This window comes from Lygodium microphyllum, chromosome 13 (genome assembly GCF_053477565.2).
Source record: "Lygodium microphyllum isolate KBCC chromosome 13, Lygodium_microphyllum_v1.1.10, whole genome shotgun sequence".
NCBI lineage: Eukaryota > Viridiplantae > Streptophyta > Polypodiopsida > Schizaeales > Lygodiaceae > Lygodium > Lygodium microphyllum.
Genome location: NC_141147.1, coordinates 56,586,279 through 56,658,367, shown reverse-complemented (window position 1 = coordinate 56,658,367; position 72,089 = coordinate 56,586,279). Strand labels below are relative to the sequence as shown.

General features: G+C 39.9%; 1 protein-coding gene across 3 annotated transcripts; it reads right to left on the bottom strand.

Annotated features, from left to right (window-relative positions):
* Nucleotides 1–16,661: 16,661 nt before the first annotated feature.
* Nucleotides 16,662–47,578, bottom strand: ETO1 (tetratricopeptide repeat (TPR)-containing protein). 3 transcript variants are annotated; one of them, XM_087691122.1, is made up of 7 exons: nt 46,578–47,578; nt 44,693–46,438; nt 20,600–20,891; nt 20,208–20,517; nt 19,326–19,769; nt 18,813–19,218; nt 16,662–18,295 (listed from the first exon to the last, which is right to left on the bottom strand). In XM_087691122.1, exons 1-5 carry the CDS (start codon nt 46,712–46,714, stop codon nt 19,558–19,560), a joined length of 2,697 nt encoding a protein of 898 aa, XP_087547248.1. In that variant the 5' UTR covers nt 46,715–47,578; the 3' UTR covers nt 16,662–18,295; nt 18,813–19,218; nt 19,326–19,557. The 3 variants fall into 3 exon arrangements, with proteins under 3 accessions (XP_087547248.1, XP_087547250.1, XP_087547247.1); XM_087691124.1 differs by lacking the exon at nt 16,662–18,295 and having other exon boundaries at nt 18,347–19,218; nt 46,578–46,662; nt 46,775–47,578; XM_087691121.1 differs by lacking the exon at nt 16,662–18,295 and having other exon boundaries at nt 18,347–19,218.
* Nucleotides 47,579–72,089: the final 24,511 nt, after the last annotated feature.

The window sequence follows — 72,089 nt, the reverse complement described above, 5'->3', positions numbered from 1 at the left end:
AATGACAAGAAGATTTCTACATCTCAATTATATTAGTTGAAGAAGCTTGTGGACCTTTGCATGAAGAAGGGCACCCCTATGTCTACTCAATGTTCCGCTCTATTTTCGGGTAGCTTATCTCACAGGGCATTCAATTTGAGAATAAAATAAAGTCTTTGCTCTTGCTTCTCACACTGCCAAAGTCATGGGATTCCATACTATTATGAGTACTAATCCTCTTAAAGATGGTTTTAAATGCAATGATGTACAAAGTGCTTTACTTTCAAAATAAGTGAACATGAAGAACATTGATATAGCCCACACTTCTCATGCACATATAGTGAAAGGCAAAAATGGGAGAAATGGGAATAATAACCATGGTAAAGACTCATAGAATACTCAAGTCTAATGGGCAGTCTTACAATAAGTCTCATAGTCATAAGTCCTCTTTGGCATGCCATTATTGTGGACAACAAGGTCATATTATTCGTAAGAGAATTATTCATGTGAATGTGCAACAACTCACATAAAAAGCATGTACGTAAAAAGCATAAACTTTGATGTGTGGGGTTCTACAAAGACTACAACTTTGAGTGGTTGTCAGTATTATGTTTCCTTCATTGATGATCATACTCGCAAAAAGTATGGGTTTACTTTATGCATGAGAAAAGTGAGGTGTTCACTCACTTTAAAAGCTTTAAGGCTTTGGTGTAGGAAATAGAATTGCATATAAAATGCCTAAGATCAGGTGGAGGGAGAGAATATCTCTCCAATGAGTTTTTTTATTTTTTACAAAAAAAATACAGTGGCGGTATACGTGTAGATATACTCCATAGCAAAATAGAGTTGGTAAGTGGAAAAACAAGCATATTGCAAAAATGGCTCATGCATTAATGTTAAAAAAAAAACTTGCCTCATTACTATTGGGCTAAAGCAATTGCTACTATTATATACATTATGAACAAGACACCCACTACTACTGTACATGGTATGACACTTGAAGAGAAGCTTATGAGTAGAAAGTCAAATCTATCCCATCTAAAAGTATTTGGATATTTTGCTTATGTGCATATTTCTAATGATTTGCATAGTAAATTAGATCCCAAATCAAAAAATATGTATTCATTGCATATTCTCTTGAGCACAAGGGATATAGGTGTTATAACTCTATTACACGTGAGATGAGAGTTAGCGCAGATGTTATTTTTTATTAAATGAGTATCTGGTACAGTAATGTGCAGAATGCGGTTCGAGGTGATGAGCAAGAGATCTACCAATGGATTTATGTTTTCCTTTGGGAGTGTTACTATTACTTAAAGCAGCAAGAAACGGCTAACTAGTATATATGCAAAGTACAGAGGTGCTGCAATTGCAACATGTGAGGTAGCTTGGTTACTCAAGCTAGTTGGTGACTTGGGGATGTAGGTGGATAAGAAGGTTATCATCTACTGTGATAACCTTAGTCACATTCAATTGGCCAAGAATCTAATGTATCATCTGAGGACCAAACACATGAAGGTCCATTACCATTTCATTCTTCGTGAGCGGCTTCTAGTAGGTGATACTAACTTGATTTATGCCAGCACAAAGGATCAAACTGCTAACATTTTTACCAAAGCCTTGGGAGTTGAGAAGCTTCAATGCTTCAAGTCTACACTTGGAGTTCACAAGCTCATGTTGAGCTCAAGGGAGAGTGTTGAGATGTCAAGCTCTATATGAGTAGGCATCCATTACATGCCTTGGTGATGTGGTACAATATTATTCACTATTGTCTTAGGTGATTGACATGAGGATATGCTAGTGATTCTACAACTAGACTACACCCATGTTGTCCATGAGGATACGCTAGTGATTCTGCAACTAGACTACACCCATGAGGATACGCTAGTGATTCTATAACTAGACTATACCCATGTTGTCCATCCTTGGTTATGGCACATTTATGGGGCCACCTCTTCTTTCCTATTGGGTTCACACTTAGTGATCCCATGTACATATGTTGTGGTACTTTTCATATTAGTCTTTTATCATGTTGTAACCTTAGTTCTTTTGTGTGGAAGAAGAAGGTAGAAAAGAAGAAGATTTTATCCCTATTGCTTTGTGTGCTCAAGTATCCATTGCTTTTGTATGTGTATATGTGTATGTGTGTGCTCTTAGGTGATTCACCTCTCTCCCCTCTTGTCTATTTTCATAGTGGACCAAAAGTGGGGTAGTAACCCTAATGCCACTTCAAATGGATTATTGCTCTTTGCCATTGAGAAGAAGGATCTTAGGGCCACTGCACAAGTTTCCACCACTTATTCACCTACAACAAAACTAGCTCACATGCAGGAATATCCAAGGACTTCATGAAGACATCTTATCAAATCATATAGTTAATGAGGATTTGAATAAGTTTTGGTTGGATCAGGTTTGGGAGTCTCTTCCCAAGGTACATGAGACTCTTTCCAAAGCTCCTAATGGGAAGCTCGCCACTATTGAGGCCAAGTTACGCACGATCAAGTATGGTGGTGCATTCAGTTAGTTCATCACCATAGCCTTGGGATTCTCAAAACCTTTATAGATGGCATCCATAGTAGTAGAGGTGTGTCAAATGAAGGACAAAAGACCAAGGGAGGAACACGAGCCAAGTATTGAGAAGCCACTTAAGAAACTAAGCCACGAACAAGGGATTGAGAAAGGAAATTTCCAAAAAGAGCACCACACATCCATCCATGAGTCTTTGAAGGAAGCTCTCTAGAAGAGAAAAAAGGGCTTGGCCATAGCAATGCAAAAATTGTTCGAAATGAACATGAGGAGAAAGGAAGTTTCCAACTCACAAAGAGTTAAGGAAGAAATCATTAGGAGAGCAGGAGACTTTGGCAAAGGAAAGGGAAGGGCTATAATAGAGCAAACAATGATTTTGATCTAGGGGCTCTTCAAATGTTCAAGACATCTTACAAACCATGTAGGCCAAGACATGAAGATGTTACAATCACTTCTAGCATAGAAAAGTAAGAACCTATTGAGACTTCAACTAATTCAAAAGAATGCACAAGGACATTAATAGATTTGGGTGGCATTGGTCCATTAGAGCTCTCATGTGAGGATCTAAAATAGGACAAAGAGCGGGCAATCCAAGACAAAGAACAAGCATTTCAAGAAAAGTTGGATATGCAAAAGAAGTATGAGGAAGAGAGAATGGCTCATCATGCTTTTTTGAGGCAATTAGCCCAACAATCATATGACTTATAGACCCAAATTATGGAGAACAAGGGGGAGATGGAGGGGCTGAGAGAACAGTTGCAAGATGTTGAGATTATGACGAAAAGAAAAGAAATTAATTGAATTCAAGTGAAAGATCTTATGGTCTAGCTAGAGGAGGAAAAGGCAAGGACATTGGCTCTCACTAGAAAGTTAGTAGAAGCACATAAAACTCAAGCACAGATGAAAGTAGCCTTCACTAGGCTACAAGATACAATTGGAAAAATGAGTTTAACTACCATTGTCAATCAAGTTGAAGAGAGAGCCAACATAGCTTATGAGATGCTACATCAACTACTCATAAACTTGGCACATTCTCTTCACAAGGAGCACTAATTTAAGCTTCATGCAGCAACTTATAAACATGCATTGTCATTAAACAAGGGCTCTATAAGAAGGCCATTTGCACTATATCATCCAGAAGCATAGATGATATGGAGTACATCAAAGCTCAGTTGGAACTTGCTATATGTAATGTGACTAGTGTTGACCAAGGGGGCAAGAGCTCACATTATTGACCTCAGACCCAACAAGAAGCAGATGATTGATCGCTTGCATGACATGGGCTATAATGATCAAGAATTGAGAGATGTAGAAATAGTGTATCCAAAATCCATTGAGCCATGTGATATACATCATGAGTCACTTACTAAAGATTGTAGTAGAGCCTCTTGAGGACATGGTTCCCTCTTTTGATTATATAGACCCTCAGGATTTTGTTGAATAGGAGAAGGGAGCTATGGTGGAAACTTAGGAACCACCACTAATACCAAACATGTCACCTAAGGTCCAAGAGTGTTTTGATAGGATGGTTCATGTCCTTCAGACTACCCCTCAAGATGTGCCAGAGTATCCAATTGACATGGAGAGAGTTGAAGCACAAAGAGAGGATCTAGACGAACCCATCTCCCAATTTCACCTACACATGTACAAATCACTACATCAGTAAGCTAGATGCACCCCTTGGGAGAGCACAAGTTGGCTTGTAGGATTTTGGCAAAAGCCCATTTGAAGAACAAAAGAACCATCAACATTGGTGGCCTTTGCATCCTCACCATTCCATGATTTTTTCTTCGACAGAGCCATCATTGATCCTTCATGCTACCATCATCTTTCCATCATTGAGCCACATCTTTTGGACATCATCTACAACATCGGCAATAGTATCATTGACTTCAGTATTAGTTTTTTGTCATCATGCACTTCATTATTCATCAACAAAAATTCTTCATTGGCAACATTCATCACTTCTCCATCAAAACTACTTCTTCGTGGACTATTTCCAGCATTCCACATCTATCTTTGACATGAGTGGCATGGGACTAGCACTCATCTTGAAGGGGGCTAATGTTAACAATATTTTGTGTAGGCTAAAGTAAATCAAGGTCAAGCAAGGTCATAGTATAAGTGTCAAATTTATTTTATGGTGGATTATTATTTTGTATAGCTTTATTATATTATTTTGGGTACTTGTGTATAATTTGTTGTACTTTATGGACATCACATTATTATGGTTTTATTATTTTATAAGAGCTACACTCACTTTTATACACATTATATTTATCTCCCACATTGTATTTGTCACACCCGTAACTATTCCGCGTGTTGCACATATGTATTTGCAATTAGATTAGTATAGGGTTGGTATATTTAGACTAAGGTATAAGCTTGCTATGAGATTGACCGGCCTAGATCCCACAAAGTGGGTAGGATGCCCAAAAGAGGGCACAAATCCTAATTCATAGTGTTGCAAACCCTAAAATACAAAGTGAGGTGCAAACCCTAACCCTTACAGTGCATCATTTTAGAGAGGTGACCTAACCCTAACCCTAACTTTTGTCTATATAAGGGTGAGAAGTCTTTGTTATATTGACCCTTTTGGTGATCCATACTGCAAAAGCTCTATCAGTGCAACTATTGAAGCTTTCTATTATCTTCCTCTATGCTATCATCTTCCCTCCATTGTTGAGAGTGAATGAGAGTGAGTGAGTGAGAGGTGTGTGTTGACCGAGGAACTTAAGAAAGGTGGAGCTCTTCATTGGCTTCTTTCTCTTTTTCTTCTTCTCTACTAGCTTCTCGATTCATTGGTATGCTTGGTGGTGGATGTGAAGGAGTGACAACATCGAATCATATCGATTGAGGTTGTGGAACCATCTTTGAGCCTTCAAGCTTTTGGACTACAATGCAGGAAGGTGAGTTGGTGAGTTCACTATACCTCGAAGCTAGTCTTATGTTCTCGCTTTCTTGGTTTGCAAAGAGAGATGCATGGTTAGTTAGAGCGGAGTGTCAAAAGACAAGGTGAGAGATTGTCGCCAAAGCAAGTTGCAGCTTCTAAAATAATAGAAATCCATCCAAAGTCCTGGTTGTTGATGCATTTGACCCACACCCACATCCAAACTTAAGACACTCCACTAGAGAGAGCCTCACATCCTCTTGATCATTTTGAGTCATGTATACATTATATCATGGTGGCAGATTAGTGATCCTCTCACTTATGAGAAGGCTATGCATAGAGGTAATAGTCACTCTTGGGGGAGGGCCATGTAGTCTAAGTATAATTCATTGCAGAAAAATTGTACATGGGATTTGGTTCCTTTGCCCAATGGGAAACATGCATTGCCATGCAAATGGGTGTACAAGTTAAAGAGTGCCCTTGGTTGCCCCAAGTCATCATATAAGGCTAGATTGGTTGCTAAGGATTTTAAGTAAGAGAAGGGAGTTGATTTTGATGAGATATTCTCTCCTATGGTTAAGATGACTATCCTATGCTTGGTATTGGTCTTGGTTAACCACAGATAAATCAGGACTTGTACCAAATGGATATGAAAATGGATTTTCTTCATGTGAACTTACATGAAGGTATTTGTATGTAGCAACCTAAGGGCTTTGAGGAAAAGGGTAGGGAACACCTAGTGTGCAATTTGAGAAAGAGTCTTTGTTGACTCAAGCAAGCACCTAGGTAATGGTATCATAAGTTTGATGCATTTATGTATCCACAAGGTTACTCTCATAGTGATCTGGATCCATGTCTTTACACGAAGAAGTCCTTGATGGTAGCCCTATCATTTTGGTACTATAAATTGATGATATACAAATTGTTGGAAGTACTCATGATAAGCTGGATGCTTTGAAGACTTGGCTCAAGAAGAGCTTTGAGATGAAGGACATGGAACATGCCTCATATATACTTGGTATGTGTATTATGCACAATCACTCTAAGAAACTCCTTTACTTGTCACAGAGAAGGAGTATATTCATAAGGTCCCCCTTGAGGAGTTCCATATGCAGGGTGGTAAGTCTATCGGCTACCCATTACCTTCTCATGTGAAGGTTAGGTAGATTGTTCCCAGTCAAATGATGAGAGGGTCGAAATGGCCAACATCCCATATACATCTGTAGTGGGCAGTTTTGATATATGACATGGTAGCCACTCAAACTGACAAAAAATTTACAGTGGGAGTCATGGCATGTTATATGGCTACACCTAGCAAGAAACATTGGGATGCCATGAAGAGTATCACAAGGTATCTTAAAGGCATTGCAAATATGTGCATTTGCTTTGGTAGCTAAGATAAAAGAGTCATGGGTTACACTGATGCAAATTATGTAAGACATGCAAACAATAGGAAGTCTACCTCTAGTTATGTCTTCACTTTTGCTGAAGGTATTATCTCTTAGATGTCCATGGCTCAAAAATGCATGGCCTTGTCTACTATCGAGGTTAACTACATTGCAGCCACTTAGGCTTGCAAAGAGACTCTCTAGTTAGGCCATCCGTTTGCAAATCTTAGTATGATTATAACTTCTATTTAGTGGGCCTACAATCTGGTCTTCTGTGCAAAAGCAAAGCACATTAAGGTGTGCCATCACTTCATTAGAGAGGTGGTTAAGGAGATGTTCATTGAGCTTGTCAAGATCCCTACGAATATGAATTCTATAGATCTGCTCATAAAAGTCTCCCCGTGAAAGGTTATGTCTTCCTTAGAAAGTTGATGGGCATACGATGAGATTATGCACATTTCTCATCATGTTGTATTTCTATGTACACTTTGTGCTTTATCACTCTTTTCTTGTTTTCTCCACACTTAGGCACATTTGCCTTTATGTGGGAGGTTCTTGTGGATTAAAAGTACTTGTGCCTACCTACCCACATTTACTCTATACACTATACCTACACACATGTACACTGTATCACTGATTGTTGGAGTTCCCACATACCAAGGTCTCTCTTCTTTGCTTGAACCTCCATAGCTCTTGCTTCTGCTTGTGCTTCCATTTCTACTCTTTGAGTTCCCATACACCAATCTCTCACTTTGTTGCTTGAATCTCCATAACTCTTGCTTCCACCATTTGTTCCACTTCTACAACACCTTTCACTCTACTATTACTTATATGTCTATATGGTTAAATTTTCATTTTTAATTTCTAGCATAATCTTACACGATTCTATTATAAAATGATATCTTTTGTTGACTGTACATTTTCCTTCATATACTTTTTATAGATTATAAGAGCTCATGTAAAGCCCAGTCTAGGCCTTACAATCTTCTTATTCTAGAAGTTTAGGATTGCTAATAAAGAAAGTATCTTTAAAGTATCCTTGATAAGTCAACCCTCGAACAAAGAAGATGAGTGAAGATAGAATATGATGTAGAAAGAAGGCAAAACTACCATGAGAATACCTTATGATACAAGTCATCATGTCTCTTGATAGCATTTCTTGTTTGGAAGGTAGAAATCTAAATGTACTACAAAAGATATAGACTTATTCTAACATGTTGTTAAAGTCTTGACACAGACTCAAATTCTTTCAAATTTGAAATAGACCATAGAAGGGACACCCTCTAATTATAATTTGGGATACTACTATTAGGGCCCTAGGTGTACAGAGTGCACATAGTGATGTAAAGGCTCCTTTGAGTGATCCAATGATATGCAAGTCCAGTAGCATAAGATACCCTATTAGAAGATTTGTTTTTTAGGGTTATGTAACTCACCATTATGCTTGTATGGTAAAGGTAGTTGAGGGTGTTGAGCCCACTTGTTTTGAGGAGGACTCATTGGGATGCGACAATGGATGAGGAGATGGCTACATTAGGGGCCAACATGACTCGGGATCTAGTATCATTGTCCAAGGGTAAGAAAGTTATTGGTTGTAAGTGAGTATATCAAATAAAGCCTAATACAAATGGTTTTATTAGGAGGTATAAGGCCAAGTTGGATACAAAAGGTTATGCACAAATATATGGCATATATTACGAAGATACATTTGGTCCAGTTGCTAGGATGGCAACTATAGATATGTGATTACTTTAGCATGAACAACCAAAGGGTGGAGTTTGCAACAAATGAATGTTAAGAATGCATTCTTTCACAATGATTTGTAAAAAGAGGTATATATATAATAGCTAGTAGGTTATGAAAATTTAGAGCATCCCGCATATGTGTGTACAGTAAAAAATGTGCTCTATGGGCTAAAACAAGCACCTAGAGCATGGTGTGAAATTTCAATGAGTATCTTATCAACATTGGTTTTTATGTTTTAAGTGTAGTTCACTCACTTTATGTGAGGAAGAGTGATGTAGGTTTGGTTGTCATAGTCATCTATGTGGATGACTTGATTATTGCATGTGATAGTGACATTGGGATTGCTAATGTCAAGGGCCTTTTAAAACAAAAGTTTGAGATGAAGGATCTAGATGAGTTGAAATATTTCCTTCATATTGAGATGATCAGATATTCTAAGACCCTTCATATGGGAAATGAACTTCCCCAAGTCTTCTCCTTGCTTATATTCCAAGTTGAAGAACTCTATTTTGAGGAAGATTTTGGAATTCTTCCCTCTTGCACCATACAGTTTCTTGGGCTCATCCCACTTCTCTTTTGCAATTATAAGCTAGTCAATATGGTGAATTAACCAGGTGCAACATTATTATGGCTTGGGCTCTTTCATTATCTTCAACATCCATAGGGTTGTATGGATCAATGGATTTGGTCCTGTTGATTAAGGGCAAGTAGCCTCTCTCCATCATTTTATATTTTACTAAAACTTGACATGGGTGGAAATCTCTCCCATCAAACTTGTGAATTTGAGGCTTCACATCAACATAGGCCATGATAGGAAGGACTTAACAATTGCCCAAGGCAATGGCAATGTCTATTCCTTTACAAGTTTGGCAATACAAGCGGAAGCAATCAAGTTGAAGATAACTAATGTGAACTCAGACAAATAGATTCGATGAAGAGAAGAATATGGTCTATGTGTTTATATCTGACACATAGCCTTACAATTTTTAGTGGAGATGGTGATAGTTAATATTGAGAGATAGGCATGTGAACCCTATGTATGCAAGGGTACATAAGGGTAGCTAGGCATGAATGAACTAGAGAGCAAGGGAAAACCCTAACCCTAGCCATCCAGAGGCTATTTAAATAGCCTAAAGGTCACTCTCAATCTAGAGGAGAGTGTACTAGTTGTACTTGTGAACAACTCATTAAGCAAGATCTTCTTCTTGTACTTGAGCTCTCTCTCTCCTCTTGTGCACACTCTCTTGCTCTCACTTTGATATTTCAATATGGTATCATAGCCATCTCTGATCCAACAGGCTTCCCTAACCTCCATTTCTCACTAAATGCACAAGAAAAGCCTCATTTTCCCATATTGGTCTTTCAACCTCCATAGCCAGCAAACACCTAACCTCCATTGGAGGAGCTGGTGTGAGCAAAGGAGGCCATATCATCTCCTGATTTCATCTAGGAACTTCCTCTCCAACTCAAGATGCATCAACATGTTGAGTCAAACCTAGACATTGGAGGCATATCCAGGCTGACATTGCAAAAAAATGCAAAACAGGTGAGTCTGGGCAGCGTGACGTTCAGTGGCCTGTCCCGCCGATCTACACGCGGCACAATGCTAGCGACTATCATGGGGCTTTGGTAGACCTTAAGTGGGCCTTCTAACCCTAAAAGGGTTTGGACTAATTCTATCCCTACTTCTCACACAGAGCAAAGTCCTAACTGGGTATCCTACTAGCAGCCATAGCTAAAGCTTGAAAGCTTGGACTTTTGAAATTTTCCACATACTGAAATCATCAACGGTGATTTTAATCACTGATTTAAGCCTTGTGAAGCCTCTTGCAGATTTGAAAGCTGAATCTCAGGCTCAAAGACACTTGGTGAATATCATTAAGCTCGTGAGAAAGCCGACTTGCATACATATACTATGAGATGAGTGCTTGGAAGCACTAATGTTACATCTCATAGTCATGATCCTATTTTTAATTAGCATGTGGAAGATGTTTTACCCTAAATCTCAATCTTGAGGAGATTATTCTCTATCTTAAGCATATTCATTAAGTGCCTAATTGTCATTGTAAGGCTATGTATAGGCTATAAACACATAGACCATTGTCCTCGTCCCTCATCTCATCTTGGAACACATCACATTTGAGCCAGCTACATATTAATCATCTCTTTAGCTTTTGCACTTATTGGCTATTGTGTAAAGGACTAGACACTGCCAGTGCCTAGAGCAATTGGTAAGACCTTCCTATCATGGCCATGGCTTATGCCGATCTTAGACCTCAAATCTGTACGTTTGATGGAAAAGGCTTTCATCCATGGCAATACTAGTGAAGTTTAAAATGATGGAACGGGGCTATTGGCCCTTTATCAAAGGGACCAAGGTTATTGATCCATCAAACCCACTTGATGTAGAAGATGATGAAAGAGCCCAAGCCATAATCATGCTTCATCACGTAGGTAAGTTCATTTCTCGCATAAAGAGGCTCATGGCACAGCTATCCTCAGTTCAAGCTCCAATTCATGATGAAGATGCCATTGCAATTCTCTTGAAAGCAAAGAAGTCCAAGATCAAAGCATCCACAACATCTATGCCATCGGCCATACCGACATCTAGCAACTACGATAAGTACTTGTAGGAGCTCCTAGGCCAACTTGAAAATATGAAGAAAGAGAGGAAGACCACCATGGAAAATTTTGAGGTGAAAAAAGACACATTTCTTGTCTACCAACTAGAGAATACAAACTAGAAAAATCAGAGGTAGGTGAACAACCTAAAGAAGGAGTTAAAAGAAAGGAAGAAAATGGAAGAAAAGGAGGAAGAAGAAAATGCAAAAGAGCTACAAGTGGAAAAGATAGAGGGAGAAATGGGGCTAGAAATGGACTTCTCAAGCCTCATATGGATAGCAAGCAATTGTCTGATAAAGATTTTGCTCATTAGCTATGAAGCTACTCGGGTACCACATATTGGATATGTTGATACTTTGGTTGTCATGTATGCCTATGGATATGTTTATGACATGCTCCTAAGCTGAGATTGGAACTTGGATGCTTTAACATTGGTTATCATTCCTATCCTTGGATGCTATAGTCAGAGTCTTACAGGCTACTTGGATTCAATGCTTCTAGATGTATGATCTATGGATCTTGGATACTCAGATATCATTCACATGATGTTTTGAGCTTTGCTTGCTCATTTGGTGTTTGACTTTTGCTTTAGTGTGAGCTACTCAGTTTTATGTACTGAGCCACATTGACACTTGGATGTACTACACGGAGCACTTGGTTTATGCAATTGAGCTTAAATTACAGTGAGATAGTAGTGGGACTCATTGTGACGTGTACATGCTCTCTTGATATTTATTGAATGCAATTACCCTATCATGGGCTGATTTGATATCTTGGCTTGGACCTAGTACTTATGTCTATCAGGGTGTTGTTAGTGGTATTTATGTGCTTCTAGGTTATGTGATGAGTTTTTCTCAATGGGTTATGCATCTAGCAGTTCTCTTCATTTACCTTTGAGACATACCTTGTGCATGATATCTATGCCTATTTCATGTATGGTTACTAACACATTGCGATTGTGATAGCCTTCAATGCCAGTTGTTCTTGGCTTCTTCCTTCTTGGTTGTTCAAAGTTGGTTGTTGGCATATTGCTACAGTTTATTACAATAGCATGTCATTTTAGTTGTATGCGTTCTATTTGAGGTCAATCACTTGGGCTTGACAATCTTTTGCTTACAAGTTGTGGACAGTTAATAACTTTGACAGCATCTTCTATCTCCCACTTGATTTAGCAGTGTTTTTGGGGCTGATTTATAGGATATTACATGTGCCCGTCTTGCCCTTCTGTATACTTTCTTGGTCTCATTATGGCTATAGGTTCTCACAACAATGTTATCTTCAATACCAATTATAGCTATCGGAAGACCCAAATATGGTAGGCTCTAGTGTAGAAATTATAGGTTGGACTGCTCAAAAATAAAAGTGTCAAATCTCAAAACATTGTGAGGATTGGGATGAAGTAGATGAGCTATGTGAAGTCCATAATCGTTTTATCACTCTCTAAGCAAGTTTACTACAATGTTGTAATTGAAAATCAGACTGCATATAAGCTTTGGACATAGATTAAGAATCTTTATAACAAGCAGAGTCCTACATCCCAAATGTATTAGCTAAAACAGTTAATGGACCTTCACATGACGGAAGGGAATTCTATGTCTGCGTACTTGAATGAGTTTCACTCCATTATCAGCCATTTAGCTTTATAGGAGATTGAGTTCAAGGATACTTTACATCCTTTATTTTTGCATGGTACTCTACCTAAGTCATAGGATACTTTTCATACGGCTCTATGTGCTAAGGATGGGATAAAATTGTAGGATGTTAAGAGTCCCCACTTGACAGAAGAGGTGAATAGAAATAATGTGGATGCTTCCTATACATCCCATGCATTCACCATGAGAGACTGATAGGATGGAAATGGCCGCGGTAGAGACTCTAACATGTCTCAGTCTAGGACACGTAAACATTCTCACAGTAAGTCCCATGGCCATAAATCCGGTCTCACTTATCATTATTGTGGAAAAGTAGGTCATATTCAGCCAGAGTGCCATAAAATGCATGAAGACAAACACAAGGCAAAGAGAAAGGGTAAAGTGTTGGACAAGAACGATGATTGTAGCATTGTACCTAGCAAGTCTAGTGTCAAGATTGAGGAAATCAATGTAGTGCAACCTCATATATCTTATGATCTTATCTTGGTAGCTTCTTCTTTGGATACTTCATAGCTTACTAATACTTTGTCATGATATACTCAGTGTTTGTTGATAGATTCAGGGGGCTTCCTTTCATGTACTCATAGAGAGTGGTTTCACTCCTATTGTAGTATGATAGGATCTTCCCGTTTGGGTAATGACTTGGCATTGAAGATAGTTAGTATTGGTGATGTCCAACTGGGTTTTGATTCAGGCAGCATGTTTCTTCTTTATGATGTACGTCATGTACCAGCTCACGAAGAGCCTTATATCTATTGGCACCTTGGATGATGCAAGTTATGCTATCTCTTTTGGTGATTCCTCATGGAGGATTATCCATGGGAATCTTATTATTGCACATGGTGCTAAGTCTAGCACCTTCTATTCTTTGATGTCTCTTTTGGTGATTCCTCATTGGAGATTATCTATGGGAATCTTGTTATTACATGTGGTGCTAAGTCTAGCAACTTCTATTCTTTGCTTGTATCTAGGTCAGTTGAGCATGTTTTGGTTGTGATTGTAGTTCCACATGTATCTCTTTGGCATCATCACCTTGGGCACATGTCTTTGAAATAAATGAAAATGCTTACCAGTTTACAGTATCTCCTATCCTCAGACTATAAGTGTTTTGAGTCTTATGATCATTATTTATATGGCAAGTAGACGTGTTGTCGCAGCACGTAGAGTTGAAGGTCAGCACAGGGGTTTGGCAAGAGAAGAATGTATGGGGGTTCAAGAACTTAGACTTCGGAGATAGTAGAGATAAGAGAAGGGTTGAAAGTTCCAAGCCAAGTTCTTGAAGATAAGAGACAGCAGGATGTAGGTAGATCCAAGGAGAGGAGTAGACGGAAGAGAAGGGGTTCAAAGAGATTGAAGATGTAGAAGAATACTCCCAAAAAGAATTAGAAAATATAGAAGAATACTAACAGAGATTATGCATATCAGTTTCTTTCAGCATTATGAGAAAATATAACTCTAATAGACAAAAATGTATACAAAATAATGCTTTTCTCTATGTTGCTCAGATCGCCAATCTGATGCCTCCAATGGCTCCGAAGGGGGGGTTAAATACAAGGACACCTAGCCATAATCCTACCAGATCACTCCATCTCCCACTTTCGAAGTGATGTTCACTGCCTGAAAACAGTGATCGCGCGTCGCGCGATTTCGCTAATCTCTTTTTTTACATAAAATCCTCTTAATTTGGCTGAAAGTTACATGCTTTATTTTACATGTCCTCCTAATCTAGAAGTTATCTATAGTTTTATGGATTTTTACAAGAGATAATATCTAGAATATCAAAAATTGACTAAAAACTTGTCCAAGAAAATCTAATATTTTAAACCATGGACACTAATACTAATGCCTAAAATGGCATTGGCTCTCTAAATCTAAAAGAAAGCCACACTCTAGATTTTTTTACACTGTGTACGCGTACTGGCACGACATCCACCCCCTCCTAACTTGCACATCCTCTGGCATGTGTCGAAGTCTTACGGATTTGCAGTGTCAGAAGAAGTATCTTTTGCCATGTCAATGCCTTCATCTTTTGCCTTTTCTTCTTCCTCTATGTCTTCATGCTCTTGAATTAGATTCAAGTCTTCTAGCTCATATGTTGAACTTTCTCTTCGTTTGAAGAGCTTGATTCTTTTTCCAGCTATGGGTATCTTCATGCTTCTTCCTGTTCAACAAATTCTTAAATTGTTTGATAAAAATCCAATGTACATACTTCTATGGACTGATTTTCAACCTAATTTTCTACATGAGCCAAAAAAAATGCCCGAAATATCTTCATTTTCAGCCATCATGTCATAAGTTTTCAGCTTCCTTTTTACATGACATAAATATTTTCTTTCAGCCTTAGTCATGGCCGGAAGAGACTTATAACAGCCCATACTATTAGCTGTGCATACATACAAATTTGCTACAGACACAATTTCTGTAGCACAAGGAGATTCAATCTTTTTACATGACGCACTATCATAGCCTCCCTTTATACTAGTGCAGCCCAAAAACCCTTGAATTCTCGAGCATTAGGAGGCATAGAATAATCACGTAGTGGATCTTTGTTTCGAAGATGGTTAGCACACACAGTAAGAAATTGGGCATCTCGTTCATTATCCTTGCTTCAGATTCGAGCATAGGAAGAATCATCATCAAGAGCTTTTGTTTCCAAGCGGGCTTCAGAAATGTAAGGTTGCCCAACAATGATAGGGTAACTACAAGAGTCTTGAACAAAAAAGTGAAATTTGTTTTTTATGTCTCCAATAGTTACCTGCACATTAGGACATGCAGCATATAACTCTCTAGAAGAGTTGTTTGCAGCTCTCATTCACCAACCTGGATCAACATCTATGGGCTATCCGCCACTTTCATAGAGACTCCTTGCCATGACGTTTATCTCCGAGCCATGGTCTAAGAGTGCAATACATGGTGTTTCTTTCTCTCCAATTTTGACGACTGTCTCCGTTGTTGCTCTTGCCCAATGTGTACGGGAGTAGTGACTACTTGAAATGAACCGAGCCTCTTCTTCCTCATGCATATGCTGTAGACGGCCTTCTTTTTGAGAGGTGGGCTACCCAACTGGTTTGGAGCAGTCGACCATTACATTTTCAGCTTTTACTTCTTTAATTATTGCATTCATATTTTCTTTATCTTCAACTTCAATTACTACAATTAATTCTTTAATTGCTTCAAGTTGAATTCCTTGTGAAGTCAACTTCTCTTCATCCTGCATAAAAACTCGAAGAACTTGCAAAAAAGCATGCATTATTTCTTCAGCTTCATCACCAACATATTGTCTTTTCCTTTTGATTACATTAATAATTACATCATGAAATTCACGTTTGAAAATTCCAAGAATTTCGACTAAGGTGAATTCAATTTTGCTTCCTAGAATTCGTTCTTCTAGGACTCGTTTGAGATCCGTTGCTACAGATTCTATATCAGATTGCAATTTGTAGCCTGGCTGCTTGCCTTTCTTCTTTCCTTCGGTCTTTTTTGTTTGTGGCACATCTTCCATCTCTTGATGTGGGGTTATATTTTCAGCAAGCTTTGGTTGTTCAAGCATTCTTCTAGTTACCCGTTTCGGAGGGCCAGAAAAGGAAGGCCTTAGTTCATCTTCTCTTCTTCTCTTTTCTTCAATCAAGACTTCTTTATGATTGACGTCAACCAAATGTGCAAAGGTAGAAAAAGAATCTACCGGTTCTTTTCAACCAGTTATTTCTCGAATATACTGACTGGTGTTAGCCAAATCTTCTTTGACTACTTTACCACATTCCATTTGATCTAGTGCTTGCATCCATACTTTAGATTGCACATTAGCTTTACATGCTTTCAAACTTGAATTAATTGGCTCAATTTGCAGTCCATAGGTAGCTGCATCAATTGCTACATAGACATCCTTTACAGCTAAATCTTCTAATCTTTTCTTCATTCCACCATTGCCAAAATTTGGCTCCAGTGGAAGACCAGTTTCATCCGCATGAATTTTTCCGTCTGTGCTTCAACCTCACGGAAGGCAGAACACTCCCTCTTGTCATGTTGTTGGCTGTCACACCAAATACAGCTCCTCTTAAAGCCTTCTCTTGTGGGTCTTTGAGTTGATGCTCGTCCTCGCTCTTCGACTTTGGCATCCAGCTTCTCTACTTTGGAACTAATTTCTATAAGATTTAGATGAAGGTCACGCATGCTTTTAATGAGTTCATCCATTACATCATTTTTAAAAGGAATAGAAGAAGAAAGAGTTGGTTGATTAATCAAAGAAATAGGGGATTTTGAAGGTGGAACAAGCTCCATCAATGGAGTTGTTGAAGTTGAAGTAGAGCCTACAAATCTTAGTTGCATCTACTCTCTTCGAGCAATCATGTTAACTGCATCAGTAACATCTGTCCATGCAGTCTTGACTCTTGATTCGGAGGTAGCATATTCTAGGCGATCAGCAAGCTTTTCTTGCAAAATGGGATCTGCAACCTTAAGGAATAATTCAATCTTCTGACCTTCCATACTTTGTTGGTCTTCAGCATCAAGTTGTCCAATTTTACTTTCAAACTCATAGTATAGAGCTATTGTAGCTAAACCTTTGTTAGGTTTTTCAACCCATTCAATGAAACTTTTCTTCGTCATTAGGCTAAAGTCTTCTAAGAAGAATTTGTTGCGTAGATCTTTTTTGAATGTAGCCCAGTCCGCATCTTGTTGAAAAAGACCATGGATTCTTTCTTGAAGACCATGATTGGCTAGTCTAGCAAAATAACGGCTCCATGCATATTGCGATACACCAAAGAAGAGCATTTTCTCAACATATAAACAAATGAAAACAGAGACATTTTGACCATTAAATTGTTTTAATTCACATCCAACTTCCTCTAAGGCCTTGATAGCTGTGGAATCAATCTTCTATTCGTCTTGCCTTTATCGTTGTTGTTGTAACATTTGGATTTGTTGTTGTTAAGTTTATTGCAGTATGCGCACCAATTGTTGTATCTCCTGAAAAATCCCCCATCTTGGAGTTCTCTTACACCGACCTTCACGTCAGGTTCACCAATGTCGCAGCACGTAGGGTTGAAGGTCACCACAGGGGTTTGGCAAGAGAAGAATGTATGGGGGTTCAAGAGCTTAGACTTAAGAGATAGTAGAGATAAGAGAAGGGTTGAAGGTTTCAAGCCAAGTTCTTGAAGATAAGAGAGAGCAGGGTGTAAGTAGATTCAAGGAGAGGAGTAGACGAAAGAGAAGGGGTTCGAAGAGATTGAAGATGTAGAAGAATACTCCTAAAAAGAATTAGAAAATATAGAAGAATACTAACAGAGATGAAGCCTGTCAATTTCTTTCAGCATTATGAAAAAATATAACTCTAATAGACAAAAACGTGTACAAAATAATACCTTCCTCTATGCTGCTCAGATCGCCAATTTGATGCCTCCAATGGCTCTGAAAGGGGGGGTTAAATACTAGGACACCTGGCCTGAATCCTGCCAGATCACTCCATCTCCCACTTTCGGAATACTGTTCACTGCCTGAAAACAACGATCTCTTTTTTATCTCCCACTTTCGGAGTACTGTTCGCTAATCTCTTTTTTTATATATAATCCTCTCAATTTGACTGAAAGTTACATGCTTTCTTTTACATTTCTCCTAATCTATTAGTTATCTATAGTTTTATGGATTTTTACAAGAGATAATATCTAGAATATCAAAAATTGACCAAAAACTTGTCCAAAAAAATATAATATTTTGAGCCATGGACACTAATATTAATGCTTAAAGTGGCATTGGCTCTCTAAATCTAAAAGGAAGCCACACTCTAGATTTTTTTACAGAGTGTGCGCATAGCGACACGACAACGTAGTACACATAAGAAGTCTAGCATGAAGCGCATGGGTGATCATTTAGCTCTTGTTCATTTAGATGTATGTAGTTTCATGCCTTATCAATCGTTGCAGGTAGTGCAAAATACTTTGTCACATTCATTGATGATTACTCACATAAGGTATGGGCTTACCCTGTTAAGTAGAAATTGAATGTCTTGTATACCTTTCAGCTTTGGCTTGCTCTTGTTGACAACCAATCTAAGATCTCATATTGGGGGTGAGTATGTCTCAAAAGCTTTTGAACAATTTTACAATGAGTGAGGTATTAAGCATGAGTCAACCGCTCCTTATACCCCTCCCTAAAATGGTATGGCTGAACGCATAAATAAGAGGATTCAGGAGAGAGTCCGTAGTATGCCTAGTCACATAGGCTTACCCCAGCACTATTGGGCTGAAGTAGCTACTAATGTTATACTGTCATCCACGTAAGAGATTCCTCCTAGGAACTGAAAAGGCGTATTGAGATCAAGTAGCTCTCAAAGTTTAGGAAGCCCAGTGAAATACCCTGAATTCTGAACAGCAATCTGGAGATTTGGGTTGAGCTTAAGTAGCCCACAAATTCCTGAAATCTGATCCATTATAAAACTTCAGTATGTGTTTTACTCAAACTTTGGAACACGTCTGCATTTTTCAAAAATCCCAGCAAGGATAGACAAGACTACTCAACACATCGTACCTCTATGGATTGCAGAGAGATCTCAGAGATCTTTCCTTGTTGTATACACCTTCAACAGGAAACTCTTGGCGTGCTAACTTCCCCCACCTTTGGCCCCTCCTTGCCACTACTGTGGAGATAAGCATAGTGCTTAGCATTTACCACTGTAAAGCAGGCCTCTTCTGATGCAAGAGCAACCATTCCACATCAAGCTCCAGCTTCAACTGCCCACATAGGATGGCAGAAAGTAAACTCAGCGTGAAACTCTGTTGTAAAGGTCCAAAGTCTCAACATGATTTGAGTCTATTGAAAGTGCTGCTCGACAGTCTCGTACAGAGCTGGTAGCATCTCCTACAGACTCATAAAATGCAGCCCGCAAGTATAGAAGCTGCAAGTCAGCCTTAAATGAAATGGCCTTTGAGAGCTCAGCTATGGCAGCTTCTTCTTTGTGATCATCCATCAATACTGCAGTAACACATCCATAATTAGTCACGATTCCCTCTTATGCAGTGCTTAAAGTTGTAACCGTGTAGCATCACAACTAAATCATTAACACCTACACTTCAAATGAATGCTATGACAGGATCAAGCACATAGACTGATGTTCCCCCCCTATCCAGCAAAGACCAACTTAAAAGACCATCAGTCGCTTTTGTCAAATTGACTTCATCAGTTGCATGTTAGTGAAAATTTCCACTAAAAAAAAGATTCCTCTATAGGCTAGGACAGGAGGGTGCAACAGAAAACTGGATCAAAAGTTGGCTGTAGTACAGACTTTAATATTTACATGCAATCAAATTAGATGCCAGCTAATCTTTATCTGGTACCTTTAAATAGATAATGGATCCCTGCCACTATCTAACAAGGATGAAATGACAAATGACTGGTTTGAAGAGCACAAACCTGCAGCTCTATATCTATAGGGATAAGTTCTCAAAGGATCCAACAGAGTCGCCATGCTTAAATCTGTTTTAGCCATGTCACGGTCACAATATTCAGACCGTTTCTCATAAGCAGAAGCATTACTCCGAGCCTTCTCAAGCAATTTAGACATTTCATCATATGCAGCTTTTTTGTCATTTTTCAAATAATAAACTCGAGCTAGTCCTTGATGTGCCCTCGTATGGCGAATTTTTAAAGCACTCAAATAACAATCAGCTGCAAGGTCGAGTTTCCCCAAGTCTACATAGACACTTCCAAGATTGTTAAGTGCCTGCAATGTGAGAAAGGAAATAAGGAAACCATATATGTTGGTGAATGTCTTTACACATACTAATGTTAAGTACTCCACTAACCTGACCCTTTCGCAAGCCATCAGATGGGCACTTTAATGCTTCTTCTAAGAGTTTGATCACTCTGATCAATGAATCAGGATCTAGGCTGGTATCAGCTAGGGCGTATGCTTTTAGAAAGAATGCTTCAAAGGAACGCTGAATGCTGATGGACAGTTCTGCTTTCTTCAAAGCCTCTCCTCGACGTCCAGTATCATAATAAATCCATCCTTCATAAACAAGCCTCTCCTGGTCGCTATTTGCATATTTACGAGCCAGTCTCAAAGTGCGCATAGCCGCTCTTGGGCAGTTTAGCCTGTTAACAACCAAAAAATGGACATCCTTAGCCATTGAAAATCATACAATTTCCAAGAGGGATGAAAACAGAAAACACTTTTGAGGACATGCCTGAGAAGAAATGCAGACACAGACATTGGATTCACATGCCTAAGAGGATATGCAGAGATAGACACTCATAATCAATCTCATCTATGCATCTTGGCTTGAGTAAATTGAAAGTGCATCAAGATGGTACAACAGCTCGGTAATTTGCAACAGTCTAAGAACTACATGCTCATCAACTTGATTGACCAACAATTGGGAAAAGTTGTTCATAAAGGTCCCATGAGATAACCAGTCTGAAGCATGTTCATCTATTGTATAGGAAGAACTATATGCTCATCAACTTGATCGACCAACAATTGGGAAATTTTGTTCATAAAGGCCCCATGAGATCCCCAGTCTGAAGCATATTCATCTATTGTATAGGAAGATTCTGAACCAATTACAATTAATTTCACACATCAAGCTAGAAATTGAAATTCTGCAAGCTCAGTCCATACACTTTAAAATGTATGACCACAAAAGAATGGTAAGCATAATGGATATGACTCACTACAGAAAAGTAGAATTTTCATTGCAAGCCTTTTTCTGGAAGTGAGGCTAGACAAGGTACGAAATACCTAAGCACAAAGCACCATTTGATTGCAGCAATCCCTAAAAAATCTGCTACATGAGCTCCTCAAGCTTCAAGCGGTAAAGAAACCAAGTGAAGTGAGAGGTGAAAACAACCTTGTCTAGGAGAAGGTCCATCGACTCAGGATTATGATTTCTCATTATTGAAAAGGGAGGAAACCTCTAGATTTTGGGGAATTCAGACATTTGATGAAACAGTATGTTTCTTTCTGACTCAGAATTTGAGCTCTTTCTAAAACTATGTTTTGGTTATGGCTATATCCAGCTTTTGAGAAAGAAATTCTACACTTGCCTGTGACAACATGCATGCAGTTGGATGCTCCTCTTATAATAGAACACAGTTTATACATCCCATCCTCATAGTACTGCAAGATGGATCTTTTTGCATCAGTTTCTTGGCTAGGAATTTACAAGCTCAGGTTGATCTTTACTTTGGCATTTATGGGTTCAACTTAGTAAAAGGATGGTCCATGTCCTCAATTTTGTGTAAAACAGATTCCTGGATTTCAATAGTTGCTTAGATATAAAGTGTGTGTACTCCAATGTTTGCCAGAATAACAACTTCTTGGCAAGGACAAGATTAGATGGTTATTTTACGCTTGATGAAAAAATGCTAGACATAATCCAATTTGAATGCAAGTTGGTGGAGGCTAGACTATGTCGTGGGTTAAGAACCACTAACTTTTTTCCTCTTTTTGCCCTTTCTTGAACTTCCTGCTCCTCTACCATGATCCTCATTTTTTAACTCCTGTCCTCAGTCTTACATGTCAAGCTTCAGCTTATGAGTGTGCATACAAAAGCTAAACACCCTGAGAAAGAAGAAATAAACCTTAATAGAATGCTGAAAAGCAGGCTGTAGCCAATGAATGGGAAACTGGCCAATCTGACTAATCAGGTCGGCTGACCCTTGCCAAAAATCTGGCCAATCACCAGAAAATGCTCCTCCGGCGCTGAGCGAAATGGTTGGACACTCCAAAAATCGTGCAATGCTGGGACTGGATGGACAGAAAGGGCAGAAATGACCAATACAAACAGTAACAAAGTTCCAAATGTCCTTGTCTGATTCAGACTAAGGCCTACACATCAAATGAATAAAATCATGACCGCTACACCCACTTTGAAAACTTTTGGCATTCTTTCATAGAGCTTGTGGACTTTCCTCCTTGCAAAATCCGCCTCTCTCACCATTATATTCAATTTAACCCACCATTAGAGCTGAGGAAGCTTTGTATGTATGTACAAGCATCCCAAAATTATAAGGGTTTTGAGGTGCTACAAAAAATACAGGAAAAGAAAATAGGGATGGAAAATGAAGGAATAGTGAGAATCACGCAAAAGAAAACCATTTAGGACAGTAAATGAAAAAGTGTCATTGTACAATGATGGAACAGAGAGAGTTAAGCAATGAATGTGCAAGTCTGCTGCTCCGAGTTTGTCAAGAGAAGCTGAAGAAGTTGAATAAAACATAGTTTTCCCACACATTTTCATATAACAATCACAGATGAGTATGGAAGTATGATTGGAGTATGATTCAGACCTTGGCACTGAATTATAGGTTGACCTAAATTGTATTACAAAAATTACGGAATACATGATTAAAGGTACTCATTTATGATGTACTGAGTATTTTAACCAAAAACCTGGGTGAAAACTAGAATTCAACTGTTTAAACATTACAACATTTGTCTTTATGGTTGGTACTTACCAATACCAAATCTTTGATCAATCATTCATTTCCCAAAACAGAAAATTCACACTTAAATAATTCAAGACTCGAGGCTTAAGAGTCTACATGAGCAACTATAAGTGATTCTTTAAATCCAAGTCACCATAAAGGCTACAAGATACACAATAGACACTAGAAACACACTAAGCAAACCACAAAAGTTATGAGCAATTGCCCATCATGGGCATGATGCACCCTCCTCGTTCGATTCATCATCCTCCTCCTGTTATCAGATTGGACATCTCATGTGTGGGTCTAGGCATATTTATGTTGGGCTGTATTATTTTATTGCCAGACTGGCTGCCTATTGTTGGCACCATCTTTTGTGCTGGCCAACTAGCATTTATGATGAACCCAGTTGGGGCTGGCCAACCTGTTCATGAAATTGGCCTATTTATAGGTAGACACTCCCAAGTCCCTCCTCCATAGTCATTCAGTTATCACCATACTAGCAGGTCCTGTTAGAGAGAGGAAGCCAATGCCCATAGCCAGTGACTCACGGTCCGAGTTTGGACTATCTTATCCCTTGGTACATATGCCTTGGTACATGGATTCGATTTCCCAAGCATTCCCTTGAGTTCTTTGTTTTTTGCATGTTTCTCTTCTGTGTATGTGTTTGTGCAGTCCCTTGCAGCAGTTTCTCATGCTTCCATCGTTGCCCCCACTTTTGATGCCACCTCGTTCTCATTATCATCACCATGATCATCATCATCTTCCTCTTCATTGATCATCTATGGCACCATTACTACTTGCATTGTTTGGTGGGACAGCAATTTCCAACTATTCTTGCATTTCATACGATGCAAGCAATCTATCATCATCCTTTTCTCTATTTATCATATCTAGAGACACCTCAACCTCCCATCCTCATTCTTTGATTTAAGAGAGAAGACAAAAGGTTCCTGTGAAAGTAAACAAGTTTCTTTGTATGATTGGAGTAACTCGCTTCTTCTGTTTGTTTGATTGAGAGAAAAGATGCTCCGGTTTCATTCACACAAAGATGCACATTTGCCTTGTGATAGCAACCTGATGATCAATTGCTACATTTAGGGATGCATGCTCCAAATGTTTCCTCCCCAAGGCTGTCATTGCGTAAACCAACTTCAAGCATCTAGGTTGAAAGAGCAACGATTGAATCATAACTATTGTCAAAACCACATGGGATGCATCCATCAACTCTAAACCAAGTATTTTGACCATGTAACCATAGTGTGGCATAAACTAAGTATAAACCATGGCTATACTTTCATTGGCATCGTATAACACTCCTATCCAATAAAAAACAGCTGACAACCACTAATAATGATGCAACGTTCAAACATATAGTCTTAGAGCTGCAATAAAAAGCATACCCATCTACATGCCATCTACAATGACTAGTATACTAAATACTAAATAGTGAACTCATGGCAGACCTACTATCAGCAAACACTACCTTGAATGCACGTTGAACACATCCAAGATCCACTATATGCATGAGTTGTCCACCTCAAGAGGAATGGAACTGCTACCTTCCCCTTGAGCATCAAGCACAATGCTCTGGACTTCTTGCTCTGTTGAACCTTAACGAGTCCGACTCAAGGTCAACTCTTCCTAAATCACATCGAGGTAAAGTTGTAACAATTGAGGATGGTCTACCAAGTCGCCCTCTTATATCCATTTCACATCCATTGGTGAATAATTCTAAAACTTCACTAAGTATCACCTAGAAACTTTACACCTCTTGCTTTCCTTTCTTTACATACCAAAATCTGCACAAGTACCAAAATCTCATCCAACTCATCAATCTCTAGCTAAATTTTAGTAGGCAAGTCTTCTGGCACATCTCCATGAAAAGATTGTAACAAACATTACTAATCTTTTCCAATACCTAAAGGGTCCATAACAGCATATATTCAACTTTCAATGCGAACACTCTTTGTCTTTCATCTTTTTCAACCTAGCCTTTTCAAAATGTGGCAATACCCAATCACCCATTACAATGACTAGCTGCCTTCTTTTGTTTCTCTTGTAACCTTTGAAGTCCTATTTAACTTTTTGACAAGTTATATCCATATTTTCCACATCTATCAACCTCAAATATCTTGTTTTTTATATGGAATATCAATTTGTTTTTTGTATGGAAGATCAATGGAGTTGTTGAGAAATATGCAATCACACTCCTATGATAGCCTCTTTGTATGGAACAGTAAGGCAAGGAACATACAACAGTCTAGAAGAGTCGCCTTGTATCCCATAGGCATAGTGAGGAAAAAGTGGTACCACCTTGCAACTATAAAAGAGTGTACTTAACAATCATTTGAATGCAATGCTATTGTACTTGGTACTTTTAGTCTATGTCTTTGTTTACTCAAGATTATGTTTATAAGTCCAGGTTAATTAATCTTGGAACCTAATTCACTTGAGAACAGGTGCTCTATGTTAACAACAAGTATAAGAAAAAAAGACATTGTTTGTGACTTTTGTAAAAAAAACTGGTCACATTGAAAAATTTCGTCATGCCAAGAAAAGATCACAAAAGGCCTACCTTGCAACTTGCAAAGGAGAAGAAGGCCATGAAGAAAAAGAAGAAGAAGAAGAAGAAGAAAAAGACACATAAGAGCAGAAGAATAAGCCTCATCAATCCTTCTTTTCCCACTATTCAGACTGACTTTTTTAAGCCTTGTATATACTTGCATTAATACTCCAATCATAAGCCTTGTACTCAAATAATCTTTTGCACTACAATCTCTATACACTTAGTGAGGCCTTATAACAACCTCTAGCTTTATATGGTTAGTTTTTCCATGTCTACACTTAGCAAGGTTCCACTCATGACAGCCTTTGTATACTCCATGCTTTCACAGTTGTGATTGAGGATAAGTGTTAAAAAATATAAAATCACTCTCCTATGATAGCCTCTTTGTATGGAGCAATAAGGCAAGGAACATACAACAATCTAGAAGAGCTGCCTTGTATCCCATAGGCATAGTGAGCGAAAAGTGGTATCATTCTACAACTATAAAAGAGTGTACTTGACAATCATTTGAATGCAATGCTATTGTACTTTGTACTTTCAATTTATGTTTTCTCTACTCAAGATTGTGTTTATAAGTCCAAGTTAATTAATCTTGGAACCTAATTCACTTAAGTAAGAGTCTTATCTAATCTTAGTTATCATGCTTCTTGTCTATGATTTTCGACCTCCATAGCTAACCTTGCTTAAGATCCATATTTCTTAATAAGAACTTTCTTTCCACCCTCTACTATCTCAAAAGGAGCCTTACCAAAGGAACTATCCACCATGTTGTTGTAAGTAAACCCAACCAAGGGCAAATATTTTTTCCAAATTGGCTTATGCTCTAAAACATAGTACCTCAAGAGATCCAAGACTATAAAATTAGTTTCTTCAAACTAACCATATATCTACATATGAAATAACAAAGAAAATTTCAACATGGCACCCATGTTTTTAAACAAACCCTCTCAAAACAAACAAGTCATCTTGGGGTCTCAATCACTCAAAATAGACTCAAGCATGCCATGGTACTTAAAGATATGTTGCATAAAAATGCATGTCATATGATCAACCTTGACCTTCTTCCATGTAAAAATAAAATAGACCTACTCATTGAACTTGCATATGATAGTCCAAATCCCATCATTGCAAATAAGTATCCAAGGAAGATTAAAAATAAAATCCATAGCAATCCTTTGCCAAGGCCTATCACGTATAGGCAAAGGATGTAACAATCTTGAAACAATCTGTCTATTATACTTGACCTTCTAAAATAAAATGCATGTGTGCACAAACTACTCAGCATCGTGTCTCAAAGCTGGCCAATAAAAGCGCTCCACTATCTTAAACGTAGCATCAATGCTTCTATGCACTACATACAAAGGAACATGACCCTCAATCATAATTTTCAGCCTCAATTGCTTTGTGACACATAATCTTTCATGCATCATAAGAAAGCTATCTCTAAGTGCATAGTATTCATGTCTCTGGCCTTTGCAAAGCTGATTATTAACATTAGCAAAGTCTAAATCAATAGCATATTGATCTTTCATGGCATCCAACTCAATGTGATAAACCATGGTTACTACTAAAATCCGAGACTTTCTAGACAATGCATCAACCACTACAATTTTTTACCATTAATGTACACTGTCTAAAAATGAAACATAGAAAGCAAGTTCATCCATCTCATATGCTTCTCAGATCTACACTACAAAATCAGACCCCAAAAGATAGTATCATGTGGGTAGTGCATGAATTACAGCAAGTAGTTCATAAACCTACAAATCCTTCTATGCACTATGGAAAACACACTCTCCTAGGCCACTACACAACTCTCTTGCATCAAAACAGCCCCTTTGTGGTTACCACATGCATCACACTGTACCAAAATGACTTCCTAAGATTTGGCAATACAAGCAATAGATCCAAAGTCATCTTTTCAAATGCTGAAATTTCCACTATTGTCCATCTAAAAGGTATCCCCTTCTTTTGCAAAGCATGCAATGGAGAAGCAATTTTAGCGAAATTATGAATGCACCATCTATGATAAGAACATAAGACCAAAAAATGCAAACCTCATGTACATTCTACAAGTATGGCCATGAACATATTACCTCAATCTTTACAGGATTCATAAGCACGCCATCAACTGATACAATGTGTCCCAAAAAGTGAATCTCATGCAAAAAGAACTCACTTTTCTTGCCATTTATCACTAGCCGATGCTTAGGCAACTCACTTAACACTATATCCAAGTGTTTCTTATGCTCCTCTTCATTCTTTGAATGCACAATCATGTCATCAAAGAATGTACCCACAAAAGCTCTATGTGGTCTCCAGATTCTATCCATCTCTTGATTGGAAGTGGGAGAAGCATTCATAAGCGCAAACGGCATAACAAGAAATTCATAAAGACCAAAGGATGTACAAAAAGTTATCTTAGGCACATCCTCAAGCCTCATGTGTATCTCATGGTATCCACTTTTCAAATCTATGCAGCTGAAAATGGTTGATCCCTACAATATATCCATGGTATCATTAATCCTAGGAATAGGAAATCGATTCTTAATTGTGATATTATTAAGTGCGCAATAGTCAATGCATATACACCATGAACCATCCTTCTTCTACACCAGTAACATTGGAGAACAATTAAAAAATAAGTTGTGTTGAATTAGCTCCTTTTGTAACAGCTCAAATCTATGGGCATGATCCTCTAGTCTTTCAAGTGATAGCTGTCCCGAAACTATTGAAAAAAGCAATCAATATGCATTTTCATAACTGCAATGCAATCCTAATCCAAGTTCGACACATTTCCAACATTTTTATTATCATATTTATCCTTTGCAAAAACCAAGTATGTTGAAAGATGATTTTTCATTACTTTTGAAATGGTAGAAGCTAATATGACAATGATAAATTCTCCCTTCAATTTTACATCTATTGTATATGCTTTCCCCTTATGCTAAGATTTACAACATTGTCATCGATGTCATTCACTGCATGCACATGATGACAACAAGGCATTCCAAAAAATACATCACAACCCTCTAATGGAGCTATGAAGAACTCTTCGTTGTCCATGTAGCTCTAAATGTGCAAGCGAGCCTTTCCAATGATGGGTGTGATGGGCTCTACATGCCCCTTGCATACCATACCTAGCTCTCCTATAGGATCATCTCATCCTCTCTAATGCCTAGATGGGTAGCAATGTCTATAGAGAGAAAATTCACTCGTTCACCAAGATCAAAGAAAATCAATGCATGCAAATCTCTTATCTTTCCCCATGCTCTACAAATTCTCTATTAGGATAGTACTTGGCCATGTCCCCTGAAATCATCCTTTCTTCGCGGAAAGGGTAGTAAACCTTGATCAAGCACTTAATTACAACAATTAATAAATGAACGTAAACTGAAATGCACACATTACAATAATAATCTTGGAGATTGGACACATGTTGAGCTAGAAATGCATTAGCTTAACTTAAACAACACAAAACATGCTTAATTAATGAAGAAACCATCTTATTTTAAAAGAAATGAGAACCTAGAGAGTTACTATGTTCCACATGCAAAACCCTAATTTGAGTGCCCCAAACTTTCTATAATCTTGGAGATTGGACACATGTTGAGCTAGAAATGCATTAGCTTAACTTAAACAACACCAAAACATGCTTAATTAATGAAGAAACCATCTTATTTTGAAAGAAATGAGAACCTAGAGAGTTACTATGTCCCACATGCAAAACCCTAATTTGAGTGCCCCAAACTTTCTATAAATAGGCATGTAGCCCACCATTTTCCCTCAATCTCGTTTTCGCAAGTTTCAAGAACCGTATCTTTGCTGCCCACACCTCGTTCGCGGAGGATATCACGGTCAAAGCTTCCCACAACCTTCATTCGTATCTTGTAGTTGTCATCTTCATCTTGCAACTATCGCCCGGTACCCTGCATCTATTGCCTACTGCCAAACCCTTGCGTTTGCTACCGACATCATCACCTGGACCTGTCACTATCATCTACAATCTATGTTTGCTGAGTTTCTCTCTCCTCCAAATGTTGCCTACACTTCCTGCATAATCATCCATTGCTTCCAACTGTCGCCCAAAATTTCTCCCCTTAGATACCTACGTTTTAAGTCTTTCTCTCTCCTCATTGCTTATTTGCATAAAATCTAACCTTCTTGGCTACGTTTGTTGTTGTTCGAGACACGGAGGCTGCCTTGCTGCGTTTCGAGGTTCTTTCGAACTACGACACACTCTCCAGCTCATAAGCTTTGCCTTGATCCCAAAGGTACAAGAGCTTGAGGTTCAGTATTCACTATATAGTGTGTTTGTTACATGAGCACTATATATTCAGTAGTCATTCACTATATAGTGTGTTTGTTACATGAGCACTATATATTCAGTAGTCATTCATTTCATTATTCATTGTGTTTACTATCTTTGAGTTACCCTAACCCTAACTATGTTTTGTGTTTATTAATTTGTGCTTTGTCGTACAATTGGTTTTGTGTTTTCTACATTTAAAGTATTTCTTCACAACACCCTGTTGGCCCCAAAACTGGCACCCCTTGCGGTATTTCTTTAATTTGTATTACGATTGGATGGAGTACAATTGAGATTTCACAATCTCCTCTACTAATCCAAAAGCCTCTTGCTGTCACAACCAATCAGCAAGTAATTCATGCCAATTGTCCCTTGATCTTTATCCAAAATTTGTACAAATAGAACCACAAACTGGCCAAATGCGGCTTAAATCGAATGGGATGGGTTGGCATCTAAAATCTCTGATAATTCCTTCAATTTCAGCTACTGATTTTAGCGTACAATGCCTTCGACTTATGACACGGGTTTCAAGGTGGTTGCTAAACCCTACTTTTGGCAAAAAATTAGGATTTACGGCAGAATTCTCACTATTGTCCACCAAATCTAACTAAGAACATATTCAATTGGCTATGAATTGCGAGATATTCAAAGAATAAGCTGAAGAAGGTAAGAGAATGCTGAGATGAGAGAGAAAACAAAGTTTCTTCGCAATGAGAAAACCCTCCAATCTGCTTGTTGCCTACAACAGCTTATATGAAATGCAATCCCTTGCTACATGGAGTCCGAAAACTGCAATTGCTAGTCTCCTGATGCTATTGCCAACCCTTGGGGAGTACAATACTGCTATCACTTGCCCCCTGAGGGTCTCTAGTTGTTATCGCTTGCCTCTAATGTCTGAATTTCGATCAAGGAACTGATCTCCATCCCCTCTCTCTCTCTCTCTCTCTCTCTCTCTCTCTCTCTCTCAAGTTGAATCCATTGAATGAGTCTCTGCCAACCCCAAGCATCCTTCTCTCCCATTGTATGGGCATTTTTGCCAAGTGGTTACCTTCTGCTCCGATTTTCCAACAATTTCCAACCAATTAATTAATTAATTCTAAAAATTAATTTCGGTCCTTTTTTACCCTACCCAAAATTTAAAATGCCCATCCACAATTTGATTGGCTAGGCCATTTGCAACCTCAAGTGGTCTCCAACATCAATTGACCCTTAGACTGGAATTAATTAATTCATTAATGCCTCGTCCCTAGTGTCACCACTAACACTTAATAACCAATTAACCACAGTAAAGCATATACTCAGTATAACCCATGGCTGAAACTGTCAATGGCATTCACTAATCATGTTGCTGGCCATGGAACAAACTGAAAACCATTGAAAATTGAGCACAAACTGATCATACGTTGATCTTGAAACTAATCACTGACAACTACAAATGTGATCTCAAACTGATCACAAACTAAGTGCAAAAACTGATCAAAAGTTGATGCATAATTGATCAAAAAGTGACCATAAATCAATCTCTAACTACTCATGAACTAAGCGGAGACTGATCAGAAATTGATCCCAAACTAATGCAAAAACTCATGGATAAGTATAATTTCAGAGCCGCAATAACAACCATACTTATCTCCATGCATCTCACCATGACTAGTACACTAAGTAGCAACCTTATGGTAGACATATTGTCACCACAATACCTTGGATGCATACCAAATATATTCGAGATCCACTACATACAAGAGCTGTCCACAACTAGACAAGTGAAAGTACTACCTCCCCCTTGAGCATCAAGCACTGCTTTAGACCCCTACTATACTAAACCTGACTGAGCTCGGAACCAAAGTTGGATCTAGCTGAAAGGCGTCTACATAAAGCTACAACAACCAAGAATGGTCTGCCAAGTCATTCTCTTCCATCCATTTAGCATCCATTGGTGAATAGTTCTAAAACTTCACCAAATACCTCATCTACCCTTTGTTTCCTTACATGCCAAAATTTGCTCAGGTACCAAGATCTCATCTAGCTCCTCACCCTCGAGCTGAATTTTAATAGATATATCCTTCAACACATCAGCACGAAAAGGCCTCAACAAACTAACATGAAAGGCATTTTGTATCCACCAACGTGAAGGTAATTTCAGCTTATATGCAACATTACTGATCTTCTCCAACACTTGGAAGGGTCCATAGTATCTCATACTCACCTTCTGATATAACCTCTCTCTCCCTTTCATCTTTTTTAGCCTTGCCTTTTCAAAATGTAGCAATATATAATTGCCCTCTACAAATTACAAAGCACATCTATGACGATCGACTGCCTTCTTTTGATTTTCCTGAGTCATCTGAAGCACATACTTTATCTTTGCATAGGTTGCATCCAAGCTTTCCACATAGCAATCAACCTCAAACATTTTATCCTTAGTGTACAAGATAAGCGGTACCTTCTTACCACCCTCAACCACCTCAAATGGCGCTTTGCCAGTGAAACTATGCACAGTATTGTTGTATGCAAACTCAACCAATGGAAAATATTGCTCCCACTATGTCTTATGGTCTAATACATAGCACCTTAAAAGATCCAATACTGTGGAATTTGCCTCTTTGGACTAACCATCTGTCCGCGGAAGGATGATAAGAATTTCAGCATGGTATCCATATTCTCAAACAACCCCTTCCAAAATAAACTAGTCATCTGAGGATCTCGATAACTAACGATCAACTTTGGCATACCATGATACTTAAAGATGTGCTGCAAAAACAAGTGTGCCTTATGATCACCCTTTATCTTCTTCCTCACCGGAATGAAATGGGCATATTTGCTACACCTGCAAATGATAGTTTATATTCTATCATTCCCTATAGGTGTCCTAGGAAGCTCAAAATAAAATCCATAGCAATGTTCTACCAAGGCCTGTCTATAATAGGCAAGGGCAGCAACAAGCCCGTCATCTTTTATCTATCATGCTTCAAAGTTCACCTTCTAACATATGATCCATGTCCTAACAAGCTGCTCTATATCATGCCTCAAAGCTGGCCAATAAAAGAAATGTTTCAATGCTTTGACTGTAGCATCAATCCCTCTATGCCCCCTACATAAGGAGGAGCATGACTCTCACTGATCACTCTAGGCCTCAACTACTTTGTGATACGTCGTCCATACATCGTCAGAAAACCATCTCTAAGCACAAAGTGCTCATGCCTTTGGCCATTGCCAAGCTGGTCATATACATTGGCAAAATCCAAATTAGCAACATCCAGACCCTTTATGATATCCAACTCAATGTGATAAACTATACTAACAGTTGAAATCTCCATTTTATATGACTGTGCATCAGCCACAACATTCTTTTTACCATCAATGTATACAATCTGAAAATGAAATATATAGAGAAAATTTGACCACCTCATATGTTTCTCTGATAACTTGTTTGCATGGTCAAAAAGCACCTCAATGTTTGATGGTTCATCCGCATTATGAAATCAACACCTAACAAGTAGTATTTCCATGTAGATAGTGCATGACTTACAACCAAGAGCTCTTTCTCATAGACCTGCGAATTCCTTTGTGCACTATGGAGAAGATGACTCTCATAAACCACGACTTGGTCATCCTACATTAAAACAACCCCAATGTTGTTTCCACATGCATCACATTGAACCACAAATTACTTCCTTAGTTCGGGCAACACAAGCATAAAATCTGAAGTCATCTTTTCCTTTAACTTTTCAAATGCTAAAATTTTCACTGCTATCCATCTAAATGGCACATTCTTCTTTAGCAAAGCATGCAATGGAGATACAATTTTAGCAAAACTATGTACATACTTCCTATAGTACGAACATAAACCCAAGAAACTACGAATCTCATGTATATTCTTCAAAGGTGCCCATAGACATATTGCCTCAACCTTTATAGGGTCTATACAAATACCATCAGCTCATACAACGTGCCCCAAAAAGTGGATTTCATGCAAAAAGATTTCACTTTTCTTGTCATTAATAACGAATCTATGCTTACGCAGCTCATTGAACACAATGTCCAAATGCTTTCTATATTGTGCCACATTCTTTGAATAAACAATCATATCATCAAAGAAGGTGCCCACAAATCCTCTATGTGGCCTGAAGATGCGATCGATCACCCAATTAAAAGTGACAGAAGCATTCATAAGTTCAAAAGGCATGACAATAAACTCATACAACCCAAAAGATGCCCTTGCAATCTATACATAACATCATCAATCCAAGGAATCGGAAACTGATTCTTTATCATGATTTTATTCAAAGCACGATAGTCAATGCACATAAATAATCCTTTTTCTACATCAAAAGTACTGGAGAACAAAATTGTGAAGAGTTGGGCTGAATAAACCCTTTTTCTAACAGTTCATTCACTTAGCTCATAATCTCCTCCTACCAAGTTGCACTAACCCTATAGAGTGGCTTATTAGGTGGGCTACTTCCAAGGATAAGTTTTATGCTATGCAAGGTATGTATAAGGATGTTGCTCACTTTGTGGAAACATGTACGACATGTCAAATGTATTCATCTGTAAGACATCAGGATAGATTGCAACCCACATATCCCTTATCTCTTCATTTTAAGTGGATGGTGGATTTAGTCACGATGCCTACAGATCTTTGGCAAATGAGATATCTTGTACTTGCCCGTGAAGACTTGACTAATCAAGTAGAAGGGAGAGCTCTACGTACTAAGACAACACAAATGCAATGTATACTTTTCTCTTAGAAGAGATCTTTTGTCAATACGACTATGTGAGAAAAATTACAACAAACAAGGGTGAGCTGGATGCAAATGAAGCTCATGATTTCTTTGCACGATTGGGAATAAAGCTTGCTTTAACTTCAACTTATAACCCTAAAGGAAATGGCATAAGTGAAAGAGGTCATCCACCTATTGTGAAGGCATTGACAAAAGCATATGGAGAGAATGTAAAAGGGTGGCCACAATTGCTCCCTTTCGCTTTGTGGGCTAACAGAACAACTCATAGCGTTGTTACAAGATATATGCATGCTGAATTGATGTACGGTCAAAAACGTATTATGGTGATAGAAGAGATAACAATCACATGGAGTGTGCTACTGTCATGAGGACATGTATTTTTGAAACCTCACTTAACATGTGGATTGATTTTTAATCACATGATTAAGTAAATGTTGCACATGTGAGGTGCAATTGGGGTTAAAGTAAATTTACGAGCCCAAGACCCGAAGAAATCACAGGATGTCAAAGGCAAAAGTTACTATAAGCTATGCTGCACAGATACTTGGTGATATCTAGTGTCAGTTGTTGGCCTAGGTCATCCATTTGGCCGTAAGTGTCAGTTGGTGACACTAGAGAAGTGGCGTTTAATGGTACCTAACGCCAATCTGATAGTCAAGATGGCGCAAAGACACTCGCGAATGGAAGTTGCCTAGCCAATTTAATTATTGGCCAATCAGACTATTTTTCGAGGCATCGAAATAATTATTATATTAATTTTCAATATTTAAAGACTGAAATTTAATATTTAATTATGAAAAATGTTGAAAAAACCGTTTGCGAAGGCTGTCGCTTGTCCAAAATGCCCATGCAAAACTGAAAAACGTCTTTAGAGACTGGAGAGAGGCATTTTTATGATTCAGCTTGCAAGAGAGAGAGGAGGAGAGGCTATTGGTCTGATTTGCAGCCATTGGAGGACCTTCTGAGGCAACCAAGGGCAGGAGAAGACCAATTAACAGTAGATGACAACATCTACAAGCTGCTGAGACAGGGAAGCAGCAGTAAATGACTGATTTTCTTCAGTTCTTTGCATCTACAAGCTGTTGTGGCAGGGTAGCAGCTACATTTGACTAATTTTCAGTCATTCTTCGCAACAAAACTCTGAATTTTCTCTCTCTATAGCTTTCCCTCTCATCTCCCAGCCATTTCATAGCCTTGCTCCGAAGATCTCAGCATTTGGATCCCTGGAGGCTGAGAAATTTCAGATTTCTCTGTTGCAAACCCTAATCTGAAGCAGAAATTAGGGTTTAGCAACAGCTTTGGGAATCGTGCTAGAAATTGGAAGCTCCAAGTCTTAGATTGAACAAGACTGAAATTGTTTTTAGCCTATTCAAGTGAAGGGACCAGCAAATAATTTAATTTGGGGCATTTCCATCTCCATCAAAGCGGGTGAAGGCCAATTAATTGCCTGAATCAAGAGGCAAATCATATTAAAGACTTCTGGTGATTTTGAACAGCAAGGGAAGTTGGAATACCGAAAGGGATTGGGAGAATCCCATTATAAATCAACTTCTTCTCAATAAAGCTAAAGAAATACCAAAAGGGGTGCCAATTTTGGGGCCAATCGGGTGTGCATTGTCCAAGATCAGTAGGTAAAGTTGTATTTTCAGATTTGCATTAATTGTTTGCTACTGTAATTAAGTTGTTTGCATTAATTGTTTGCTACTGTAATTAAGTTGTAGTCGAGAGGAGTTGTTGGCCTTACATATTATTAGACAGTTGGAAAGAAAATCAGAAAATGTAGAGGCAACAGTTGCAAAGTTAAGGGCAGCAAGGATACAGAACAAGAAACTGTTTGACAAAAGACATAGATTGAGGCCAAGAACCATACAAGATGGGGATTGGGTACTAGTTTATGACAGCAGTTTAGACAACCAGCATAGTGTCATGCATAAAGTCTCCAAACGATGGTTTAGACCCTATGTGGTAAGACAGGTATTTGATAATGCTACTTATGCATTATGAGTTGGATGGGACAACCATAAAACTTCTGATAGCAAGGAAAAGAATCAAATTATTCAAGAGGCGGGAATCTACTACCTATGAGTTGCCAAAATTGGAAGAAAATAGTGGCCATGATACAAGGGCTAGCCAAGAAGATATGAAAGATGAAGCAAAGGATATGGTTGTAGAGGATGAGGAGGACTCAGAATCCGGTGACAACTAGGATTTTGGCACGTACCGGAGGATGTGCAGATTCAGAGGGGGTGGATGTGGTGTCACTACGCAAACACAGTGTGAAAAAATTTGGAGTGCATGATTATCCGACTTTCTTATTGATCTAAAGAGACAATGTCATCATAGTCATTAGTGATAGTGTCCATAGTATGGATGGTTTTAAAATACTGGAGTTTTGGACAATTTTAGCTTATTTTTTATATTTTGGATATTATTTCTTGTAAATATCCTAAAAAGCTAAGGAAACTTTTAGAATAGGGTGGCATGCAAAAAGCAAGTTGCTTTTTCAGCCATTTTGGGAGATTTCATGCAAAAATAAGGATAGCGAAATCGTGTGCATCACGATCGCAGTTAACAGGCAGCAAACAACACTCTGAACAGGGGGAAGGAGTGATCAAGGAGATTTCTAACTATGCATCCTAGGGTTTTACCTCCCTTTCGGAGCCAACGGAACCATTAAATTTGCAGTCTGAGCAACAGAAAATAAGCTATTGTTTGATTCACGTTTTTGGGCTACAAGGTAGCTCCAAGAGATCTAATGCTTGGAGATTTCTTCTGAGTAGTCCTAGACAAGGAATTTCAAGTTCTATCAATACATAGTGCTTTGATTCATTATCCTTTGTCTTTATCTTCTATACATCTTGTCTATTTTTTTTCTTCTCTTCCATCTCCTATTATTTACTTCCTTCTATCTCTGATCCCCAGTGGATACAACCTTTCGACTAAAACCCCTCCGAGACCGAGTAGCATATACGTGATGGAGGCTAGGCCTCCCCCCTACACACTTTCAAGGTATTCCTTTGGGAGTGCATCCCAAACATATCCGAGTATGCCCCACTTGATACCACAGTTTGCCTCCATGGCATTACCTAGTGGCCCAATTAATTATTCTTCCATTCCCCATTCAACATTTAGGCATGACTTACATGTCCCGGTGCCTCTACCTCCCCCATCGGCACCTTATGGAAACATTCATGTTCCCAAGCAATCTACATCAATTAGCATCCATTGGACACTCATAGCCTATTCCTACCTACCCCCCTCCTCCACGAAATCCACCTTATCCACCTTCATATTCTACACCACCCATCTACCCCTCCCCCAGCTTCCCATTCATCCTCATTTGCCAAGCATGCTTTTCCAAACAAGACTCATTTTAACCATCGCATCACCTTAGATCATGAGCTTCAAAACTTCATCACTGGTAAGGATGACTTGAAATTCAAGCTAGCTAAATATTGGCATTTACTCACTAAGTTCTCAACCATTGAGACCTCTAAATCCCCTGACGATCAAGTTACATGGTTCCTTAATAAGCTGCCGCATAAATATTTTCATTTTGTGCAGCAGGTGATCTCACAACCTCGGATGCCCATATTCTATAAATTTAAGTGTCAACTCCACTGTTACACTCGGTTGTTCGGTCAATTTCATGGAACATCCTCCACAAAAGGGGCCCTTGTTGCTGTTGAGAAACCCTTCACCCCCAGTTTGCATTTTGCGTTTCTGCGTTTTGCCTTTAGGGTTTGCAGTCCCCAAAAAGGGGAACCATCCTAGACTGACTGTGCCTATTTATAGGTCACTCTCTCATTCATTCCTCACGGCTGATTCATTCAGTCCGTCACCTCTTCTCTCCAGCCACTCCACTACCCTCAAACCCCTTTAGGAGGACATTGCGGTTCGTGGTTCGTGGCTATCTTCATCATCTTCCTTGTGCTACGGCACCCTTGTTCCCTTATATCACATTCACTCCATGATTCGGAACTTCATTATTCCATTCATCAGAGTTTCTTCTCTCTTCTTTTCTTTTCTCCATTTTTGCCGAGTTCACTCCGTGCTCCTCCCCGCCAACCCTACTATCTCGCTGATACGTCATCTTTTGGCATGGTATTAGAGCCGGTTTTGCTCAAACAGTAGCAAAGATCCTCCACTCCAGTGAAGGCAAAGACCGGTGGCGGGTTTGGCATCCACTTCTCTTCTTCTTCCGCTACATCAAAATCTCGTTTTTGCAGGTTTCAGGTGTTTTCAGCTTGCTGCCCACACCCCTTTCGCAAAGGACATCGTAGTCTCAGCTGTCCCTTGCTGTCATCTACAGTCTAGCGCCTATTTCCAACCTTCCACCCGCAGTTTGCAACTATTTACAGCAGAACGACTGTTGCTGATCACTCTCCATTCAAAAAACAATCTCGTTTTTGCAGATTTCAAGTATTTCAGCTTGCTGCCCACACCCCAAACACAAAGGACATCGTGGTCCAAGCTGGCCATTGCTGTCTACAATGGTATAGCGCCTGTTTCGAGCCTATCACACACTGTTCGGAGCTGATTTCAGCATATTGACTGCTGCTGCTGTTTTTTCCTACGTTTTTAGTCTTTCTCTCACTTGTTACCTAAGTTTTTAGTCTTTCTCTCTCCTACAAGCTGTCTTGCCTGCGTTTTTAGTTTTTCTCCTGCTGCCTGCGTTTTTAGTCTTCCTCTCTCCTGCAGCCGTCCTGCCTGCGTTTTTAGTCTTTCTCTCACCTACTGCCAGCACTTTTAGTCTTTCTCTCTCCTCACCTGCATTTTTCTATTGGTTGCAACCTCTTACTACTGGTTGCATCCTCCTCCCACTTGCAGCTCACTTCCGGCCCTTCCACTACCCTCCCACCCTTTGAGGCGGACATTGCGGTTTGTGCTTCACACTGCCCTCACACCCCTTGAGGCGAACATTGCGGTTCGTGGTTCATGGTGGATGACCTATTCCTTCTTCAGCAAGGCACACTCGTATCCATGGCTTCTTTACCAACAGATGACCAGACTACTGGGTGCTTCTACTGCGGCATCACCAGACACACCACTGACTTCGACCTTTGCTCCCCACCCCCCCGGAGTATATGCGTCTTCCACTAGACACTCCTTGTGCCACCTCTCCTTTCTGGGCCACAAAGATCGTTCTGCATCGGCTATCAAAGTACTATGCTCAAGGCAATAAGACACATCTGATGCGCCCTAAGTCCTTTCGAGCACATGGAGGATCGATTGACGCTACAACCTCTTGGAGATCGTCGCAATGCCAGTGGCAATCTTCTCCCACTTATTTTCAAGTATAGTGGCTTCCACAACCTACGGCTCTGCAATCCGTTCCACCGAGAGACTGTGATTGTCTGATACTGTCTCCTCGTCAATCCGCTCCTTCGAGAGACAGTGGCTGTTCGACTCCTTCCTCTTCTTCGGCTACTCAATCCGCTCCACTGAGAGACAGTAACTATTGCCCACCTCTTACTCATTATGAGCCCCACCCCCACCCTCCACTACTCAGGTTCGAGAGGCTACCTCTGGAAGCTCTTCAGCACCCTAGATACCTTCTTTGGCACGACCGGCGGCACTTCCTTCGTCATTCGACATTTCGAAGTCCGTGATCCATGAGTTTTTGGATTCCCTATCTACTTTAGAGGGGGATGTTATTTCTTTGTCCTTAGAGGGGGCATCTACTTCTTCAACTTCAGCGGGGGCCACTCCACCTCCCACCTCAAAGGGGGAACCTACTCCACATGAAGTTCTTCACCCATCCTCTACTTTCTTGGGGTGGCTGTCTTCGACCAGTCATCTCTTCAACTGATACCCAGGATCTTTTGGTACCACCTAGATCGGGACCTCGGAGGTTCAGCCACGACTTGGTGACAAGGCCTTTGTATACCTTCCAGCATGGATGCACTGAGCTAGTGGCTTCTCTCTCGAGGTTGTGTTTCGGGTTCTCCAGTTCACTCTGTCTACTGGTCTTTACCGCAAGTTCCCTTTCCGGTGGAAATCTTGGATCTTAGGGATTCTCTACCCCCTATGCATTGCATGATTTCATCATCTATGTACTAGGGCGCTTGGGCAAGTGAACAATTTCCCCAAGAGGGACACTGTCCAAGTGGCACCTACTGCATGAGCATTCTTCAGCATGTAGCATTGCATCTCCACCTCACTCTTCTCTTGTTCCTCTTTTTTGGGCCTGAGAGGGGGTGTTGAGAAACCCTTCACCCGCAGTTTGCATTTTGCATTTCTGCATTTTGCATTTAGGGTTTGCAACCCCAAAAACGGGCGTCATCCTAGACTGGCTTTGCCTATTTATAGGTCACTCTCTCATTCATTCCTCACGGCTGATTCATTCAGTCTGTCACCTCTTCTCTCCAGCCTCCACTACCCTCACACCCCTTCAGGAGGACATTGCGGTTCGTGGTTCATGGCTGTCTTCATCATCTTCCTTGTGCTACGGCACCCTTGTTCCCTTGTATGACATTCACTCCATGATTCGGAACTTCATTATTCCATTCATCAGAGTTTCTTCTCTCTTCTCTTCTCTTCTCTTCTCCATGTTTGCCGAGTTCACTCTGTGTTCCTCCCCGCCAACCCTACTGTCTCGCTGGTACGTCATCTTTTGACAGTTGCATCTTCCTAGAAGGGGCAACAAGGGAAGGACAAACAAACTCAACCTTTCAACAACATCTACAGACTATATCCAAACCAAGTTAGTGAGTCACAAGGAACTTCCCAATTAAAACTCAAACCCGGGTAGCAAAATGTACCAAAAAGAAATCGGTATTGTCAACATTGTCAAAAGGCTGGTTTGACGACAAGTGTCGTTTAAAGGCTAAGGGCAATCCACCCAAGACTCATGTCTCGAGCCCATCTAGTGTGGGTGCTCTCGCCCCCCCTCCACAGCCGAGACATAAGGCTAAACCCACTAATCACATGGCAGCTAATTCTTCTGCTCTCTCTTCACTTGAGGAGTTGTCAGAAATGTCTGTCCGTCCTATTGTTGTGGACTTTAGTTATCCGCGGGTATGTGTTGCCTCTCTTGAGGACCGACTTGATGAGTCCCTTTCCCACTCCAAGTTGCCCTCTTCTTCAAGTTTACAACAAAAAGCACTTGAGCCCACTTTCTCTAGAGACCGTTCGGCCCAACAAATTATGGAGCCTTCCTCCAGTTCAAATCACCTTGATACTGACCGTGATTCCTTTCTACCTTCCACCTACACATCACTTGATCCTTGTAGGGCCCGCTCTAGTTTGTCTTCTCTTTTTCACTACATATTTCTCCTTTTACTTTCTTACATTCTTAGTATGTCTACCTTTTCGTAGTGGAAGTCCCATCACATTTGTCCATAGCACTCACTTGCACACATTTGCTTCCACAAGATCCACTGCCTAGCCAAACCTTGGATAGTTCAGCACTCTTTCCCATGGTTGCATCTTTTGGTGGCACTTCTTTCACAAGATTCATCATTGCCTCTTTGGAGGCCACCTTGGAGACTTCATTTCACACATTTTCAGCTGGACATGTATCTCACTCTTCTTCTTTGGGTGCTACTTCTTTTCTGTATCAACATTGGCATTTGGGGACAGAAGGGATACTTCTCCTTCTACTATCCGCTGGTGAGAGGGTACAGTCTATAGTTTTTCCTTCCACTTTGAGAAGAGGCGGCTTCTTCCCTTAATAGTGACAATGAGGATGCTTCCAAATTTTGTTTCAAACATTTTGTATTATATAGTATGGACATTTGTAACTTCTTCCACACTGTCAGGATGACATGATTGTAAAAGGACGCTTGCGCAAGTGAACAATTCCCTTGCGAGGGCACTATCCAAGTGGCACAGTTGCATCGCATTCTACCTAAGCATGAAAACTTGCATCTTCCTTTGCATTACCCTATGCATTGGCATTTTGTTCATGTAAACATGCATCTGTGCACATTTATCCCGTTTCGATCACCCTTGGAGTGGTCGCCTCTAGATCCACCATACTCTTGGCATTGCACATGGCAATCTCCTAAGGCAGTTTTTCCCCTACACTTGCATACTGGCTTTGCTTGTCTTGCTTGCTTCCGTGTCGTCTTGCTTATTGCTCCACATATTCTCCATATGATTGGCACACACACACCATTAGGTAATCCCTAGGCACTAATCCAAGTAGTATGTGGGATTGTTTTACTTGTTTTACTTGTTTTATGAAGGTAGTGGAGCCATCCATCCTTATTTCCCATACTTTGAGGCACAGTGATTCATTGGGACACGCACTAATTTGAGACCCTCACTCAATGCTAAATCTTGTGACAAAGCACAACAAAGTCCTCAAAAAAGTCTCCCAGAAAAAAAATCCATTGTTGATTCCATCCGCCTTTGCAGGACTTGGTGGGACCTTGGGAAACTGGAGACACCCTTGGTCCAATGCCCTAGTCTCTCTAAGGTGATCACTTGGGCTCCCTTGGTAAGATAACCATCGCCTTTGTGGTCTTGGTAGGTTACTAGACAACCAACGTGCACTTTTGCCCGATGCCCTAGCTGCTTTGGGATGGGAGGCCTTGGGATAAAAGAAAATACACATAAAATGACTTACTTCTAATGGCTTTGTTTTGGGCCTGAGAGGAGGTGTTGAGCTTTGCATTATCCTGACTTAAACAACCCCAAAACATACTTAATTAATAAAGAAACCTTCTTGTTTTAAAAAGAAACGCGATCCTAGAGAGTTATTATGTCCCATATGCAAAACCCTAATTTGGGTGCCCCAAACTTTCTATAAGTAGACATGCAGCCCACCACTCTCCCTCAATCTCGTTTTGTAAGTTTCAAGCCCTCTAGCTTCACTACACACATCCTATTCACAAAGAACATCTTGTCCGAAGCTGCCCATTACTGTCTACATCAGTCTGGCACTTGTTTCTAGCCTCCATCGCACAATCTACGCTGATTTCTACTACGTTTGTTGATCAATCACATCATCTATGACACACAAGAAACTTCCACAAGGTTACTATTATATACTACTTAGATCAAATCTATCACCTTGTTTGTTTGTATCGTGATTCGTACTAACCAGTTGCTCTCTAAGATCCATTTGACTACAGTAAACTCATTGTGCTAATTTCACACATCATCATAGTCCTAAACCCAAGCCACAAAGGCCTATGTGGCTTTTCTATCTACTTGAAGCCTATGATTTCACTTTGGCTACATTGCACTAGGCTCCTCCACTCCTTGAGCATCCATTTATTATACCTAGTTTAATCCTTCCTCTAGGCATACATTTATTGGTCGTGTTATTTCTGTGGCTTCTCTTAGCCCTCTTGTTCTCACATCCCTTTTTTTTTTAACCTTTTACAAGCATGAACATTTGTATAAAACTTGATACAAGTAGTGAACTATGTTAGAGAGTGGGTGAGCATAGTCTTAGGTATGCTAGCACATTAAAAAAATGTGCCTTCGATACATTTGTATGTTAAGGCAAGAGATTCAAGGCGGCATTTGTATCAATAAGTAAAACCAATCATCCTGCCATTGCAAACCGTGCTCTGAGCCCTTGTGCAGATGAAATCAAAGTGACAAAATCATGCAAGCACTGAACCTATATGAAAGAGTTGTTAAATGTAATATTGGGCATGCTAGCACAACAGCATATGTCTTTAATATTCCTAAATTTTTATCAAGGCAATCTCTATATCAATAGAAAAATATGATATTATCCTAAGATTGAGAATAGTACTCAAAACCATTGTTCACATGGAACCAAGGTGACAAAATTAACACTTAGGTTTACAAAGAATAAGCTCAAAGAATCACCAAATGACGCATTAAACATGCACACACACACATGCCACAAAACACCCACCGAAGAAGAAGAAGCGATTGTCGAAAATAGAGCAGGCCCTTCCCAGGTTCACACTCTAACATCTGATGTACAACAGCCAATGAACCTATGTCATCAACACACGACCACCGCTCATACAGCTGCATCCAACAATCTGCCCTTGTCCAATGATCCACATGTTCCCAAAGCAAACGCAGCAAATGCCCAGCTGCAACCCTTCCAGAGTACAGCATATAACTCGGATCAAGAGTTAAAATAGCCCTAATGTCCCTGAGGGCTCCTTCATAATCTTGAAGATCTAAACAAATATAAGCTCGCCATTCAAGACAGTCAGGTGTAACCTTGAAACCCAGAATGCGATTAATCTCAGCAATGGCTGCAAGCAGCTTGCCTTCAACCATTAAAGTCGCAGCTCTGTATTTGTATGGAAAAGTCAATGTAGGATCCAACTCTGTTGCTAAATTCAAATTCAAGAGCTTATCCTGACCTTTGCAGTAAATTGCTCTTTCCTGGTACATCCACCCCATTGGCTTATGGCCAGATATTAGAATGCTTGCATCCTCGTAAGCAGAAATGCAATGACCACACTTGTATTTTGCCCGTGAAACACCTGCAAGTGAGTACACATGCCCTTCCTCTGCAGCTGCCTCAAAGTGTTTCTGGGACTCCTTGTATTGATGTCTGGAAAAAAAAGCACAGCCCATTTGGTGTGAAGCAAGAGCTTTCTGCCTGCAGAAAATGGCAGTATCTCTGAGCTGCTCTAAAAGAGACAGAGTAGTATCAGATGTAATGTCTTCATCCATGGCAACTTGACTAAGAAACGCATAGAGGGCAAAGGATGAATGTCCAACAGAATGTAATTTTCTTCTTCCTTCTGTAGAGCAGAAAAGCTGAAAGACTTGTGCATTATGCAGTGCATGAGGAAGATCCCAAAGCATGTACTGAATGCATGACAACATGAGAGCAAGGGCGCTCTCTTCAAGTGCAAAGTCTACAAAGGCAACAGCATCTTGCAAGTTTCTTATTAGAGCAGCAAGGCTCTTATCACAAGCCATTTTCAACTTCTCACAGCAAAACCTGTTTGAAAATCTCAACACCTCCTGGAGAATATCTCCTGGCAATTGGCTCAAACTACCTGTCCTGCTGAATTTATCCACAGCAATCATCCCTGCAGCTGAGATTCCATTGTGAGAGAAGTCTACTTCACACATTTTAGATTCCACAAAGCACCCATACAGCATCGCTCGAAAGGGATGTGATAAAGAAGCCAAACTCTGTCTATTGCAGGCTACTTTATCTAGGCCAATGCAAAAAACAACCATGTCTTCTTCAACATTTTGGGCTGAACACTGACACACCTCAGGCTCAGAACTTTGCATCAGGTTCCCACATGAGCATGGATCAAATGCCACCGAAGGAGCATAGCCTGCAACTAGTGCTGCTAAAGGGCATTCCAAAGTGTATCCATTGCAGGTCAACAATGCGTGATCACTGATGTCCTCATCTCTTTTCTCATATTTTAGCCAAGCAGCATAAACAAGTTTCTCATGCACAGAAATGGAATGCTGTCGAGCAAGGCATAAACTTCTCCTGGACAGTTTCATCTCATCCATACCTCTAAATATAAATGATTGTTCAAGATAGAGCCTTGACTTAGCCTCATCAGAAGCACAATCAATCTCCTTGTGAATTTCTGCCAAAGCCTCCACATGATCCACAAACTTCAAACAGGGTGACAAATCAGGTTCTGTCAGCTTGGCAGGTGTGCTACAAACACAGACAATCTGTTTAGGTCTGGACAAGCAACCTAATGCACCTTACCATGCTATTCAAACTAGCGAAAAGTGGAAAAAGAGTCAAATATGAGAAAGTAGAGAGAGGAAAATATCCTGCAGCTTCTTTATACCTTGATCGTATTGGAGTGTCTGTCTTTGACAGTCGGCAAGAACCGATTATTATCTGATTGTCCATAGCTGCTTCCACGTAAGAAGCTGCATCACCATGTGTAACGTTGCACAACTCTGCTATGTGGAGCGATCTCATACTTGAACGACGTAAACAAATACAACATTTAGATCGGTTGATTGCTCAGAAGAGTAATACCGTGCCTTCAGTTGTGAAGGTGTGGCCAACGATGTTTTGAGCCTGTACAGAGCAAAGTCATGATCTACAAACCTCCACAAAGTCAGTCCAACACTGCAAGGTAAGTCACATTTGGATTCCAAAGACTGATGGCAATCCAAAAGTCATCCATGAAGACAACTCCACAAAGTCAGTCCAACACTACCAAAGCGAGTCAAAATGTGATTCAAAAGGACATCCGGCATGATGTTCTCCGCTAAATCGCATTAATACAATTGTGGAGGGCTCTTTGTGTTGAACTGGCCACCTTAAAGCCTGGAATCAGAGAACGTTTGGTGGAGGGCTCTTTGTGTTGAGCTGGCTTGCTTAAGTCCTGGAATCAACATGCAAGAAATCCCTGGCATGTATGTTAACGGCATACGCACTGCAGACCAGATCTCGAAAACGGTTAAGTCCGAAACACAGCCGTCTGGCATTGAAAGGATGATCACGGGACTACATTGCTCGCTCCTGTGAGACGAAAGCCGAGCATTACTCCGTCAGGCACGTGAGGATGTGACGAGAGATCGATCCATCTGCACACGACGTGCAGGAACTGTGAGTTGAAGGGGGCATAGACCGAGAAGAACAGTCATGGACCCTGGTGCGGCGTCATGAACCAGCGAAGCGCGAGGGTCCCAACGGCCAGCAGATTCCGGTGCGGCAGTGCCGTGCAATGATAGGGGGGCCCGAACATTTGTCGTGCCTCGATGGAGCGCTTAGATGGTGGAAATCAAGCTGTCTTCTGCTGCTAACTGGACGGATGAGTGCTCCACTGCTCTTTGTCATACCAGATATGACAAGGTGACGTGATCAAAAGGGCCTGCCAACATAAGGCTGGCTTCGCACGCGCCTGCTGGCCCATGCGCATCTAGACCCTATGGGGCCGTCCGTGGACTTAACCAGATTCTAGCTTATACGGCACAGGTCACGCACAGGTCAACTCGACTTGCATGACTTGTGGTAGTGGATTTTAATGGCACGTAAATAGAGGTACTTGGTGAATTGGCTGAAGTCCACCATAAGTGGTGGCACAACTAGATTGGTGGTGTGCCTAGACTTCCTCTAGATCTTGACCAATACCCATAGCTTAATATGGATCAAAGGCATGCAAGGCTGCTCCACCAAAGAGGATATTTTCAAAGTCATGCCTTCATGGATGCTAATGGATTTCCCATTCATGATGGTCAAAGACATGGTGGCATGGAGCCTGCATTAGTAGAAGGAACTAGCAAGGGAACTCCACTCAGTAGGCCCCATCTCGAACACAACTCCAAAGAACTCAACTCACCATAAACAAACAACGGACCAAATATGTAAAGGTATATATATTTGTAGAGATGGAATTAATCACTCAAATAATATGTTTATGAATAGGACATTAACAGGATTATGTCATAGGCACCATCCCCTAATAAAGTTCCTCAAAAACTAGATGAAAATTGACTAGGAAACGCTAGGGGGTCGAGTTGATCTCCCCAACAATTACTTAGGTTTCATATCGAAATAGAACCCTTTTCTATTTGAAATAAAAGGGGTTTCTTTGAATGTTCCTAGTCATGGACAATGGATGGTGAAAAACTCACCTTTGTCACTAGCCAAATGGTCTTTTGATTTCAAGAAAAATGTTCCTAGTCATGGATTCTAGATGGTGATAAACTCACCTTTGTCACTAGTAAAATGATCTTTTGATTTCAACACAAATGGCCCCAAATCAACAAAAGTTTCTTTATGGATAGAATTACATAATCTACTTATGTACTTCTATCCATATCTAAAGCTTATTGTTGTTATACTCTCTCACCATAAGTTGACCATATTTAACAAAAATTGAGAAGATTTTACAAAAGCAAAGAGACAAGAAGGCATGACACGACATTGAATAGAATCCCCCTCCATGCATGAGTGAGCATCTCCCTCGTGCATGTATTTTGTGAAATTATGTTACTTTTTGTACTCAAAATAGTATTATGGGTCCATTTTCAGCCTTTTCTTTTCTTAGCTTGAATACTTTACTTTCTCTAATTATCAGTGAGGCCTAAATCATGCTTGTAACGTCCATAATATCAAGGTTACAAAAATAATACATAGTCCCTTACATATAAATAATGAGTAGATTGGATAATAATCATGATTTGTGCACCAATGGCACCAAAATACTTTCCATGCACCAAAGGCACCACATGGTAAACATAAACTTCAGCTACTAATCTCCTCAAAAGAAACATAAAACATATTAAATCCCATCTATTCACATAGTACAATGTGACTAGTGTCGCATATATACACAGAGAATAGGTCACCATCATGTGATAAAAAGAAAATAATAATAAAATCTACAAAATATATCCAATAAATTTCAACGTATTTATCACGCTCTATATTGATGCTAGGAGCATTTAGGACATTCTTATTGTTTCTCAAGTTTCAACTTATGCACTCGCAGCTATCTCTCACATGGCCCTCACACACAAGATCTACAGCTAAAATGATAGGAGAACGTACTTATCTATACTTACCATGTTGTAGTCATTGTATTGGTTAGTCGTGTCCTTGATGCATTGTGTGCTTATTCAGCTTTGATCTCACTTCCATTGTTGCCATGATGGAGAAAAGATACAAATGATGAGCTCAAGGAAAAGCAGAGAAGAAGAAGGCTTCTTGATCCATGTCCTTCACCCTCTTATGCTCTTAACTCACACACTCACTCTCTATTTTCACTCACTAAAGAGGTGGGCATTAGGGGTAAAGATGTTGAGAAGCATGGATCTAGAGCATGGCTATGGCGGATGGAAGAGAAAGACAAGACTCATGATGACATAGACAAGAAGAATTGACTGTTACTCAAGTGAATTAGGTTCCGAGATGGAAGCTTTGACTCATAAACACAATCTTGAGCATGACACTGACTATGACTGAAAGGAGAAGATACAAGGGTATTCCATCTTTGAATGATAAGAAAGTACAATACTTTGTAGCCTCATGATGGTTTCCTTTTTCGCCATTGTGGCTATGGGATTCAAGCATCCTGCATTTCAGACATCTCTCTCTAGTAAACTGTAGGAGTCTTGCCCTACTACTCCATACAAAGAGGCTGTCACATGGGTGTGATTTCAATACCCCTCCTCAATCACAACCGTAAAGAAAGCACTAAGTGTATAGAGGTTGTCATGAGTAGAACCTTGCTAAGTGTGGGCAGACCACAAATAGGTGAATCATCCTCGCCTCCTTCAATTTGACGCCATCACCCTCCTCCCCAATCATTTCCTTTCCGTCACGTTTCTATATTAATCAGAAGCTTCTTTTAAGAAGCTTCTAAGGGGGCTTCCATAAGCCCCATTCCCACAAGCCATCCATAAGTCCATTCCCACTAGCCTCCCCGAGTTTTTAAAGAACCCCATTTTGGTGGAAGTTTTTCCTGCGCACGGGGGGGAAAGGAGGGTAGACCTTGAGGCTGCTTACCAAGGCTGGAGGAAATTCACCGATCGCGTAAGGGTGAAGGCAAACCGGAAGTCCGTAGTCACGCCTACGATGGCTCCCAAGAAGTCGCAAGGCGCACCTGTGGGAGGTTCTTCCCCTAACATTCGCGTGGACATCACCGCGGATCCACAAACCTAGGTTCCACGAATTTATTTTCCACATAAAGAAATGCTTTAAAACACTTATGCATGTTTCTAATTCACCTAGCATAGGATAATGCATTTCTCGCTTATCGTTAGGTAACAACGATAAAAGTACATTCGATAAATTATCTCTTTGAAAGATAGATAAGGATTGGTGCATATCATGAAATTGGATCATTGCATTTCCAGAGTTGTCCATCTTAGGAGATTAGCTGCATGTTGCTTTTTTTTTTGTACAATTCCAAAGTAATGAGTCTAAACACCTATTACTTAGGGCAAAGGAATGAAATTGTTAAGTGCATTTTTTACTGGACAAGGAAGGAATAAGCGTATGTTGCATTTTAGGCAATATCTTCCTTGTAATGATTCATGAGGAAAAGTCGTTAACACCCATAGGATGTTACTCGAAAAGAAATAGCAGAGCACGAAAATGATTCTATGGACTTGCATGTGGCATGTGCTTGCAAACTGGAATAAACCAACACTAGTCTTACAATATTCACGTTGCATGAACTTCATTAACTACGTTGTAGTTAGGAAAGGGTTGCATGTTGCACCTTCGTCGTGCATAAATTTCAATTCATCCAGTGGCATTTAGAAAGGATTGCATGGCTTATCAAAGCATGAAACTCAAATGCCTAGACAAAAAGGTTGTAGGCATGATTCTTTGATGTAAGTACTAGTAGGTCCTATGAAAGTTATTCTGCAAATTATCATGCATTTTAACTTTTAAAGATAGGGTCATTGAGAATCTAGTGGTACGTAGAAGCAATGAATCGCATGTCTACATGTATTGTGACATTTTGCAACTATTTTTCTCCTTTAGATCAAGTTTATCATCTCTAGGAAAGGCTCGTCCTTGTCACAAGACAAGTAGATAGAATGATCTAAATCACCTAACCCGCAAGGGATTCGTATAGGCATGGTTCAGTCGATACGATAAATACCCAAAGTGCTAACTAGGGTTTAGCACGATAAGGATTCGGCCTAGTTTCGCACTTGTTGCCAAGTCGAAACCCTCAAACTCAAAGGTCCTACCCACATTCACGGAATGTTTGGGCTAATTGGACACTCATGCAAATAACGATCTAGGGTCTCTACCCTAAGGATCGTCCGACTGACTGGCCTAGTGCAATTAGGATTGGGTTGGGTAAGAAGACACCCTAAACCCTGCTTCTTGTCTAAACATAATTCCTTGACCAGGAAACGTCGTTCAATGGGTGAAATGATCCCAGGGAATAGATGCGACACTTGTGCAACAAGTTGCAATATCGCATGGCCTTGTGGTTTGATCACAAGAGAGTTTTGCCATTCCTTGGAATGAGGTTGGCAGGTTCTTGCGCAAGAGGATGAGTAGTCATCCTATTACATCACCTTTCTTGGGGAAAATTGTCAAGTTAAGGGAAGTTAGGTATTTGCTTGGAAGCAAAGGATCAATCATGTTACAGCGACATGGTCACCAGGATTTACTGTTAATTTATGAAACCTAAGGTATTGGTTAAGTTGGGTTAACAGGGTATAGCCCTAACCCAAGGACCAAAAGGGTGAACAAACAAACCCTTGGGGATCTTGTCAAGTTGCAATTGATCCCGGATCGAATGCTGGATGCATTTAGAGAGAAGGATTCACTCCTTAGCAGTTGGCCAAATAGATGACCACTGGATTGATTGTGCTTGTAACAGTTTAGGAGCACTGTTTGCATTGTTTGCTCAAAGAACTAAAATATGGAAAGTTAATTAATGCTTCAGGTTGAAGGCCTGAAGGGAGAGGCAGCATTAGTTACCCCCAACTGTCTGCCTGACCCTAACCAAGGGGGTTGTTAGCTGTGCCGGGAACGTGGACCGAACCCACCGTGAGAGGTCTCTCCGTTGGGCACTACTTAGAGCAGGAGGACGCTTGGGTGGCAGGGGGTTCTGGCCGTAAATCCCTTGCCTTCCGGGCCCTACACAAGAGGTCAATGTGACTCGCGATTGGATCTCCAGGCCCGCATACTAGTTTACGAGCGGAATCTTGGATTAGTAATCCCTGTGGATTGCTGGATAGACTTCGGGTGGAATATGGATAGCCTTCGGGTGGATTATGGATTAGCCTACGGGCTAGACTTTATGGATGTATTCTAAAGATAAATAAAATAACCTGTTGAAAAGGAACTTGTTTGACATTATTTTTCTATGTCAAGTGTTGAGATTACGTGAAGGAACCAGTGTCTAATTGGCTAATTAAGGAAGCTACTTGATGCATGTCCAACTAAATGTGGTAGGTAATTAGACAACTAAAGCAACCCTGAGGAAAGTGCGGTGGATGTGGCCACGGGTCCGTCCTACGGATGGATGGTCCCGGTTGGCCGGGAACTTTTCTCAAATGAAATCGACAGAAGGAGCTCTTCTCAAAGGAAATGAATAGCAAGGGTGCTGACCTAGGGTTTAGGTTACTAGAATCCTGATTCATGTTGTTTTAGGGGAACAGAATGGGACTATGCCTTATGGGCACAGAGGTTGAGCCTTGCATCCCTCTCGTTTCCCATTCTCCTTGAACCAAGTGCAGCATGAATCCACTTCGTCCCTAGCGTTTCTGTGTAAAGTAGTTCGCTTGGGGTTTGACACTAGCTATCGTTTAGGAAAGTGACCATTAGGGGAAACCCTGATTCAGGTCGATCCTAAGTGGGAACGGTCGGAATACTTCCGCTACGTGGCAGACGCGGGAAGTCCTAGATCGCAAACCCCGTAACATTCCATGGGAGTGCCTGGCGAAGCTTTCTAGACTCTCTTTTCGATGGACTGCTAAGACGTGTCTTGAAATGGAACATGTGGACGCGTTACAGTTGGTATCAGAGTGAACCAATGAAGGATATGTCTTTATAAGAAAACTTAATAAGAAGAAGTAAAGCAAATGTTGTTGTTAAGAATATTTCCTTACTTATTGATGCTGTCTTGCAAAGTCATGAAGCATGGAACAGGTTCATGGTGTTCCAGGTCATGTTTATGACCGCGATGCATGCCTTGGATTATCGACGAAGGATTGATATGATGAACATCCTAGACCGCATTTAAAATCCATCGCCTCTGTACGTGGAACGGAGATGGACAGGCGACTCAGGAATCTATTACATAGATGCCCACCGGTTTGCGTACCTTCGAACCAACCTAAAGAGAATCAAGTGGTTGGAGGACCTGAAGATCTTGAAGTTGTTCATTTTTGTTGAGGCTCACGTAAACACAACTTTACATGTCGAAGGTCGGAAGGTCGAGCTGAACACATATGTGTACGAGGAAGTGACCCGCATAATCCCCGCCGACAAGATCAAGGTGTTGGGATGCTATGAGAAGAATGGGTACCATAGGAAAGGATACCCTAATCTTCAAATGACTTATCGATTCCTGAAGATCCATGATCCAAATCCATACTATTACCCAGTTCCCATAGCTAAATGTATCAGTTTGCTCTACCATCCCAAGAAATATTGTACTCCAAAAGGGCTATGCCCATATGAATGAAATAAGACTTCTTTTTATCGATGATTGTCTTGTCTATGAGTATTGATAAAAAGTTAAGTGATTAGGTTTCTTGGGCTGAAAGCTGAGTTGGGCATAATATGTAATGTAAGAAACGTTTAGCGAGTTGTTAACGTTAAGAATCCTTTACTCAGGCACAACCCCAAGTACAGGTTTCCAATCCGACCCCTACACCAAGTACGGCCGTGATTCAGGAGAAGAAGTTTCTTCTCAAGCAGATCAAGCTGCCAGAATTTGACGGGAAAGGAAGGACTGTCCAAGCTGATGCTAAGATTTGGATAGAGTCCATGGAAGATTACTTTGAAGCAGCCGGTACTGCACCCGCCAACCAGGCAATGCTCACAAAGCTGAAGCTCACTGGCAAAGCCAGGCTTTGGTGGAAGCAATGGTGCAGAGATCAAGGGATCTTGGAAGGATCCATTACCTGGGAAAAGCTGAAAAAAGCTGTGCAAGGAAGATACTACCACCTGTGTATCGCACGCAGAAGATGAATGAGTTCTGTGAGCTGAAACAATTGGGTCTGACTCTTGACGCATACTACTCAAAGTTCGTCTCTCTTCTGAAGTATGCGCCACAAATGGATATGACACAACAGGTGTCGAAATTTTGTGCCGGTTTAAATCCACCTATAAATACCCGCCTCGAATCAATGCGCCCAATAGACCTTCAGGACACACTCATTTGAGCTGCACCCATAATTCAGGAGGTGTAGGCCAAGCTAAGAAGTAACAAGACTTGGTCTTATAATGATTAGAACAAAGGAGCATATAGGTCCCAGGCGAAGAGAGTTCAAGGTCAAAACCGGGGACAAAGAAAGAAAGCAAGGACCAACAATGTCAATAACTTTGTCCCTACCCAAGGTAATGGCTGCAATCTCCGTTGCTTTCGTTGCAACGAGCCCGGTCATTTCAAAAGGCAATGTCCCAAACTTGGCGGAGGACAACGTCAAGGACCTTTCCAAGGAACCGCCCGTGGCCAAGGAGCCGCCACCCAAGGCAGAGGAAGAACCGCCTGTGTTGCCAACAGGGAAATGTGCGATGAAGAAGACCCGACCATGGAAGCAGACTTTGAGAGGGCAACAATCCATGCCGCCCTTCACAAGAAAGGCCGAATCGCCAGTTTTTGGTAATTCAGACACCATCGGATTATCAAGGTAAAGGCTTCAAAACCTTGATTGATTGTGGCAGTACATATTCCTTTATCTCACCAGCTTGTGCAAGAAGACTAGGAATAGCCACAATAAAAGCACCTACCTTGCTTGTAGAATTAGCAAATGGTCGTGAGGTCACTTGTACCAGGCAAACTGCTAAGGTGCAATTCTTTCTGGGAGGAAAGTCGACTTCGGTCAGATTCAGAGTCATGAACCTAGGTATCCATGAGTGTTTGCTCGGAATGGATTGGCTTAAACCTAGTGACACCCACATTCATTGTAGAAAGGGTCAAGTTTCCTTTCGGAACTCTGAAGGGGAATTGGTCACAACTCAAGGAGAGGTTGGAAAGCCGAAAATTCAATTGGCCAAAGCATCTCGGATTATAAAGGGAGTTAGGAAGGGACTACCTGTCTACTTGATTAAGCTCCATAAGCTAGATCAGAGTCAGGAGTCTAGTGAAGAACCTTCATGGCTAAAGGAGTACGCAGACGTATTTCCTGAAGAACTGACATAACTTCCGCCTCCAAGGGAAGTTGATCATGAGATCAAGCTAGTACCGGGAGCTATGCCAATTGCAAAGAGACCTTATAGAATGTCCATCCCGGAAGCGATTGAGTTGAAGGAGCAACTCAAGCAACTGTTAGATCAGGGCTACATCCGTCCTAGCAGTTCACCATGGGGAGCTCTAATGCTATTCCAGAAGAAGAAAGATGGAACGCTTCGGCTGTGTATTGATTATAGAGGGTTGAATCAATCAACCATTAAGAACAAGTACCCTATTCCAAGAATAGATGAACTTCTTGACTGTCTTCAAGGTGTGAAGATCTTCTCCAAGATTGATCTCAGGTCTGGATACTATCAAATAAGGATCAAGGAAGAAGATATCCCAAAGACGACATCCAACACAAGATATGGACACTTTGAGTTCCTAGTCATGTCATTCGGGCTGGCGAATGCACCTGCCACCTTCAACAGATTAATGCAGGATATCTTTAGGCCATATCTTGATGACTTCGTATTTGTCTTCTTCGATGATACTTTAGTCTATTCCAAATAGGAAGAAGATCATGAACCCCAGCTTCGGATTGTCCTTGAGACAATGAGGGTACACAAGCTTTATGCCAAGATGAGAAGTGTGTATTCTTCAAACGTCAGATTGAATATCTGGGATTCATTGAAGAAATACACAGTTTTCTTGGATTGACAGGATGGTATAGGGTCTTTATCAAAGACTATGCTTTGATTGCAGCACCTCTGATGGATCTACTGAAGAAGCAAACATCGATTGTATGGTCAACTGCTGAACAATCTAGCTTTGATAGGTTAAAGCAAAGTTTGGTATCAGCACCTATCCTGAAACTTCTGGACCTCAGTAAGGAGTTCGAAGTAGGAACTGATGCTAGCACACTTGCCCTAGGATGTGTGCTTATGCAAGAAGGTCATCCTGTAGCATACTCTTCAAGGAAACTGAAGAGCCATGAGAAGAATTATGCTACCCATGATCTAGAGCTGTTAGCTGTCATCCATGCCCTCAAGCTTTGGAGACACTACCTGTTGGGTAACAAGTTTACCCTAGTGACGGATCATAAAAGTCTCAAGTGGATCTTTACCCAGAACGAGCTCAACATGAGGCAACATCGGTGGATTGAAGTGTTGGAGGAGTATGATTTTGAAATCAAATACCGGCCTGGAAAGGAGAATGTAGTTGCCGATGCACTCAGTCACAAGGCATTCCTTAATTCTCTAATCTTGCAAGATCCCTCAATAGCTAGATCTCTAGCCACCAAGGTGTCCATGCCAAACAACCCAACACTTAAGCTAGCTAGAGAAGAAGCATGCCATGATTCAACCTATCAGAAGATGCTAAGGGAGATCCCTATCAAGGATCAAGACCCGAAGCTACAGGGTAAGTATCAAGAATTCTCTATCAATAGTGGACTTGTCTACTATAGAACGAGGTTATGTATACCGGCAAGCTAGTCACTCAAGCAAAAGATACTTTGGGAAGCTCATGATTCCCCTTTCTCAAGACATCCTGGCTATGCCAAGACCCTCAATGCAGTCAGAAAGAGCTACTATTGGGAGAGGCTTAAAGGTGATGCTCTCAAATATGTTACTGAGTGTTTGTCTTGTCAACGTATTAAGGATGCCAGGAAAGTTGGAACCACTTGACATTCCCCAAATGAAATGGGAATTCATCAGTATGGACTTTGTTGTTGGCCTACCCCAAGTTCAGGGAGGATACAACTCCATCATGGTTGTGGTGGATATGCTCACTAAGGTTGCACACCTTATTCCTGTTAAGACAAATTATAAAGCCTCAGACATTGCAAGGTTGTTCATCAAGAGATATTCAAGCTACATTGGTTGCCCAGAAGAATCATTAGTGATCGTGATTCTCTCTTTACATCACTTCTGGAGAGCTATCTTTGAAGCCATTGGGACTCAACTCTGTTTTAGTACAGCTTACCATTCCCAAACCGATGGTCAAACAGAGCGAGTCAACCAAGTCATCGAGGATATGCTAAGGGCACACTACTGCCGTGAACCAAAACGGTGGATTCAATACTTGCCACTGGTTGAGTTTGCCTACAATGCTTCTTTCCAACAAAGTATTCAGATGACCCCTTTTCAAGCATTGTATGGGCATGACTATCGAAGTCCTTTAAACTTCTCGGATCCAACCTTGAGGGTTGAAGCCTCAAGGCAGATGCTAGAAGATATGGATGACCAAATGAAGTTAATAAGACAGGAAATCCAAGCTATCAAGGATAGACAGAAGGCATACGCGGATTTGAAACGTCAAGATAGAACCCTCAAGAAAGGAGACACGGTCTTCATTCACGTACGCCCAAAGAAGAGTTCCCTATCCTTAGGAGATTGCAAGAAGCTAAGTCCAAGGTATTGTGGACCCTACAAGATCCTCAAGTGCCTAGGACCCAATGCTTATAGATTGCAACTCCCTGAGAACCTAAAGGTTCATAATGTATTCCACATCAGCCACAGAGAGAGAGAGAGAGAGAGAGAGAGAGAGAGAGAGAGAGAGAGAGAGAGAGAGAGGATCATGTGTAAAATTGGTGGACAAGGTAAATATGAATGGGTTGTTTCTCAGTCATTTGAGATCAGGATTTAGAAGATTTAGGAGCAGTAAAATTGGTGGACAAGGTAAAATATAAAGGGCTTGTTTCTTAGTCATTTGAGATTAGGATTTAGAGGATTTAGGAGCAGTTTTGGAAATGTTGGCATGTTCATAATGCAATGGTGACATCAAACATTGTGATTCTACGTGCAACAATTTTTGCAACAATTGCACCAACCTCCAAGAGCCAATATGACTTCACGTTTTGAGGTGTTTCATATTTCTTTTGTGTAAAACTTCATATATGGCTATTTAGTGATACAATCCATAATTCCATATTAGAGGATGGCAAAGCATGTGTTTACGGGGGAGGTTCGGCCCTATCATATATATTTGCCTATTCATTTGTAATTTGTTTTCTTTTTATGTTCTATGATATTGTATGTTTTTGGGTTTCAAGATTCTAGTTTCCTACATATTTCACTTTGCAATAGTTCTCCTACCCCATCTATTTCAAAGGCCCTTTACCATTTAGGTAATGTTGGAGAGCTTGATTCTCTTGCCAAGAATCCCACTTGAATCTTGATGGATGGACCTCCATGTCGATAACCCATCCACATGAAGTGGATCTTGCCAAGAATCCCACTCGAATCTTGATGGATGGACCTCCATGTTGATAAGCCATCCACATGAAGTGGATCTTCTTTGTGGAGGTTCACTTGGATGGTTTACAATGCTTGTTTAGTGGCCAACGTACAAATTATTACCCCCTTCATTGTGGAGGTTAATTCCATTATTAGGAATCATAGTTGGTTCTTGGTTGGTGGATAGACCCCAATATAAATGGGTCATCAAATTAGTGTGGATCTTCTAGGTGAAGGTTTCTTTTATGTTACATTGAGCACATATGAGATCTTTGAGTGAATAATGCACATGTTTTTAGTAGGTGGGTTTTGACTGAAGTAGCTATTTAATGTATAGGTTTGCTTAGATGGTACATTGGACACGAAGAGGCTTTTTTAGTTGACTAGGAATATGTTTAGCAAAAGGGCATTGACTACACAAAGAACTTGGCTCATATGACCTACATGGTCAAATTAGTCCATGCTGTATCCCATTGTTCTTAGCCTATTACTAGATGAATGCCAATAATTCCTTCTTAAATGAGGAGATTTAATAGCGTGTATATGTGAAGTGAACTAATTAATTCAACATATTTGAACATGAGTAGGAATTCTATTGCTTGCAAAAGGCCCTTTATAACTTGAAGAAAGCACATTGTTTATTTTGATACAAACCTCTACATGTGCTCAGTTGATTTAGTTATTTGTTTCATGACTATCTAATATATGGATAATTGATTATTACAAGTTTCTATTCTTCCAAGATGGATGATATTATGGGTTAGCTTTGCATCCCATTGGATATGATTGAATTAGATCAACTTCACTATTTCCTTGGCATGGAGATTACACAAAATGAGCACAAGATCTTCCTTTTCAACTAGAAGTACTAGCACTTTGTGTGCAAGGACCCATGCAAGTGCAGGCCATTAGGCCCGTAAAGTGATGATGTGCAACCCCTCTCCACACACACACACACACACACACACACACACACACACACACACACACACACACACACACACACACACACACACACACACACACACACACACACACACACACACACACACACACACACACACACACACACACACACACACACACACACACACACACACACACACACACACACACACACACACACACACACACACACACACACACACACACACACCATGGAGAATTGGGACTCATTACTATAATTGGAAATGTATTTACTCTTGCATTTTCATAGAGAAAAACTGCCTTCCTAACTATTGACCCTAGCTCTAAAAAATCACGATGGTCTAATATTGCTATCAATAGTTAGTTTTCATTTTCTCTAATACAGGCTATGGACCTTAATGTTTGGATTATTGATAATGTGTTTATTACTTTGTCTAGTATCACCAAAAGACAATGCTGTGGCATTCCTATGGGATTTAGTTGCTCACCTTTATAGTGTAATTTTTATCTCAACTTCTTTGAATATCAATTTTGTAAAAGACTTACATTATCTATTAGGTATGAAATTTTGAAGCATTTCTCGCATACCTTTAGATTCTATGATGATATGCTCCTAATCAATGTGCCTAGCCCCACTATATTCCTATGCCATAAAAAATCCTCAATATTCTCTATTTATCTTGACCTACCTCTACAATTTGATCTCTTTGAAAATTTATTCCATTTTCTTGATAGTGGACACTTTATTTCAAAATCTACTCACTTTCTAAATATGTCAATTCATTGTCTTCCATATGGGTTGAGTATTTGCACCATTGATAAAAAAGATAAATTGCCATTCAAATGCATTAGATACATTCACATAAGTAGTAATGGACCCTCATGCCCATAAAGTTATTTTGTCAACACAAATTAGGCCTATCCTATACTCTAACAATTTAGCATCAATGGCCCTTACCCTAATTAAACTTCTTGTGCAAAGGTTTGCTCCTAATGGCTTTAAAAAAGCACGTCTTTGGAGACATATTTCAACATATCTAATGTCTAATCCCCCCCTACTCAAGTTGGAACTTCTCCATCTTAGACAATTGTTGCAAAATTAACCTTGATGAGCACCTTGGGACTTTATCAAAGGCATGGCTAGGTCCCTTGGTATACCATTGCTCGACCACTTTATCCCAATAGTATGGGTTGATGGCTGGTTAGGTAGTCATTTTGATGATTCTCATACCCAATTTCCTTAGATTGGAAAAAATTCTACATGGTCAATACCAACCTTGAAGGACTTTAATGATTATAGCACCTATTTGTATTTCCAATTGTAATTTTTTCTTGAACCCACTTAAGTGTTACACATTTGTGGTTTTTTTGGGGGGTTATTGGCCCTTCCTCTAGATAGGACCTTGGATACCCTTTTGTTACCTACCCACACATGGGACTTTTGTTAGGGTTTACATATATTAGCTCCCCTTTTTTCTTCCCTAACCCTCTTTTCCCTCGCACAATGGTCGTGGATGGTAGTTGATGGTGGTATGCATGCATGGTTGCCTTAACCAAGGCACTAGTCCTCTGGTTGTTTCCTTCTCGATTCTCTCTATGTCCTAGCTTATGTTTAAACACTTTGTAATGTTCTCTTTAAAAAAATTTCCTTTAAATTATTGACGTTTAAACATGTACATATCATTCAATTAGTAATTTTGTAATATACTATTAGTTGATTTAATTTTTTTTCTTCAACTAAGTAATGCTTCTTTATTTAATCTCTTCCACATGACATTAGGATAGTCATTTTTATACTCCCTAATAACTAAGTCTTTCTCAAAATCATTCTACATTCTAGTTCTATAGGTTCTACACTTGGTTGTTAAATATACCTCTCTACAACAATTGCTCTTAACAAATTTTTTATCTCTATGGACCCTAAGTAACTTTAAGACTCCCTCTGTTCATTTTCAAACCTATCTTGGTTTATCAGATTATACCTGACACTAGAAGGTTCTCCATTCTATGATAGTGTAATCCCTTATAATCCCTCTCTCCCCTTACATATCTTCACCCTTTGTGTAATCATCCCCTTTAAATGTATTAATATATATTGCATTTAGTTTGTTGTTTTAACTTAACTTGGTTTATTAAATTATGGCTAGATATACTTAAGTAATATTATATAATCCTCTTCTTCTCTTACATATCTTCACCCTTTGTGATAGCTATATACTCTACTCTAAGAAAGGCTGCCTTAGATGTGGAAATATTTACTTTATGGTGCTCTACCTCTAGGGAAGGCCTTTGGCCAACAAATCCTAAGTAGCTTTTAACTAATAAAGGACTTTTTGGGTAGGAAAAACCAAATTTGGGTTTTGCTATAACTTTCATATTGGTTGAAGGCATATAAAAGTGTAATGCTAGGCTTGAAACCTTCTTTGCATCAAAGTCTACCATTCTTCTTATTCTCAACAAGTGTGGACTTGCTCTTTGAGGACTACCATGGACATGAGCAAGGTAGTCTTGTTCTTATGGGTGATCGAGATAGCAATCGGATGCTGCTCTCGACACTTGCAACATAGGCTTGATTAGCTAGTCCTAACTAATAATCTACCTATTCAATTTTGCAAGTAACAGGCTACCCTTTCCCTTTGAGCTTGTTTCTTTGCTTGTAATATCTCCACACAATAAAAGTTAGTTGGTTCGTAAGTTAGTTAGTCAATTAATAAGTTAGTAAGATTACTAACTAAAGACTAACTAAGGTAAAAACTAACTAACATTAATTATCGATAATTTTTATTTAATTTAAAATATTTTATTTAGAAAAATCAAGAGTCGTAAATTCGATATTTTTCTCGAATTGGCAAAGACCGTAGCTACCCTTCACGTAGATTACAACGTGAATGAGTCTTATGAGTTATATTAATCACTAAGTTCATGTGTATAGTTTGGAAGGTCCAAAAACCTTAGATTTTGGGCAAAACTAGTATATTTTAAATACTTTGGATATTATCCTTTAAAAAAAAAAGATATGGAGATTTTTAGAAACTAGATGTCATTTAAAAGAAAAAACAAGTGATATTTTAGTTAGTTTGAAGATTTTATAAAAAGAAAAATAAAGAAAAGTGACTGGCGAAATCGCGCGTGTCGCGATCGCAGTTTACAGCCAGTAGACAGCACTTCGAACAGAGAAAAGAAGAAAGAGTGAACTGAGAGCTTTCTAAGTAAGTGTCTTGGGGTTTTACCCCCCTTTCAGAGCCAATGGAACCATCAGATTTATGATCTGAGCATCAGATCACTGATCTTTCCAAGATTCCCCTCCACAAAGAGCTCCACTCCTCAACCACAAGCCCTCTTCTCTAATTCACTATAAATATGAGGCATGGGAGAGGCATAAGGAGGATAAGGAGATCCCGAGAGGCTGCAAGAGAGAAGTAGAGAGAAGGATACCCCTCCAAGAGATTATGAGGAAGAGCTTGAAAGAGAGCTTGAGAGAGAGAGAGAGAGAGAGAGAGAGAGAGAGAGAGAGAGAGAGAGAGAGAGAGAGAGAGAGAGAGAGAGAGAGAGAGAAGAGTCACCCCGAGAGGCTGCGAGGAAGAGAATTAGCTCAATTCCCTCTATCTCGATCCTCGACTTAACCATCTTCTCTTACGCTCTCCCATCTTGAATCTATTCTACCTCCTTAATCTCTTGAGTCTATTTGTGGACGATGGCCTCCAAGAGAAGAATGTCGCGTGCGGATGACAATCCTGCAACTAGCAACAAGGCTTCGAGCAAAGGCATCACCGTCAATCCAACTGCGGTTCCGGTCGTAAGTAATGTATTTTCAAATTGATAGATGCTTGCATTGATTTTCGTATGAGATACATTAGGCCCCATACTATTGCACGAGTATAGGTCAGGGGAATGGATAAATTTCATCTCACCTACTCGAAAGATGGAGTTTATGAAGTACATATATCAAGGGAAGATAATCGCACCTAGTTACATATGACTTATTTGCTAGTAAAGCAATTACAAGGAAGAATTATTCAAGCGTTATGAATGTCATAGTCATCAAAAGAACGACATTAAAAGAATGGGCATATAAGTGCTAGATTAAAGTATAGTCAAGGGTTATAGATAGCATAATTGCTAAAAGAATATGACATTAAGAATCATGAATGGAGAAGTACTAGTTTAAAGTCTAGATACTTCAAAAGTACTTAGCCTAAGAGCCCAAATATTAAGAAAAACTAGATTCTAGCTCAATGCACCGCCTATTGGAGTCTAATTACTTGAGATCATCTCGCACTTATCTTATCAAGTATTTACACGTTATGCCTATAACATGTTTGATATATGAGGATAAATTTCTAGTTGCCTCATGACTTGACTAAGAGCTAGTACAAGAAATTGATCATAAGGGTTAAAGCTAGGATGTCTTGAGATCCGTTGGATAACGATGACTTTTGCCAATCCAAATTCAGGGTTGGGTTATCGATCAAGGTAAGTGACCTATAGAACTTACATCATGAATAGTGTTTGAGCCCTTAACATACGCCCTAGCCAAAGGAAGGAAGTGTTAAGAACATGTTTGCATAGTATTGCTCTTAGATCCCAAGGGGGAGAGCAAATATACGATGGAAATGTTATATCGTCTATTCATGCATTGTTTGGAAAGAATCCAATTGGTTTTGTTGATTGATCGAACAACATCCTAAATGTTTTTACATTCAATTGGTTGTTAGTTATTATTTGGATGATTATTCCAAGTGCTTGTGATTTATGGCAAATGCATGGCAAGGGTCTGTGATGACAAGTCGCCATGGGAATAAAGGAATGTTTTCTTAGAAAATGTTATTAGGCTGAATGCCTTGTTTGTGCTTGATTCTTAAAGGATTTAATTAAGGAAGGATATATTGTACGGGTGGATCACCTCCACGGTTGCACCGCGTATTAACCCGAGAGGGCACTGCTCGATTCATGGGCCGAAGGTCGAGTGGTGAAAAGGCCAACCACAGGAATGATGTTTCGCTCCTAGACAGCTTGCGGGTCAGTTGGAGCTTTGGACACCCCTTGCTAGGTCAAGAATGGAGTTGAAGACCTCCGTGGCCCCCAACATCTGGGCATGTTGGGAGATCCTATTCTAGATAAAGGATTGAGTTTTGGTGCCATGTGAATTGGACCAGTTACTTCTGCAGGGCAGAAGGGATAGTTCTGTTGGACAGAAGCGAAATATAATTTCTCCTGTATGGGAGGGAGACAAAGATTAACTTGAAGATAAGTTAAGGAACTTGTTTGATCTTGTTTGTCAATAGATTGCTTTGCTCTGTTTTCATGTTTGTGCTATAATTTACGTGAACGAACCTTGTTCCCTAAAAGGCTTAATTAATGAAGCTGATTTTAAGTGTCACACATAAATGTGGTAGGACCTAATTAGAAAACTAAAGCTATTAAGGGAAGCGGGTGGGCGGAACCCCCGACGGGTCCGTCCTATGGCAGGGTGGTCCCAGAGAACTGGGAGGCTTCTCACAAGTTTTTATCGTCATCCGACCTTTAGGTATTGATAGGTTAGAACTCGATTCATGCCGTTTTAGGGGACCGGAATGGGACTATGCCCTATGGGCAGAGATGTTGAGCAACGCATCCCTCTCATTTCCCATTCTCTTTGAACCAAGTGCGGCATAGATCTGCTTCGGGTCGAGTATCTCTGCGTAAAGTAGGATGTCCAATACCCGACGCTAGAATGCTAACAGGAGACCTTGACAACTAGGAACCCAAATTTCAGGTTGATCCTAGTGGGTTCAGTCGTGAACGTTCCGTTGCAAGGCGGATTCGGGAAACCCTAGGCGACAAAACTCGAAACATTCCCTGGGAGTGCGGGGCAGCGACGCTTAGATTTGTTTCTCGATAGACCGCTAAAAGAGTGCCTGGAAAGCCGATAGGCGGGCACCTCACATTGCTTATGTTCAGCTTGCTCCTTGTGAAGCTTTTGAGATAATCTTTGCCTATTGGATTTTTCCTGTTAATCTCTTGTTACTACCTTCTAAAACCAATTGAATAATTTCAAATTTGTATACTCTAGCAATGCTATTCCTAAATGCTTTGTTGAATCACACACTTGTGGAAATAGTACAGTGGCAGATATTCTCTATAATTTGCTTACATTGTTCAAATTCTCCACCTTTCTAATGCTCCTCTTGATGCTCCTATAGCATATTGTTTGGCACTCCTTTCAGACTGTTGGGGTTGGGTTATTGTGAACCCTTACCTACTCCATCCATCTTGATACAAGGCTTGCTTTCTTGTATCAACTCAAAAGATTTTCTTTGGACCTTGATTAAGCTTGATTTGGCTAGCTACCTCAATAACAACCCTAATTCTAAAGAAAGAGGCACCAAAGCCTATTCAAAGACCAAAGGAGAGAATGGTTTGGCGAAAAAAGAGGGCTCGTGCTAGCTATCATGAATTTGATTTAGCGAGTTCTCTTTGCAAAGTTAGCTAGATGTAAACCTCCTGCCGTTGATTAAGTTGTCTCCCGGAATGCATAAAGAGTTTAAGAAGATTCTTCGTAGTATGGGGTATATTGTGGAGCCCTTGGGCATAGCATGGGTAAGAGATGATTGATTTGAGCATGCTGAAAAGCATTGTCCAAGGGTAGCAACATAAGTTGATGGGATATTAGTGGCACATGATTCTATGTCAACATTATGAGTTCGGAATTGATGGAGAGGCTAGGTCTAGAAATAAAAAAAGATGCCTCCATGATTCTCCGAATGGGTGATGATAGTTTAAGATAACCTGAAGGGTGCATTACTAAAGTCCATGTGATTGTTGCCTATGTGGAATGCATCTTGGACTTTAGGATTATTAGGCTTGTGAGGTGGCCTAGCTATCAAGTATTGCTAGGCAGGCCATGGATCTTATAAGCGGATTGGTGCTAGGTTGATATACCCGCTATGGTTAGTTGATCTTTGGTAAAGGTACTAGACATGTAGTAGTAGATGCCTACTCTGAATCTCCTCAAAGTGAGAGAGTTCCTTTATCCTCTATAGAGATAGATACATTAGAGGATGCAGCTAGTAGTGAGATGTCATCAAGTGATGAATCCAACAAAGGGTCCACTTCAGAGGATATTTATCAAATAACTTTGAATGAGCCAGTAGAGGCTTTGGTAAGAGATGTGGATGTAATTGAGTTGGACCTTGGTACGTTGAACGATTCACGACCAATCAAATTAGCTTTCATGCTTTGCTTGGAAGAAAGGAATGACTATGTGTCCTTGATTCAAGAATTCCGTGACATCTTTGCTTGGAGTTATGACAAGATGAGAGGTATTCCTCCTAGCCTGGCTATTCATACCATTCCCCTAAAGGAAGGTAGTTTCCTTGTGTGATAAAAAGTAAGGCGTATGCCTTTTGAACTAAGGGATGGAGTATTTGAGGAGTTGAAAAAGCTGCGCAAAGCAGGCTTGATATTTCCACTACAACTAGAGTCCCAAACGAAATAGCAAGAAAATAGGGAATCTACTACAATAAAATTTATCTTGTATCATCAACAAGCATGTTTTCATATTTATATGACTACAACAAGAAAAAGAACACCAGGAATAAGAAATCTTCACGCAGCTTCATAGAAACAAATTTTCCACGGCTTTTACTTGAACAATTTTGATTATGATCTTCATATTCTTCATAGAATTCATCAAGAGACCACAAAGACACAAGAGAGTACACCCGTTTGAATGGAAATCATCACATAGTATTCTTCCTCAAAGATTCCATGGCTTTCTCTCACAATCTCTCACTCATAGATACATTGTTTTGCATAGATTTGGCTATCTCTCACACACTCTCTCTCACATACATGCTCTCTCAATAGTACAATGGAATAATCAAGAATAATAATTCATAAACCCTCTTTGGTCATAGATACCCCTCCCAAGAGGTATGTTTGGTATGAAAGGTCACTAAGAACACTACAGTGTCCCTTTGTAGCTTAATAGTGGCACTGTCACTTCAGTCTTTGCTTGAGTCTTCACAGTAGCTACTTCTTCGAGCTATTTTAAACTTTTATTCATCTCTTCCAAAGGTTGAAAAACTTTCCCAAGTTACACATTGATCCCGCATAGCACTTGCAGAGGCATACATAGTAGAACAAAACATAAATAGAGGCTCTACAGACAATTAAGAGAGGGTCTATAGTACCATACATGAAGCTTTAGCTCAACTTAAATAATTCAAAATCATCAAGAATCAACCAATAAGTTTCCAAACACTCTCAAACCCCATCAATCACTATTCCACCCTCTCATACAAAAGGAAAATAAAGCAAAATAAAAGCGCAACAAACCCAATCAAAACTAATCAGAGACACTTTGAGAACATCAACAGAACATATTAGAATATTATATCTCCACTAAAAAACATAATGAGCTTCTCAAAACTAATCAACCTCATCCAAAACACTCCCAAACACTTCCAATTCAACTAATCATCATACAAAATCCATCAAAAATCAACCATTCAATCCACAAAAACAACAAAAATCTACCAAAAAATCAAATTATTTCAACCCTTAATATATCCCCACACTTAATCAAGGAGCGTCCGCGACATAGAAAAAAGAGAATAGAAGTTTAAAATATAGCTCAACTTGATCTTCTTCAGCATCTTCAAGAAATAGCATCCAAGCACAATCCCAACTCATACATATATCTAATAAAGGCATGCAACAAAAGGAAAACACCTTTATCCATTATCACAACTTAGAAAGAGAAAAGCATAACAAACTCATAAAGGATATAAGAGGTTTTTTTTCATTTTCCATAAGCATCCATCCCGTAGATAGAATCAAGAACCACCATCAATCAACTTCTTGATTAACTTCATCTTTATCTTCAACTCCATGCAAGAGGGATAAAACACCACACATACACCATAGAACATATACACAAATCACATAGACATAAGACAATGTAGTGTAAATGGAAAATGCTCCCAAAAACTGAAGAGCAAGGAGAAAGATTTTCATTAAAAATGATCAATACATCCACGAGAGTATCCACTAGCTATGCAGGATGAAGATATTTTTTCTTGAACTTCATACTCAACTTAAGACGTTCCAGATCCTTGTTCTCATCCACAAAATATAGAGGCATATTTTGAAGAAACTGTAAGCAACACATCCTTTCCAACATGATAATAAACCTACTAGAAAAAGCTTGTGCAAAATAATACAGGACATCCATTTGAGCAACAGTCACATCCTCATTTGGATTAATCATAAAGTTCAGAATACTCTTTCTAGTATTCAGGTGAGATTTTTGATGCATAAAAGCAAGATACCAAAAAAAAAAAAGACGCCAGGTGTACCAAAGTATCCTAAGAAGAAGCATGTGCTCTAGCAAATTGAAGATAAGAAGTAGAACATTGCACTACAGAAGTGTCCTAGGAACCAGGAATGATATGCCAATTCAATGTGCCAATTCAACACTGGTCTTGTCAAAGAATCATTCAATGTCCACTACTGTTGATAGAGGATATCACTGTTATACACAGGGGCATCCATCATTGATTATGGAGGAAGGTTAATATAATTAGATGGAGATGGTAAAGAGATAATAGAAGAACAGTGAAGAGGTGGGTAAGATAAATCATATAATGAAGATGTTTGAAGGGATAATGAGGGTGGGAAAGAAAGGAAAGAAAGTATACATTTTTAAAGGGATTCTATTGGAAAAACAGAAGGCATAGGTGGAACAATAGAAGTAGATTCAATAGGAGTAGGAGAGGATATATAGATGGGCATGTAGTAAAAACTAGAATTTGAGGGAAAACGGCAAGGGTAAAAGATAAAAGAGGGATACAATTTGGATTAGATTGGAGAATGGCAATATACAAGGGTAATCGATAATAAATTAAGGTATAAGATAGGATATTGTGAGGATCATATGGATAGATGGAACATCGAAAATCAAAAGCTAAAAAGAAATCCTCAGTGAATAAAGGACTGTTGGCTATATGGTTCAACAGTTGGGATCTCAATGACTGAATATCAGTCTTATAAAAGACACTCCATCAATGGCAAGGATCCAAAACATCATCCTTCAAAGGAGGACACCAAGTGTAGCCTTTACACCACAATGTCTGGTGATGATAATTTTTCAAGCCATCAACAAAAGTCATTTAATCTGAATGGGCATACATGAGTGCCTGCAAAATCACATCTCCTACATAAAGGTTCATGTCCTCCTCAAATTAGGGATGTGTAGATCTCCTCGAAGATAGATAAAAGATAATAATTGAGCTTCATGAAAGATCAACTCATCAACAAATCTGTCAAATATTGCTTTGAGTAGATCTATGACCACATATTCAACCACCCATCCTCTGGAGGTTCTGAGTCCACATTACTCAAGGAGATGTACAATGTAAAGCGCTATTGTTGATACTCAATCTAGAAGGATGATGGGGGTGACACCAATTCAACATAGTGGAAAAAATCTTCCTAGACACAATTCATACATTGTTGAAGGCACTCTACCTACTCAGAAAATCCATCACATAGTTTAGCCTTCTATTGCAAATGATCTAGCTCTTCCTTAAGCAACAAAGAAGACATCATGGGGGCTAGAGGAGGAACAAAAAGAGTAGCAACTTTTTGATTAAGTTCATCAATAAACTTCTTTTGCGACTCTATAGTTTCTTGAGAATGCTGCAATTGGCCCTCACAAATACTAAGCTTACGAGCTAATTCTATTATTTCTTCAAGAGCGACCTTCTTCTCTTTGGTTAAGGACGCATTCGCTTCCTCTAAAATGGCAACCTTAGCTTCTAATTCCTTAATCATGGCCTTCTATGAATCCATCAAAGCTGTAGCTATAGTCATTTGTGTATGAATATCACACAAAGCAATCTTTTCATAATCTAAGTCTGCCAAAGCTTTGCTAAGATGACAAGTCAAAGAATCCACCTTGTCTTGCAATGAAGTATACACTTCCGCATAGATTGTCTAAAGACATGAAGTCATGGAAGTCTCCAAAGTAGACTGAACACCAAAAACTAGTTGTGACAGCATAGATCTAGAAAGTACCGTTTGCAAGGAAGGAGAAATCTGTGGATCCAATTGTCCTTCCTGTTGTGCTGCAAAGAGATTGGGACAGGACAAGAATGAGGGAAGGGAGCTACCATACACCTCAGGGATCAGAGCATAGGAGTCATAGCATGTAGAGGATCAAGACCTTGTGTGCAACGCTTCTTTTGAATGATTCTGACAAGGGATACGTCCACTAGATTTGAATTGACCTTCATAGGAGAAGAAGGAACATGTGGAGAAGACTGCTGCGGAAGTGGAACATGATTAGGCACATGAATGCCACATGGGGGAGGTGCCAATTGAATGATTTTCTATAGAAAAACCCCATAGGACATAGTACTGAGTTGACCTTTCATGACTCATTGAAAACGTTGATCCATTTTTACCAACAAAAGGTTATCCAATCAAGCTTAACCCCTTCCAGAATTCTAATAGAGGCCATGAAGAGTTCTCGAGACAAACACTTTGAAGGAGGCTTGCTTGATATAAAGCGGTCCTGGAGAAATTGGCATAATTGCTTCCATAAAGGAGAGGAAATATGTGCCACCAGATACTCCTGAACTAGTGATAACCTTATTTGCGACCAAAGGAGTAGAGGTTTCCTTCTGCAACAAGGCAAGGATCTTTGTAGTGGATAATAAATGAGTACCACTAGGCATAGGGGAAGCTACAAAAGGCAGTAACAAGGCCTTATTGAAAATAACATGGGATAAATAAAACTGATGGCCATAAACCAAGCCCGAAAGTTTTTTGTAAGTCTCTAGAAAAGAGTAACAGAGCTTTCCATCCAATGGAGAGAACTTCAAGGCCACAAAGAGATGAAGGCCAGCCTTTCCAATACAATTAGCATCCAAGAGAAGAGAATAATCATGAACCGGTAATGGTACATGCTGGATCACAAGTAAGGGTGTGGAAGAAGTTGTCATTTAGACCACACTAGAGTATCAACACACACAAAACCAGGAAAATGAGGAAGGATTCTTGCAAAACCCACACATAACACCACTGAGATAAATAATAGGGAAAACAAAAATAACAACAACAACACATTGACCGGACTAGACCAAACATCCCCAAGCATTCCACATCCTATGAAGAATTCGACGTGACTTACACACATATATTACAACTACATGTGTGTTACAATGCATGTGAAGGAGGGAAAGATACAAACATGATGCGGATTGTGGATACTTGCAAGGTCTAACATACAAAATCCTACTTTCAAACAATCCAAAAGAAATAGAAAAATCCTTGTACACAAACAACAGGCTGACTAAGTGGTAGTTGACCTCCT

Excerpts from the sequence above, each read along its gene's own strand:
- ETO1 (XM_087691122.1), bottom strand. The coding sequence starts at position 46,714 with ATGAGATCGCTCCACATAGCAGAGTTGTGCAACGTTACACATGGTGAT. Across the intron at positions 20,892-44,692 it reads CAATCGCTTCTTCTTCTTCG|GCTAAACTGCCCAAGAGCGG; the intron begins GTGGGTGTTTTG and ends GGTTGTTAACAG. Across the intron at positions 20,518-20,599 it reads ATGGCTTGCGAAAGGGTCAG|GCACTTAACAATCTTGGAAG; the intron begins GTTAGTGGAGTA and ends CTCACATTGCAG.